Source organism: Equus przewalskii, chromosome 10 (assembly GCF_037783145.1).
Source record: "Equus przewalskii isolate Varuska chromosome 10, EquPr2, whole genome shotgun sequence".
In the NCBI taxonomy this organism is placed as follows: Eukaryota; Metazoa; Chordata; class Mammalia; order Perissodactyla; family Equidae; genus Equus; species Equus przewalskii.
The window spans coordinates 30,348,118-30,420,206 of NC_091840.1; the positions used below are offsets into that span (position 1 = coordinate 30,348,118).

General features: G+C 41.4%; 1 protein-coding gene across 8 annotated transcripts; it reads left to right on the plus strand.

The window, feature by feature from the left end:
- Window positions 1-20,363: 20,363 nt before the first annotated feature.
- PCTP (phosphatidylcholine transfer protein) lies at window positions 20,364-58,409 on the plus strand. 8 transcript variants are annotated; one of them, XM_070560762.1, is made up of 7 exons: window positions 23,271-23,562; window positions 24,843-25,068; window positions 48,609-48,726; window positions 51,587-51,666; window positions 54,679-54,850; window positions 55,767-55,834; window positions 57,161-58,409. In XM_070560762.1, exons 3-7 carry the CDS (start codon window positions 48,684-48,686, stop codon window positions 57,224-57,226), a joined length of 429 nt encoding a protein of 142 aa, XP_070416863.1. In that variant the 5' UTR covers window positions 23,271-23,562; window positions 24,843-25,068; window positions 48,609-48,683; the 3' UTR covers window positions 57,227-58,409. The 8 variants fall into 8 exon arrangements, with proteins under 8 accessions (XP_070416860.1, XP_070416862.1, XP_070416863.1 ...); XM_070560765.1 differs by having other exon boundaries at window positions 23,424-23,562; window positions 24,843-24,898; XM_070560767.1 differs by lacking the exon at window positions 23,271-23,562 and adding an exon at window positions 23,675-23,883 and having other exon boundaries at window positions 24,843-24,898.
- Window positions 58,410-72,089: the final 13,680 nt, after the last annotated feature.

The window sequence follows — 72,089 nt, forward strand, 5'->3', positions numbered from 1 at the left end:
TTTTGGATAACAGGTCATATTATTATTGCTCCTCTCCCCCCATTCCCAGGCACTTGTCTTTGAGGTCTAAGATCTGATGGTACCCAGAGGAACAATGAATATGCCTTAGATATAAATATATATTTTATTATTTTATGGTGGATTTCCAGGTACCAGAAACTCATAAAACCCATGTGAATATAGAAAGGAAAACATACATCTTCTAGATGCACATCCTGGTCACCATTCTCTCATTCAGTTTGTTCTGAGTAACTATGAAACATCACATAAACATAGGAAAACAGAGTCACTGAAATCAAATGACACAGTGGGACCTTAGGGAGGGCTGAGTAAATCATCTCTCACTTCAACAAGAGCTATTGTCACTCTGGTCTCAGATGAGAAGAATTGATTTTCTTATTTCAAAATTTGAACATATGCTGAAACTTCTGTGATCTTGATACATCCCCATGTATATTGCATAATTCTTTATGTTTATGTACATTATTCTTTGGAGGCCTAAGATGAGGAAACTCAAAGGTAGAGAGTTACAGTAAACTGGGCTGACATTTTCCCAAAACAGGTGCATACCACTCGGGTCAGCTTCCTCTAGCAGGCTGTGCGTCATGTATCCAGGGCTTGTAGGAAGCCCAACATGCTTGCCTTTCTCCAGGAAAGGGAAGGGAAGGAAAGACAGTGACCTCACTCTTTGCCACTCCTCTTGATACCTAATAGTATGGGGCCCTCTATGCCTTTTTACAGAAGCAATCTCCTCCTAGCCTCTGGTGCAAAATGTTACTTGTCCTGTCCATAAATTGAGGTGCACGTGGTATGACCTTAATCAACTCCTAATCAGCACATAATTTCTGGGCTTCAACACCTATCTGGTGCTGGGGATTTGAAACCACCACACCATATGTAAAATTTTCTAAAAACCAACAATCTATGAGAGCCTGTAATGGTCAGCTAGCTTTTCTTCGTTCCATATTTCTAGAGAAAATACACCTTCTGACCTGATGAGCCGTCTCCCCATCGTGTAATGCTAGTCTTCAAGTGACTCTCAAGGGATGGGCACATCTGTGTTGACCCTCCCCCAAATAAAGAAAAATAAACTTGAAACCATAGATTTTAAGCCCTTTGCTTGGGTAAGAGGAACATTGAGTTTATTTTCACAAGTAGTTTTCATCATCTCGATTTTTCAAAGAAAGAAATGGAAGAGCAGAGAAGAGCACTCTTCCCAGATTGAACTCCAGAGCGGTGACCCACATCACATGCTCAGTTTGATGAGGAAAGGAGTGCGTTAACCCTTATCAAGTGTCTCATACGTACTACCCATAACACAGACCCTATCTCAGGTATTTGCATTCTCATTCCACTGTTGAAGAAACAAACTCAGTGGGGTTAAGTCCTTGCCTGGGATCTTCTACTAGGGTAACAGGCAAAGCCAGGACTCAAATCCAGGTACCTCTTCTCCTATAACGTCTTATGAGGACTCTGTTGCTTATTATTATTTATTAGATTGTGTATACATTCCTAACTTTAGACTAAGTCTCATTTTCTTGGGTTCAGGATGACCTAATCTCATTAGGTTTAGTTTTGGAAAAGTGCTCTGCAAAAGGGTACCTATTGCTTCTAGAATCATTAAACCATGTGTGTTGCCTCATACACATCTGGGTATTGAAACAGAGCTGTGTTACCAAGCACATTTGGGCGAGTTTGAGACACAAGCCTGGTCCCAGTGGAGTCTGTGGAAGATGCTATGGCAGTAGGGGCATTTCAGAAGTCGCCTAGGCTGTTCCTCTGCCTTTAGGAGCATTTAAGTTCCACTGGTATTTACTCTTCTCCTTTAGGGTGCCAGCAACTTATTCAATACTCTATCTGAGCAGATCCAAACCAGCAAACAAAGCAAGGTCTCTGCTCTCAGGGAGCTTACGGTCCAGGACAGGAAAGCCATGGGCTAATGTTTGTGCTTGAGGGAATAACAAACTGCTATGGGAGGCCCAAAGAAGATTAAATCAGCCTAGCCTAGGTGGGAGGGAAAGCGTCATGGCAGACAGGCATTTGACATCAAAAGCAGGAAGGAGAGAAGGGGATTCTAGGTGAGGGGAAATGTCTCTATTCAAACATAGCTCAGAAAAGTGCACGTCTTCTGCAGAGAGCTTTGAGCAGCCTGTGTGGCTGAATTTTAGAGAGCCTGGAGCAGGCAGAGAGCAGTCAAAATGAGAATGGAAATGGTTTATGGTGATACGATTGCCTCTAAGTCAAGTTTGGACCGTATTTTGAGACCAATGTGGTTTTTGAGCAGGATGGTATAGTCAGCTCTGTGCGGTATCGAAAGTTCCCCGGCATTAGCGTGTTGGGATGCACTGCAGAAAGTCAAAAGGGGGATGGGGAAAGAATGACTGGGACACCAGTTAGGAGACCTGTGTGATTGTCCAGTGAGAGGTGCTGGGGGCCTGATATTGGGAAATGCATGCAGGTGGGAAGTCCCTACAATGGGCAGAATCAGCAAAACTTGGCAGTGGATTTCATGTGGATTTGGTTACCAAGGGAGAGAGATTTGTAAGATTTTAAAGCCTAAATAATTAATAGCTTGGTACTACTGTCAGCAGAAATACAGGGCCAGGACAAAGAGCAGCTATGGAGTGGAGGTTATGCACTTAATTTTGTTAGCATAGCTGTGCAAAGCTATCCACTTCTCCAGTGGAGAGGCAAATGCTAGAGAAAGTGGCAGCACTGCCTGCCTACTAATTCGTGAAGCATTGTCTGAGTTGCCAAATAATGTTGTCATGGGCTCACAGATGAGTTTTCCACTAAAATTATGAATATATAGAAACATATACATCCACTTGCTGACACATATATACGTTTTACACACGATTTGAGATTGCTAACTTTTTTCACAGAACAAAAAAATAAATATTTCGAGAATTCCAATTTGAGTCTTTAACTGTACTGACTATATTCAAAGACTATATTGATTTGATTTTAAAGTTCAATTTTAAACTCCTTGAAAATGAGAACATAACTATGCAATTCTTTTTGTACACTGTCTTTCATGAAAAAAACACCCCATAGACATTTTCTGGAAGTGAAAATGTTTTCTCTTCCACAGATCACTACTCAAAGGTACTACTTAATAGATGAGTACATATAGAAAGTTTCAATCTCCCCACTTTGTGTGTGGAGAACAGGTTTTGTCTTACCAAGAACTAATTTATGTTCCCCTGTAAGTCAATGCTTAAAAAAAAAATCAGTCCAAGTCCACTAAGGGTTTCTTTAGAATTGTCATGTTTTGGGATTCATGCCATATAAGCAAGTGGTTTTATTGGGCTTTACCAAGATCATGTTGACTGGAAGATCTCCCTTAAGCTCCTGAAGTATCAGTGTGGTACCAGCAATTGTGCATACTCAGAAAGCCTTTGCCAAATAAATAAAGGTATGGCTCTATATTGAAACCAGATATAAAGTTGAAAACTCAGATCATTATTCAAATGGATTATTTCCAAGTGTCCAGATATTTAGTGGCATTATCATTAGCATTTTTTCAGTATTCTCTGGATGGTAGGTATCATATGGATCTAGCCACAGGCACCATTAATAATAAACATAAATATTTATTGAGCACTTCCTTTATGTCATACACCTTTTATTCATTTATTATTTCTTTCAATATTCACAAATAATCCAAGAGGTTGGTGCCAGATGAAGATTAACTGATGAAGAGGTTAGTGGACTTGCCTTGGAAAGTCACCATTTGGAAAATGGTGGAGCCCCGGACTGGAACCAAAAGCTGTTTGACTCTAAAGTTTACCCTCCTGATCCCTGTCTAATATTGTTTCTGTGTTCAGATGATGTGCACACTTTCTGTTGCTCATAAAGAGTCTATGCTCCCTCCAAAATAAACTCTTGCATTTTGAAATGACTGTTTTGCCAGAAAAAACATGCAATCACCTTCTCACAGAACCTCTGTAGTGGTCCACTGATGGAGACTAGGACCAGCTCAAGAAACTGGACACATTTTTATCCACTTAAAAAGTCTTTGATGTCCATGACGTGGGCGGGGAGTGGGAAACCAATGATTTGCCCAGCCGAACTGAGTTCAAAATAGAACTATTTATCTCGTGAACGTATCTTACGGAACAATGCAGAGAAAAAGCTCTCTTGCTTTCTTTCTTTAGATAAAATGTTTAAAGTCTTGCTTCACAAGGAGATCTACCTTGCTGTCTCCTTCTTGTTTACTTAAATAACTATACAGGAAGCAGGCATTATTGTCTTTGTAAAAGCAATTGTAAAACTTGGCGAAGCTAATGATCCCAAGACAGTGCGTGGCCAAGGAACGAGAACACGATGTTCCATCAGCGCCCACTGAGGGGCATCAGGCCCACTTTGAACTTCAACTGGCTGCTTGCACCTGGTCACTAAATCTGCCATCAATAACTTTGGATGATTTTCAATTTGATGGGCTCAATAGTCTCAGGGGAACCTCTCTCCCCTGACTTATTTCTTGCTATTTATTTTCGAAGTTAAACTTAGTTTGGAAAACTCTCTTTACAGTGCTGATACAACTTGATCTTTTTTTTTTCCGGGATCACAGGGTAAGGTTTTGGATCGCTTCCACAACAAAATTAACATTTCTGATTCTCCACTCTGGTTGTGCAATGAAAACAGCCATGAACTGAAAGTCAGGAAACTTGGGTTTGAATCTTCTTTCCTCTGTGTGGCCTTGGGCACAAGCAATCCACCCTCTCAGAGACCCATCCATCAGATCTCAGGGGCCTGTCTGTAGGTCCTTTACTATTCTTTCCTTATATTCTATTTTTAAAAATCCTATTTGTGCTCATGGTGTCAGAAAACTTAGACAACTTGGGGAAATAGCTAACACTACTACCCAAGCTAGCGGGACAGCTGTAGGAAGACTCTTTTTTAAAAAAAATTATTCCCTGGTGCAGCATCTGTCAGTAAAGCCATTGACCTCTCACTGTGGACATTCATCTATTTCCCTGTGAAGGGAGTCACAGGTGTCTGGCTCAGAGACTGACTACACGCAAAGGTTTTCTTCAGTTCTCATCAGAAATTCTACGTTTGCAGTGTTTGCACAAGAATTTCCACCTTGCTGATCCAAAGCCAATGCAATAAGGAGTGTGGCTGTCGGAGGAGATCAATAATATAACATATAGTACGTTGAATTTGGAAGTCAAGCAGCAGGGGCCAGAATTCCCACTTGTGGAGCCTTACTCTGCTGTGACTGACATGACATGATGCAAGCTGGAGACCTCAGTTCACAGTTTTATGTGACAGGACACAGGAGCAGCCAACTTTAGGGCAGACTGATAGGAAAGCCCAAGGGTGAGTCTCTCTGGGAACAGGAAGCAGGTACCGCTGTACCAACAAGGCTTCTGGATAGAGAATTTTGACAGGTTTTGTAGAAGCAGTTGGGCTCCCCAGAGGCTGCCGAGAGGGTGTGCTCTTGTCACACGGAACGTGCATTTCCTTAGTGCTTCTCTGCTCCCAGGCCACAGAATGGAGAAAGGAGCAGCTATGCTGCTGTGTGACCTGCAGTAACACAATGGATTCCTTTATCAGCACCCGGTTCTGATTCTCACGTCATGGATTAGAGCAGAGAAGTGATTAAGAATATATATATTCCTCTCTGTCAAAAATTCCTTTTTACTTTTTCTTTGGTGGGATCACAATCTTCCCACTGTCAAACAGAGTCTGTGCACCAGTGAGGATTTGGACTACCTGCATCAGAATTGCACAGGGGGCTTGTAGACAACACAGGTTTCTGGGGTCCACTCCAGACCTACTGCATTACAGCATCAAGATTTTTGGTGTGTGAGTGTGTGCGTGTGTGCGTGTGTTGGAAGATCAGGAATCTGTGTTTTTCTAATCTGCATCCCAAATGAAGATTGCGATCTTCTGCTCAATACTAATATAGCAAGCTATCAAGTATGGAAGCCTAGTCATACCACTCTTCTGATTAAAACCCATCAGTGGTTCCCCTTTATTGAAGGTCTGGAACCTCAGCATGACACACAAGGCCCCCAAGAGTGGCCTCTCCCTTCCTCTCCAGCCTCAGCTCCAGCTTAGATCAAATTACAAGTTACAAATACAACATACTATTTCATGTTCCTCATGCCTTGTTGGTTCCTACTCTTGGATATCCAAGATGACGTCTATTCATCTTTCCTGACTACCTGGAGCATCGCTATTTCCCTGACAAGTCCTCCTCCATCTTCAGACCTTCAGGCTTGAGTTCCCTTCTGCTGAGCCCCATACTGCTCTGTGCCAGGGTTTCTTAACCTGGGTACTTTTGACATTAGGGGCTGGATGATTCTTTTTCTTTTATTGAGATATAATTGGCATACAATATTATATTAGTTTCAGGTGTACAACATAATGATTCGATATTTGTATATATTGTGAAAAGAACACCACAATAAGTTTAGTTAACATCCATCACCATACATAGTTACAAAATTCTTTTTCTTGGGATAAGAACTTTGAAGATCTACTGTCTTAGCAACTTTCAAATATACAACACAGTACTACTAACTATAGTCACCACGCTGTGCATTACATCCCCAGGATTTATTTATTTTACAACTAAAAGTTTGTACCTTTTGACTGCCTTCACCCATTTCGCCCACCTCCTACCCCCAGCCTCTGGCAACCACCAATCTGTTCATCTGTTCTCTGTATCTATGAATTCCTCTTCTTTTCTTTTTAGATTCCACATATAAGTAAGATCATGTGATATTTATTTGTCTCTTTGACTTATTTCACTTAGCCTAATGTCCTCAAGGACCATCCATGGTGTTGCAAGTGGCAGAACTGCCTTCCTTTTTATGGCTGAATAATATTCCACCAATATGAAATTTCTTTGCTGTGGGGAGCTGGCCCATTCATTGAAGGATGTTTAGCAGCATCCCTGACCTCGAGTCACTAGATGTCAGTAGCAACTCCCCAGTTATAAGGACCAAAAGTGTTTTCAGACATTGCCAAACGTCCCCTGGGGGCAGAATTATACCCAGTTGAGACCATTCCTCTATGCTCTCATATATCATAGCCCTCACCAAGTAATGTAGAAATTAGCTGTTGCTTGTTTATCTCCTCTAAGATTCTGAGAGTTTCTCAAGACTAGGGGCATACAAAATTTATCCTCGTGTCCTCTGTGTCAAAGCATAGCAGCCAGTGCATAGTAGGCGTATAATTCACATTTCCTTAACAAAACTTTATTGAAGCACTACATGTCAGAAGACCTAAATTTTAGCTTATCTCAGTTGGCCCTGCTGCTTAAAATGTTGTGACTGTGGACAAATCAGGTAGCATCTCTGTGCCTCAGTTTCCCTTATTTGGAAGATGGGGATAATAACACCTGACTCCTTCAGGTTGTTTCATGGATGGAACGAGAGTGGGTATGTGAAAGCAAAAAGAGCAGAAAGAAGCCTGTTTAAGGCAACACATCCTAGGGGAAGCTGCTGTCATTGCTTGCCTTCTCTGGGCACAAAGTCTGAACAGCACTGAAAGGTTAGGTCTACTCAAAACGATATAATCCTCTATAACAACACTGAGAGGATTTCTTTAATGCAGAACATTATAAACACAAGAAACTTTGTTGAAATGATTGTACCTGCAACATGGAATGAGATCGACACGATTACTCACAGTTGTCTTAAGCATAATGCTGTCCAACACACTATGGATACCCTAAAGGAAAAAGGCTCTACTCCCCAATCTCAGTTATGCCTCCAGGGGCCTGATAAAGACTAGCCGGGCCTAAGGGAGTCTTCTCCGCTCTAGGCCTGTCTAATGTTCTGGGGCCCCGAGGGGCTGCCAATCCCATTCTTTGGACCCTACTCTGTTCTGGTTCATTTCTGCTCTGCGCTGGGCTGGCTGCTTTCTCATTTCCTGACCTTTAATATCAGTGGTAGGAAATAAGCAGGTTTTGTATCTGCAACTGCTCAGAATTCGTCATGAATCCACTCTTTGTAAAGAAGAATTTCTCCTCTAATACGCTCTATGGAATGCCTCCCCAGCTATTTATTACCTTCAAGAAGGATTTCTGTCTCTCTCTCTTCCTCTCTCTGTTTACCTACTTTATGACTTCCTTTGACACTCTGGGCATTCCAACACTGCTGCCTCTGCGTTCCCCCAGCACTGTGGTGGGCTGGGCTGTACGTCTCCCTCCCTCCTCTGAGCAGAATGAATTAGTTTCCAGATTGAGTTCAGCTGAGAAGGACCCCTGTTGCATGGAAGTGTGGACTCTCACACTCCATGTGTGCCACCATCAGCTCCCCTCCAGCTGCAGCTGGCCAGAGCTTTCTCGTTAACCATTTCATGCCCGGAACATGTAGACGGCAAAAGCACTTACAAATTGTAAAATTCTATACAAAGGAGTGAAAAAGTCCTGGATACATATACTTTTAATGCTGCAGAAAGGTTTGCAAACCATTGATCTAGTCTTGCTCTTTCATTTTAAACTTGAGAATATTGAAGCCTGAACAGGCTGTCACTCACTCACTACCATTTTTGTTTTGCAGTTTCTGACCATCTCAAAAAGCCAGTCTGAATCATTCTTTACATTTTTAATGCATCACAGCTGAGCTCTATTCCCCAACTTGTCCTATACTTCGTGATCCTCTCTTGAAGCTTAAAATAATAATTTCCTTTCAATATGGTGTTTGGGAATGTCTCATCTGAAAGAGGTGACAGATGTTTTAAAATAGAGTTCTATGTATCTATTTTTTACTGTTGCATGTAGTTTACAGTGATCAACAGAGTTTTATGTTTTTTACCCCCGAGACAATTTTTTTCATGCAAATTGAAAATATTCTGTCCCATAATTTTTTTTTTTTACAATTTCTTTTAAAAACTTCTCAGGCAGATTACCAGGGTTGGTTTGTAAAAAAAGACTGCTGTTTGAGAAAATTTACACCACTCATTAGCCACTAACACTTTTCTATTTGAGAATTTTGGAGAACCTGCAACATGGACGCACCTGTTGACTACACTAGTCTCCCTGAAGAGCTCATCGAGGGCTTTACTGCAAAGTGCTCGGCAGCCTGCTGTAGCCTGAGAGTCTTAGACTGCTCATTGCTCATCAAAAACAGTATTTCCTTGGGGCCTCAGATCAGTAAAAGAGTAAAATGGGTGGTGGGAGACTGACATAGGATTTCAAATCTTTGTTTTGCTAAACGATTATTTAAAAAAAAAAAAAAGACCACCATCATCCACAGCCAGGACTGTTTCTTAGAAGAGAGAGTACTTTAGGATAAAAACAAAAAAACAGGATATAATCTCACCACATTGCTTTTTTTTAACATTTGAGCGCATGACTCCAAATTTTGGAAACCACCAAATCTAGATTAATTAATCCAGGAACTAGAGATGTGAATTACCATGTCAAATCCTGTAAAAAAATAAATAAATAAAATAAAAGGACGACCCAAATTCTTTGATTTGTATTGGTGTTAACCATTGCTCATATCGTGTGGCTTTTTAGTGTAGCCAACGTGTTATTTCTGTCTGGAGATTTCTAGATTATTAGAGAAACAAAGTTGTGAAATCAGTGTGCCCAGACCACCGGCCCAGAGGATAGAATCTCTCACTTCGCCACACTCTGTAAACCACTTAGCCTATTTCTTCATCTTTAAAAGAAGGATATAGTTCACAAGCTGTTGTATGAAATGAAATAATAAGTCTGAAAGCGTTTAATAAACTAGAAAGTGGTCTGTAGCTGTGAGATTGTGTCAGTATCTCTAAACTTTGTGGACTTTTCTTCAACCAAATCCTTATCAAGGCTGTGTTAATCTGTCTATAATGTCTGATGAAACGTAAGAGACTACAGTATATAAAGTGTATGTCAGTGCCTGGCATAAAATAGGCACTTGATTGTTTTTAATTCCCTTTACCCACTAAAAGTACGTTTTGACTCTCCAGATAACGTAAGGCCAAGCATTTTGCAACGTAAGTGATGGCCCACTACAATTATCATCTATGACCTTTTTGAAATTTTCTTGGATAAATGAGCGAAAAGGAAATCAAAATAACCCTTATGTTGTGAAACCGTTCAACCCAGCCACGCACGGACTTTTTCACCTCACCTCCTCCGAGTGCTCCCCTGCGCCCTCTGCCGACCACAAGTTTGTATTGAATTAGCAAAAGATCACAGTTTTCCCTAGCCTGTGACTGAAAGTTATAACCCACAAATTACTACCTTAAAGAATCATGGCATCTTCTTTTTTTCTTTTAAAAGACACCATGAAAACCTAGTCATAATATAAAAATGAGATATTATGGATAAATATAAGTAGGAATAAAAATCCAATGTTAACTCTACTTTCAATAGAGCTGTCAACATTTTGCTGTAGCTTCATTCTATTTTCGCTACATAACATATATGTTTTGTTCTTACAAAAATAGGATCATGCTGCATATAATTTTTGCAAACTTGCTTTTAGCACTATTCATATATGGCAAACAAGTTCCCATGTCAAGAAACCACTAGAAATAGCTACGTCGTGTTCCACTGCAAGGATGTCCCATAATACATTTATATATTTATACAGCGTACATTTGGTCTGCTTTCAGTTTTTCTCATTGCTGTTTTTTAAAAATTTTCGTCTTATGTCCCATATTCTCCCTGAAGATATGTCAGAAACTAGCACCAACATTGATGACACTCTGGAATTAATATTGGGGGCTAGAAATGATACACCAGTTGTTGAGATCTCAAAATACTGTGTTGTCAAATATTTCTGCTGCTCCTTTCCATTCCCTTTGCTACTAAATCGCATTAAAATATGTTTATCATAGGGAAAGAGAGAGCACTTTAAAAGCATTTGAAATCTTTTTCTAGGAAAGATTCAAGAAGGTATTTCACCTCCAAAATGAGAGTTGACAGTCATGAAGAAGGAAAAATCTGAGATCTCAAAAGACTGGGTGAAAATTAGAAATACACTTGCCATGTTCGACTCCCAATGAAGGAATGAATGTCCTATATTATACTGAAAAAATCCCATTAGTGAAGCTGAGGATAAACTTGAGAGTTTTCTCACGACTCGAGGGAATATAATAAATAATTGAAAATAATGAGAGAAAAAGATAAGAAATAAGGAGTCCGAAAGATGTAGTCTATGCAAAGTAGGAATTCCAGAGCAGGAAACAGAAGCAAGAGAAGACAAGCAAAAAACAGAAGCAACAGAAGGAGGCATTTTTGAGCTAAGGAATATTTGACCTTGAAACTTTAAAAACATTCACTGAAAATTAATGAAACACGTGTCTAGGTAGGTCCAGGCAAAATTCTTGAATATCAAAGAGAAATTAAACTTACTGTAAGAATTGCTGCTTTTAAAAGAAAACAAATATGTATTCTAAAGGGGAACACAAGTCGAGCTATTCTCCTTAAAGCGAAATGCCCATCCTCAACGTTTACGGAACTTTGAGGATGAATCAGAACCAAGAAAGCAAGGATAATGAAGACATCGTTTAAAATTACTAAAAATGTGCAATAAAATCATGCTTTCAAAACATTTTGCAAATGTAAAAATATAACTCTTTAAACAGAAGATGTATGCTGTAAATCACAATAATAGCAATCTAGGTTTCATTCTAAAATAATATAAGCAAAATCAGAAAATAGCAGAGGTTCATGAGAGGCAGATTAAAATCACTGTATTTTTTATTTTACACAGGGAAAGTCAGTAATAATTGTTTTGTTCTCGATACTAAGACATGTGATATGTGTATTCAAAAACGTAACCATTAGTAGCGTTTTCTTTTCCTTTTTTCATTTCTATTCTTTTATAAGACAGGTCTAAAGGATGTCTTCCATTTTAGTTATTTATTGCTGTGTAACAAACCACCACAAATCTTAGTGGCTTAAAACAACCACCATTATTTATTTTGCTTGTGAATCTACAATTTAAGCAGGGCTCCGTGAGACAGCTCATCTCTGCTGCATGCAGTGCTATCTGGGGCAGCTAAATAGGGTGTGCAAAGGAGACGCTGGAGGACTGACTTTCAAGATAACTTACTTGTATGGCGGGCAAGTTAGCGCTAACTGCCCGCTGGGAGCTCAGCCAGGGCTGTGGGCCAGGGACTTTGAACCCCCTCCAAGGGAGCCTCTTCATAGGCTGCTTGGGCTTCCTCATGTCATGGTGCCTGGGTACTGAGAGAGAGTTCCAAGAGAAACAGGAGGCCATATTGTCTTCTATGACCTGGTCTTGGAAGTCACAGGACATCACTTCTGATACGGTCAGAAGCCCACCCTGATTCAGAGCAAGAGGACATAGACTTTACCTCTTGGTGGGATTAGTGTCAAAGTCACATCCTACGAGATTATGTGGGATGAGAGATATTATTGTGGCCATTTTTTGGAAAATACAATTTATCTAGATTCAAACTACTAAGGGAGAAGAAAGTATTTGAAAATCTCCAAATATATGGTCTTTTTTTACCTTAGCCATTATGAGAAATGGGTAGGATTAGAAAGATCTGGCTCTGAATCCTGTTTGTAATATTCCCTGTCTTCGCATCTATGGACATGTCATTTAGCTCTTTTTAAACTATTCGTGAAATGAAAATATTGATACACAACTCATAGAGTCTGTAGTGAGAAAACGTACTTTGAAGTACTGAGCATAGTCTCTGACTCATATTAGTCAATAAATGATAGTTTTAAAAAAGACAAGGCTAACTGTGATACCACTGTTTATATTGTTCCGGAAGTTCTAGCCCAGCGATTTTCAAGTTTATTTTTAGGAGTAGAACTCTTTTCCCCTCATAAATTCTTTCGCAGAGCCCCAATGTAGAAAACCAACAAAAGCTTAGCTCTGAACTGTGAAGCAAGGATGGGGCGCCTGAGCTCTACTTGCTGGTTTACCCTACCTCCCACGATGAGACAGAGGCTCACCTCAGATATTTTCAAAACCACTGGTGCAGTCCACATAATAACACGGAAAAGGAAAAGAATTGGAATAGCTATTGGAAAAGCTATGGTGAATTTATCTTCCCTATCTCTGACAGTATGATGTCTATGTAGAAAAGTGAGAACAACTTAAAAATGAATGGAACTGAGAAAAGAACTCAGTATGGTGGCCAGTATATATATATAAATATGCATACACACACACACGTATATATACATGTATATATACACATATACCTATATGTATACATATATATATACATACAATTCATATATATATATATACGAAGATCAACAAAATTCTTTTTTCTTTTTTTTGCGGGGAAAGATTTTCCCTTAGCTAACATCTGTTGCCAATCTCCTTTTTTTTCTCTCCCCAAAGCTCCCCAGTGCATGGTTGTATATCCTAGTTGTAAGTCCTTCTAGTTCATCAATGTGAGTCGCCACCACAGCATGGCAGCTGACAGATGGGTGGTGTGGTTCCAAGACCGAAAACAAACCTGGCTGCGGAAGCAGTGAGAGCACTGAACTTTAACCACTAGACCATCAGGGCTGGCTCAACAAAATTCTTATATTAATTCATTCAATAGATATTTATGTTTCATGTGTGTGCTAATAACTGGGGATCCAATGGTGAGAGGGATGGACAGATCCCCACTGTTGAACTTATGCTCTGAGGGAGGAAACAGATGCTTGACTAATTACCGATCAAAATCAGTGCTGGAAAGCAAATGGCATTTATTTGTTTACTTTTTATTGTTTTCCTCCTGCCCCCACTGTCTTGCAGGTCCAATCACAAGTGGCAATAAATTTTACACAAGAAATAAAGCATAAGGCTGAGATAGCAAATTAAAGAAGCTGGAGGAGGAAAGTCTATGGAAGAAAGATTCAGGCTGATGCTTGAAGGACAGAAATGGGTGAAGAGTGTGCAGAGACAGTTGAGGCAGAGAAAACATGGGCCACATTTATGAGGTGAGGAGACCCTTGGCATGACCAGAAACCAAGGAACAGAAGTCTGGAGACTAGGAAGTGAGGAGAGAGTGGACAAGATGGGGATGGAGATGCAGGAAGGGCCAGTCAGATCGTAGAGGATTCTGGAGGCTAGGGTGAAAAGTTTGAATGTTATTTAATGTGACGGGAAGCCAATGAACCAAGGAGGGAAGTGACAGGAGCAACTCAGCATTTTAATACAGCTCTCTCTGTCTCTCTGTGTGGAGTGGACTCCAGCAGGGGACCCACTAGAAGGTCACTAGGCCGTCAGGGGAACAGTGATGGTGGCTTTGGCTAGGGTGGGCAGTGCAGATAGAAAGCAGTGAATGAATCCAAGCTATGTGGGAAGGGGCAATAGCAAAAACTGTGGACAAATTGCATATGGGGTTTCAAGGAAAGTGCAGTATCATCGTAAGCTTTTTGGACGTCCAAACAAATCTGATGGACACACAGCCCTAGTGAGATAGGGAGTAAAGGAGAACGAGTGAGTCTTTTCTTCTGACCCAAACTTGAGACCTCCACTCTCAGGGAGGATTCCAGGTGTACAGAAAAAGGGCACTGATATTTACGTACAATAATATGAGAATGCAGCTCTGCACCTGGGGATCATAGTTCAAGCGAAACCCTAGACTCTTGGTCTGAAACAGCCTAGTGCTAAACTTGGATCCCCTGTGGTGTTCAGTCAGGGCAGCGGAAGGGACGTCGTAATACAATACAGCTTGACCTGGCATCCCCTTACTGGAAGGAAGATGGTTGATGGCTTTATTCTCTCATCCCTCCCAGGATCCAAAAAAACTTAGTTTCCTAAACTGTCAATTTCATTAATAAAATTCACATAAAGTACTTGTCTTAACAAGCAAAACTATAAACTCTTCTTTCCTAACACCTGATTTGCACGTTTTCTTGTATTTATATTAGCAGGTGAAATATAGTAGGGACCCTCAGTCTTTCCAGATCTGTGACAGTATGTTTTGACTAAATGAATAATCAAGTTATTATTCAAGGTTTTTGCCTCAATTCTCTCATCTATAAAAGTGATGGACTGGATAATATATAACGTATACATAAAATAATTTCTCTACTTCATTATGTTCATGTGGTTGGCAAGCTAAGGATGAGAATTTGCATCTTGCGTATCTTTGTACCCAACGAGAGCTGTGATGGTCATAAAAGCATAAAATCTTGTACTTGAGGAGAATTTAGTTACTGCCTTTAATTTATTCTTTATCTATTAATGTAGTCATTTGTTTGATAGATATTGATCAAGGATCAATAAATATTTATCAAACAAATGAGTATATGAATAAATAAATAGGAGGATAAACTAAAGGTGATATCAAAATCATTTTTCAGCATTAAATTTTATAGTTTTATGGCTATAATGGTTCATAAAATCTTTTAGGAGTGGAAACCTTTACAGACATAATTGGGTTAGAAGCTGTGTTCATGCTTCACGTCCATAGATCTTACATCAGTCATAGTTGACCTAGACACGAGGAAGTAGGCTCTAGAATCTGACAGAACTGGCTCCAAGCCTCAGCTTCACCTTTGACCTATGCGTGTGACCTTGGACAAGTTACTTTATTTCTCTAAACTTCAGTTTCTTCATGTAAAACATGGAGATTATAATAGAATTGATTTCAGAGTGTTATTGTGGGGATTAAATGAAAACATAGCATAGTTTCTCGTTCATAATGAATATCTGGTGAGTTTAAAACATTATTAAATGACTTACAGGTTATTATTTTATAAGCTTTGGAGCCCAGTAACAGCATCATCACCTATGTCCCCATCCCTCTAGCAAAATAACAATGTTGAGCATTTAAATAGGAGCAGGCATTCAACAGTCCAAGTTGGCCAGAACAGAACTAAACTGGTTTGGATGGTCATTGAAACAGATTAAAATCAGCTTAGCCACAGAACTTAGAGATACCTATTGAGATGATACATTCTGTAAATGTTCACTTTCACTTTACAGAGTGCTTTTTCTTTTTTTAAATCATAGCAGAGAATTTCTCTCTCTCTCTCTTTTTTTTAAAGCTTTGCTTTTTTTTGGTGAGGAAGATTGGCCCTGAGCTAACATCTGTTGCCAATCTTATTCTTTTTTTTCCTCCCCAAAGCCCCAGCACGTAGTTGTATATCCTAGTTGTAAGTCCTACTGGTTCTTCCATGTGGGATGCCACCACAGCATGGCTTGATGAGCAGTATGTAGGCCCGCACCCAGGATCTGAACCTGCAAACCCTAGGCTGCCAAGGCAGAGTGCACGAATTTAACCACTAGGCAACTGGGCCAGCCTCTACAGAATGTTTTTCTTTGTGTTATCTGTGTAATTTGCTCAGCAAATTCTTGAGATAGGTATTAACATTTTTATATCACTGTTGAATAAGCAGTTTTTAAAAATTAAAGTGATTTGTCCAGTTTTTAAAGTAACTAGAACCCAGAACTTTTGAGGGCAAAGCTAGTTTTTGCGACCACAGCTCTATCTTGGGAATCCACAACCATATTAGTTCTGTGCTGTGAAACACATCCCTCAGGAAAGTGAGAAGTTCTGATCTTTACCCAGATGTTTTATCTAGGATACCATATATTCCATTCACTTCTCATTTGCTTGGTGCCTAAGACCTTTTACTAGTAAATAACAGAATATGTTTAGTCCCCCAATTTAAAAAAATAAAACACTGACCGATCACAACAGGTAATCCGTGTGTGTTCTCTGTGCAAAGTTAGGCACTTGAGAACATTCATTTATTCATTCACTCATGCATTTTTCATCGTATTCCAGAATGGTGTTTTTCTTTTTCTTCTGCTATTTCGCGTGGCAATTAGAGTATTATACTTTTTTAGAATTACTTTTTTCATTTGTTTAAATTACACAAATTAAAATATAAAGAAAAGTCAGAGAATAATATAACATTCATGAACCCACTACCCAGCATGATCATTAATATTGTGCCTTATATGTTTGATAATTTTTTAAAGAAATAAAATGTTACAGCTACTGTTGAAGTTAATGGGAATCCTTCCCATGCACATTTTTAAGTTTCCAGAGCATGTTTACTCCATAAACACTATAAAGTCTCTTACTCTGTGCATCCTTCTGCAACTTGCTTTCTTCATTCAACAGTGTTTTCAAGATTTACCCATGATATACAAATAGATTGTTTTGTAATTTCAAAAGATATGTAATGAATATACCACTATTTATTTGTTCATTCTCTGGTTGGTGGATATTTACATTGTTTCCAATTTTTTGCCACTAAAACAATCCTTAGGCAATAGCAGCCATTCTCTCAGGTATGCTCCGAGAAGTGGAATTCTGGGCCAGACAGTGTGTGTATCCTCAAATGCAATAGGTCTTTTCAAGTTGCATTTCAAACTATTGTTTGCACTTTAACCAGAACATTTTACATCAGAGGTTTCATTGCCCTGTCTATTCACCGACACCTAATTTTTTAGTTTTTGTCAATTTTATGTAAATCAAATGGTATAATTTATCCTGTATTTCCCCAATTACTAAGGAAGTTGAACAACTTTTTATGTGTTTATATGTCATTTGGGTTTTTGCACTGTTCATACGTTCAATTGCATTACTTGGGTCTTTCTTGTTGATTTCTAGGAGTTCTATGCATATCTTCAATATCGATCCTTTGTTGGCTTTGTGAGTAACAAATGTCTTCCACCATTTGTGTTGGGTTTTCACTTATTTGTAGTATGTAGTTGAACAGGAGTTCTTGCTTTTTAATGTAGACAACAATTAATCTTTTCTTATATGGTTTGTGCTGTTTTATTTCTACAAGAAATCTTTTTTTTAACTCTTAGGTCATAAAAGCTTACTCCTCTATTATTTTCTAAAAATTTCAACATTTTGCCTTATGCAATTAGTTCTTTTATGCATCTGGAATTTGTTTGTGTCTGATATGATATAGGAATCTTATTTTTGTAAAAGGATACTCAATCATTCCAACATCATTTTTAAATTGTCCATTCTCTCTCACATGCTAAGTTTCAATATACATGTTGATTTGGTTATGGTTAGGGTTAGAGGGATAGGGTTAGAGAGTTAGGGTTAGGGTTAGGGTTAGACTGTGAGGGTTAGGGTTAGGGTTAGAGGGATAGGGTTAGACAGTTAGGGTTAGGTTTAGTGTTAGGATTAGGGTTAGGGTTGTGGTTAGAAAGGATAGGGTTAGAAAGTTAGGGTTAGGATTAGATTGTTAGGGTTAGGCAAAAGTTCTTTCATTGTTTTACTATTTTTTTCCTTAGACTTGGGTCCATATCACACTATTTTCTTTATTATAAATTCTAATATCTGATAGAACAGGTTTCCTCTTTTTTTCTCCCTACTTTTATAAATTGCTTTCTACTTTTTCAGATTCCTTGTTTCTTACACTTTTCCTGTGAATTTTAGACTTGGTGTTTGAAGTTCCTCAAGCACTCTTACTGGACTTTGTTAAAATCTCATTGGATTTATTGTTTGAATTACCATCTTTAAAATATTAAATATTCCAGAATTTGAATATGGTATCAGTCAGATGTAAGTGCAGAAAATTACAACCCTGTAGGTATTTTAAGCAGAAAGGAATTTGATACAGAGCGTTAATCGATGGCTAGTTTCCTGGAGCAAGTGTGCATTTGTTTTATTTTGTTTTGTAGTTTTCCAATCTGTGGTGGCATGGGTATTGGCTATTTTTGTTTCTTTTTTATTTCTGTTTATTTTCTGCATTGTTATCAGAGAATGATATTGATTCTTTCGTGTTCATTGAAAACATCTTTGTTGCTTACAGGATCATCAATTTTAATGAATGCTTTATGAGAGTTTCCAAATAAGTGTGTCCTATTTATTGTGTATAGGGTCCTATGAATGCTCTTTCGATCAAGCATATGAATTATACCCTTAAGTGCTCCATATCTTTACCAATTTTTTGTCTGTTTGACCAATCCATTTCTTAGAAAAGAGCCTTAAAGTGTTCTAATATGATTGTGAATTTGCTGGTTTCTCCTTGTACGTACTGATGACAATTTTTGCCATACTATTTGAGATTATGTTGTGAAATGAATATAAATTTAAGCATTCAGAATTCCTGAAGAGTTCTGTTCTTTATCATTAACTCATGAACTTCTTTCTATTAATTTTTTTCTTGCCTAAAAGTCTCTTTTGTCTGATATTTTTAGAGCCACACCAGCTTCCTTTCGTTTAGGGTTTGCTTGTGTATATTTTCCATACCTTTACCTCTACATTTTCTGAGTAATTATACTTCAGTTATGTCTCCTATAAACATATATAACTGGGTTTTCTCAAAATTTCTATTTTGAATAATTTCAACTATGCAGAAAATTTGAAGCAATAGAATAAAAATATGCCTACCCTTCACTTAAATTCATCAATTGTTTATATTTTGTTACTTTTGCTTTTTCTATCCATATATCAATTACACAAATTTTTTTTACCAAACTATTTGAACATAAATTGCAAGTATCATGCTATTTCACTCCTAAATTGAATTATTTATGCTAACTTGCACACATTCCATAATGCAAATTATACAACATAATTATATATTATATAATACACACACTCATGTACACATTTTAATCATTTAAAATTTTATTGCTGAGTAGTACTTCATTGACAGATATGTCACAATTTCTTTTATCAATTCACCCATTGACAAACTGTTTGTACCATTTACATTCCTACCAGCAATGTATGAGAGTTCTGTTTCTTTCACATACTTGCCAACACCTGCTTTGATCAATCTTTTTAATTTTAGCCATTCTAATAAGTGCATAGCAGTACCTCACTGTGATTTTAATTTACATCATCCTAATAACAAACGATGTTGAGTATCTTTTCACATTCTTATTTGCCACCAGTATATCTTCTTTGGTGAAACGTCTGTTTAAATATTTTGCCCATTTTTACTGGTTTGTTTTCCTATTATTGCATTTTGAAAGTTCATTCCACTGAATTTTAACATGCACAGGAGACCAAAACAATCAGTGTCTCTTATCTACCTCCTAAACAAAACTCTAACCTTACCCTCCCCAGTTTTAGGATTTCGTTGTTTAGAATTTTAGTTCCACTTTGTTTTTATACGTCTATTTGTCTATTTCCTCCCCACCTATCCACTCCATCTCCTAATCTCTCCATTCTCTTCTTTTGGAAATCCAGTAGAAACATTTGACCTTTTCGATGTATATTTCATGTCCCTTAATTAAACTTTCATGTTTTCCACATTTTTATATCTGTCTGCTGCTTTCTGGGGAATTTCCTCATAAGCCACTTTCTTATTCTCTTATTTCTCTTGAACTGTGACAGGACAACTATTTACCTCTCTTTAAGTTTCTAATTTTAATGACGATGTTTTTCATTGGTAGAAGCTCTATTTGGCTCTTTTCAAATTCATTTATCTTTTTCTTAGTGTTTTGTTCTTTTATTATGGTTTCTAGATCCTCTTTTCTTTCTTTAATTATCATAAATACATATTAAATAAATGACTCATATTAGTCTGTTACCTGTAATTCTTTGGTTCTGATTGTCCTGTTTGCACATCTGCTAACTCTTTCACACAGAGAGTTGTTTCCTTAGGCCTCCATAACTCACTTTTGTACATGCATCTTCTGTGGGTGTTCTTGCTTGGGTAATTCCTCGTGTCCTAGTTGTGAAAGTGTCCCTGGTCTTGATTCTGGCAGAGTCCCAGGGGTTTCTATGGTCCCGAATCAGATTTTGCGTTAATTTATCTCCTTGTGGCTCCCATACAGTGCGGGTAACACAAATTTAGATCCCATCTCTGGCATTGGCTTGGGGTCTGGTTTCTTCCAGTTACATTTTTCTTGTTTCTACCTAGTGCTTCAGGAAAAGTATGAACCTCCTGGAGGGCTCCATGGTCTACAGATGGGATTTCCTGGTTTCCTTGGAATGGAAGGGATAACTTTTTGAGGATCCAGGCTTTATGAAGGAGTCCCCGCTTCAACTTCTCACCAGTTGTGGCCCAGTGCCATTCTTCAGTCCATGTGTGAGTATTAGAACCCCAGCCCTTATAGCATCTGTCTGTTGAGATTTTAGGAAGCCCCAAATATATTCCTCTCTTCCCTACCTGTGTTCTGAATCAATTTAGAGACTGATGCTAAAGGCAGACAAGGGAGATTAGCATGTCACCTTTATTACAATAATGCAGTTTCTAGAATAGAACTTGGGTCCTTGGCAACAACAGAACTACAGCACTCTGCCTATAACCAAACTTGCTCCTCAGGCACAGGCAGCATTGAAAAATCTCAATTCTGGTGGCAGAGCATGACCTCTTGAATTTACTATATAACCGAGGGCAGACGAGAATGCGTATTTTTGACAAGTAGACAGGTGCCAAAAAGGAGGAGCCAGATGGGATTAATCTAGACACACCTAGCAGTCCCTTCTCCCAAACTTACCAACCATTTAAATCACCCCTCCTCTCCTGAGAAAGAGTGAGTGAACGAGTGAGGCCAGAAGCATTACTCTAAAGGAAGGAAGTTCCTCCACACAGAAACATGGGGTGGAGGGGGTGGGGTGGGAAGTAGTCGTCCCTTCTAATGACATCTGGGGGCTTGTGTTCCCAGCTTTGATTCTCTCTTCCCCTTCTGAAATCTGGAGTGTACCTTTTCTTTATTTTCAGCTAAAGATTTAAGACTATCTTTGGTATATTTTCTCTAGCATTTCTATGTTTGAGGCCAGGAGCTTCAGCTGTCATGCTGCTGGAAGTTCCTCTAGAGAGTGTCTCTTACAAAGGAAACAGGCAGGCCTATTACAATAGGCAGGTGCTGAGGGAGAACACGCCTTTCTAGACCTCATTCCAAGCCTTTTCTAGACCTCTGAGATTGCACAAAATAACTATTTCCTAATATGATCCTTTCTTCATTAACTGTAATAAAGTAAACACAGGTATAAATCTCAACATACCTAAATATATATTTATTTACCTTCTGAATTTAGTAGGTAAACACTTTTAAACACATGTAATAAATACAATTTAAATTTCCCGCTTTATATCTTATATCTTGCATAACGTCATTTATACTCTTATCTTCATTAATCTATTGCCATATAGTGATAAAGGTGTAGCTTCATCAAAGCTCACCTTCATAATGGGATTCCTTGAAGATATTGGAAAATACTTCATAACTAATGGTATTTGATGAAATTGCTTTTTTTAAGCAATTGAATTTTAGTTTAAATATAACATAGTTGTTATAAAGAAGAGAGAACTTAAAGGGCATTATAAAAACATTAGGAAAGTATGTCTCTGATCTCTTGTGCATTTAGTCCAGGGAAAAACCACCTCCCTCCTCCCATCCTCACAAAACAAGACCGAACCAGCATTTGATTGGATAAAGACGTAACTTATCTATGCTGCCATGTCTGATCTTATTTCTCTTCTTGGAAATTGGTAGAAACATAGAGTTTGCCACCAACTTCAGGGCTTTCTTTCAAGTACAGAAGGAGAAACATTTCAACATAGTGATGTAAAACAAGTGGAAATTTTTAGTGAACATTTACTTTGATAGGCATTGTGCAAACATGTTCCACGTTCATTTTAGGTAGTCACCTCCTCCATTCTAACTGGTGGCACAATTCATACCCCATTTTACAGATCAGGAAACAGGGGTTTCCAGAGTTTATTGGCATCCATGTGCTGATACGTTGTTTTGAAGTTTACACTACCTACATTATTCAAAGCCAAGTACAGTCTGCTGGTAGGAAATACAGTAATACCCAAGGGGCCTGAGGGAACAGAAAGATGCTTGAGTTGTGCAAAGATCTGAATTATGCAAGCTGCAGAAATCCTGGGTGGAAACCATGATATCTTTTAGATCATGTTTCACCCTCTAGGGTGGTAACTTACCCTGTAGATCCATTATGCGTTAGGTTCCTTAACTGTGTTTGTGCCATGGACCCCCTTGGGCTTCTGGTGCATTCCACGGACCCCCTTCTCAGAATAATGTTTTTAATGCATAACAGAACGAATAGAAATTATAGCGAAATATGCCCCTGAGAGTTTCAAGCATTTCTGTCCATCTCACCTCCTAAGTCTGCCAAAGCGCTCAGAGAACTTCCTTACTTGCTTCAGAGAAGGGAAAAAAGACACCCAAGCAGGTTTGGAAGGTATGCGGGTGGGGAGGAGTATGAGATGGGCAACTGAGGTGTTTCTGAGAACACATTAGTGTTTTCTTTTTCCCGTCGGTCTAAAAGCCTTCCCACTTCCCTAGCTCCTCCATCTTCTCCCAGATCAAGTCCAATTTTTCACTAGTTTTACTTCTTTTCCATCCACCCCGTGTCTTGCTCAGCCCCGCCCACTTTTCTAGACCCGCCCCTCCCCGGCTCTGCCTCCCTCTAGGCTCCTCTTTCCCCATAAAGTCCCGCCACCTCTCCTATCACTCCTCCGTTCCCTGCCAATCACGCTGGCCCCTCTCGCCCGGGCCCCGGACCTGTACCGAGCCTGTCGGCGGCCTAGCCTGCTGGCCGAGGAGCTGCGGCTGCGGAAGGATGGCCGGGGCGGTCAGCGGGTTCTCGGAGGAGCAGTTCTGGGAGGCCTGCGCCGAGCTCAAGCAGCCCGTGCTGGCCGGCGCCGACTGGGAGCTGCTGATGGAGGCCTTGGGCCTTCGCTTCTACCGGCTGCGGGACCAGGTAGCGGCCTGCCCGGCTGAGGCCCACAGGGCTGCCGTCAGCCGGGCCAGCCTCCCCGCCGGGAGGGTGGAGCTGCAGCCGCGGAAGTCAGGCCCGGGGCGGGCCTTCTGCTGCGGGGAGGAGCGAGCGCAGGGGCGAAGCCTCCGTCTGACTTAGCCCTGGGCAGATCGCGGGGGGCTGAGAGGGCTTCAGAAATCAGCCTCAGGTCTGAGGCCCGACGGGGAAGCGGTTTTTCAGAAGTTAATGATAAAATTAGAAAGTGGGTCTGCTGATTCTTAGCCCCACGCGCTTGCCCGTGGGAGACATGGATCAGCCTCCCGGGTGGGTGCCAATGGTGTGTGTGTTGGGGGCGGGGGCAGTATCCTCGGGTTTGAACACAGGTGGGAAAGAGGCTGGACTTCTCAGAGACTGGATGAACAGGGTGGCAAGTGTGTGTGGACAGGCGTGTGGCGAGAGGGACCTACTATTATCTCTAGTCGTTTTGGTGACTGGCTGCTTTTGGCTGCTGCCCCTTCCTTGTAAGCTGCGCTTGATAACTTTAGTCCGAAGCTTCAGGGAGAAAGCAGAGGAGGAATGGAGGTGGTTATTAAGCAAGACCCGGGGTGTTCTCGGAGTCCTTTGGAACCGGATAGCCATCTAGGTGGAAGGATCGCATTGCACCTGAGCCCTGTCATCAGTTGCTCTGTGTGGTAGTAGTTGTATGGCAAATAGGTTAAAAGTGACCTTTAGGCGAGGTAAGTGCAGTTGAGGTTTCCTGGCAGAGGACCAGAGTATTACAGGGTTAGAGCAGGGAGGAGCTCTGAATGTCCAGGGCCATTGGGTATCACAAGATGAACAAGAGGCTCACGGTGTGGAGCAAGCAGAATTAATTTCCTCGTGTAATTGCAACGGTTACCTTGGTGCAAAAAATGCACTTGTTTTCAGACAAAATCGTTTTATCTTCTCTCCGTCCATTTCATTTTCCTTATCTGCCGCCTCCAGGCACTTGCCTAGTTTTGTCAGTTGGACCGCTCAGACATGTCTGCCATCTGGCTGCTTCCCTTCCCCTTCTTTCCTTTATGTTTGTCACTTTAGGTGTCACCTCTCACCAGAATTGCAGTGACCTCTTAACTAGTGTCCCGTCCCCCTCTCTGATCCCTTCCATCCTACACATTACAGATCAAGCACCTGAAAGAGAGGCTGTGATCTTACTGCTCTCCTTTCAGTGCACTGTTGATTGCAGAACTAATAATAATAACCTTTGTAACAGCGAACTCATTTTGTGCTTTCTTATGTTCCAGACACAGTGCTTTGCAGGTGCTGACTTACTCAACCCTCACATGAACCCTCACGTAAGGTACTACGATATGATTACTACCTTTGTACCTATGTGGAAAGGAATATATGGAAAGGTTACGTTGATAGCTCAAGATTCAAACTGGGATCGGGACTCAGCTGACCAGCGCCAGACCTGTGCCGTAAACACGCTCCTGCATTGTCTCTCTGAAAGAAGGCAAATGCTGCCAGGTGGGCTCCACAGAACTAGTTTGGTCCCAACTCACATTTCCAGCTTTAGCTCCCATGACTCATCCATACATCTCCTTACAACATCATCCATACAACCCAGACCACTCCACCTCCCTCCCTGCATTGGCCTGTGCTGTTTTGCTTTTGTGCCTTTTGTCCCACAACATCCACTGCCTGTGTGCCAACACAGAGTGACCTGCTTTGTATTGTGCGTTGTGTGTTGTTTCCATTGTGTATTGTTCTGTAGCAGGGCCCACCTCCCTCTTGTGGGGAGGATGTGAGTGGTATTCTGAATAGTTCTTCTCCCTGTGAACCCTACTGTAAGACAGGACTCATTTCGACCTGTTCTGGGAATGAAGGTAGGCATGGTACACTGATGTAAGTTACAAGTGCTCCCAGAGAACTTTGATAAATTTGGAGGGCCATAAGATTCCCGTAGGTGTGCCCTGGAGCCTCAGCAGCTGGGATGGAGTGTCATTGCCCCATAGTCACTTTGGTCTTCATTTTACTAAAATGTTAAGAGCCCTGTTGAATCCAAGTAAAAGCCCTTTCCTAGAACCCTCAGTGGGTTCTAGCATTATCCAGCATTTTGCTAAAACCTCATTTTCTGACCCACTTTGCTAAAACCTCATTTTCTTTCCAGGTTGACTCCCATCCTTTACTTTCTCCCTGGAAGAGAATTCCATCTAATCTCGTTAGTCAATCTTTTCTTCTGAACACTGCTCTACATCACAAGTGAATTCAGCTTGTTCCACACTATGCCTATTCCAGTCCACCAGGCTGGCTGCTCCCTGAGAAATAACCTACTATGTGTCTGGATCATGTGTAGTCATCTATGATTGGCTAAGAAGCCATAGTGAGCTGTGATCATGATCTAAATGATGATATAACAAAGTTACTATTACAGGTTTTGAAACCACTGAAATAAGTGTAGAGGCACTTGAAAGAGTTTTCATTGTAACAAGTAAATTATATTTTAAAATAAAAAAAATATTGTGGCTTCTTCTTAGTAAACACAATTCTGATCTTGTTCTTGGACAAATTGCTACTTTTGATATATAATGTTTTGATACTTTTTCATTTTCTCTCTTTTTATTAAATGATAGAAATTTAAACTTAGAAAGGTTCATCAAAACCATTCTGTCCAACACCATCATTTTTTCCTTTGTTTTCTTTATTCTACTTTCTTTGCCTACTCTGTTTCCTTCTCTTCTTCTCTTTTTCCCTCCCCAGGTTGTAACGGTAATAACTTAGCTTTACATGGTGTGTTAATTTACAAAATGCTGTCGCATACAAGTTTTCATTTATCCCTCTCAAGAAATCTGGAAGATAGGCAGGTGCAGGATTATTTCCTATTTTACAGATGGAAATAAGACTCCGAGTTGTTAAGTGAGTCACATAAGATCTCATAACTAGTAACTAGACATCAACCAGTCTACTACTTTGATAAACTCAATACCAAATATACAGCTTGTTTCAAGGCAAGAACTGTATTCTCTTTTTTTTTTTTTTTTTTGAGGAAGATTAGCCCTGAGCTAACTACTGCCAATCCTCCTCTTTTTGCCAAGGAAGACTGGCCCTGAGCTAACATCCATTCCCATCTTCCTCCACTTTATATGTGGGACACCTACCACAGCATGGCTTTTGCCAAGCGGTGCCATGTCCGCACCCGGGATCCGAACCAGCAAACCCAGGGCCACCAAGAAGCAGAACATGCCCACTTAATCACTGCGCCACCAGGCCAGCCCCTGTTCTCTTTCTGGAAGCTAAGCAAAACTAGTCCAGAGCTGCCATGTGGTATTGTGGGAAGAGCATGGGTTTTTGAGGTGAATAGTCCTGGGTTAAAATCTAAGCTCAGCACTGCTATCATTCATTTATTCCTTCAGGAAATATTGATCAAGTGCCTCCCATGTGTTAATGCCCTCGCAGGCAATGGGATGAGCAGGGAACAGAGGATGGAGCTGCTGCCTCAGTGAGTGAGCTCCTTGAAGAATGAACCATATTCACTGATGAGAATAAACCCATACTATATAAGAAAATGCCAGGTGAAAAATGCTGTGAAGAAAGTAAAGTGCAATAAAGTCACAGAGATGGTGTGGCAGGGGTAGCCAGGGGCGATGTGGTGTCTTTTAGATAAGGGAGTTTGGAAAGCCCCTCCATGGAGGTCACATGTAAGTGGAGATAGAAGTGAGGAGAGGTTGAGTCATGCGGGTATCTGGAGGAGAAATGCACCAGAGAGTGTTTCTCAAAGCTCAAGGACATGAGCATCACCAAGCCCTACCCCAAGTCTCAGATTTACGTGGTCTGTGGTGGGGATTAGATAGTCTTTCTGAAAAGCTCTCCTTTCATATAGAAGCTGACTATTCTGTTCTCTACATTTGTGTATGTTTGAAGTGCTTCAAAATAGAATGGATTTTGTTGTTGTCGGTTTGTTTGTTTGGCCTTGTAAGTAATTTATTTATTTATTTTTAAAAATTATTTAAGTATTTAAGTATTTTGAGATCATATTGGCTTATAACATTGTATAATTTCAGGTGTACATTATTGTTTATCAATTTCTGCATATACTGTGTCATGCTCACCACCAGTAGTCTAGTTTTTATCTGTTGCCATACATATGTGCCCCTTTACCCCTTTTGCCCACCCCCAAAGCCTCTTCCCCTCTGGTAACCACTAATCTGTTCTCTTTGTCCATGAGTTTGTTTATCTTCCACATGTGAGTGAAATCACGTGGTCTTTGTCTTTCTCTGTCTGGCTTATTTCACTCAGCATAATACCTCAAGGTCCATTTGTGTTTTTGCAAATGTCACAATTTTGTCTTTTTTATGGCTGAGTAGTATTCCATTGTGTGTATATACCTCATCTTTTTTATCCATTCATTCAGTGATGGGTACTTAGGTTGCTTCCACATTTTGGTTATTGTGAACAATGCTGTGATGAACAGAGGGATGCAAAAATCTCTTTGAATTGTTGATTTCATGTCCTTTGGTTAAATACCCAGTGGTGGGATAGCTGAGTCATATGGTATTTCTATTTTTAATTTTTTGAGGAATCTCCATACTGTTTTCCATAGTGGCTACACTCATTTGCATTCCCACCAGCAAGATATGAGGATTCACTTTTCTCCATATCCTCTCCAACATTTGTTATTTTTTGTCTCGTTAATTATAGCCATTCTGATGGGTGTGAGGTGATATCTCATTGTGGTTTTGATTTGCATTTCCCTAATAATTAGTGATATTAAACATCTTTTCACATGTGATGGCCGTCTGTATATCTTCTTTGGAAAAATGTCTGTTCATATCCTCTGCCCATTTTTTAGTTGGGTTGTTTTTGTTGTTGAGTTATATGAGTTCTGTATATACTTTGGAAATTAATCCCTTCTTGGATACATGATTTGCAAATATTTTCTTCCACTTGGTGGGTTGTCTTTTCATTTTGTTCATGATTTCCTTTGCCTTGCAGAAGCTTTTTAGTCTGATATAGTCCCATTTGTTTATTTTCTCTTTTATTTCCCATTCCTGAGTAGACATGGCATGTGAAAAGATACTCCTAAGACTGCTGTCAAAGAGTGTACTGCCTATATTTTCTTCTAGGAGTTTTAGGGTTTCAGGTCTTACATTCAAGTCTTTAATCCATTTTGAGTTAATTTTTGTCTATGAGACAAGACAATGGTCTGCTTTCATTCCATGGCACATGCCTCTCCAGTTTCCCCAACACTGTTTATTGAAAAGACTTTCCTTTCTCCATTGTATATTCTTGGTGCGTTTGTCGAAGATTAGCTGTCCATAGATGTGTGGTCTTATTTCTGGGCTTTCAGTTCTGTTCCATTGATCTGTGTGTCCGTATTTGTGCCAGTAACATGCTTTTTTGATTACTATAGTTTTGTAATATGTTTTGAAGTCAGGGATTGTGATACCTCCAGCTTTGTTCGTTTTTCTCAGGGATGCTTTGGCTCTTCAGAGTCTTTTGTTGTTACATATAAATTTTAGGATTCTTTGTTCTCTTTCTGTGAAGAATCATTGGGATTCTGATTGGCATTGCACTGAATCTGTCAATTGCTTTAGGTAATATGGACATTTTAGCTCTTTTAATTCATCCAATCCATGAGCATAGAATATCTTTCCATTTCTTTGTGTTTTCTTGTATTTCTTTAATAATGTCTTATAGTTTTTTTTTTTTAGGAAGATTAGCCCTGAGCTAACTGCTGCCAATCCTCCTCTTTTTGCTGAGGAAGATTGGCCCTGAGCTAACATCCATGCCCATCTTCCTCTACTTTATACGTGGGACGCCTGACACAGCATGGCATGCCAAGTGGTGCCATGTCCGCGCCCGGTATCCAAACCGGTGAACCCCAGGCCACCAAAGCGCAACGTGTGAACTTAACTGCTGCGCCACCAGGCCGGCCCCACAATGCCTTATAGTTTTCGATGTATAGGTTTTCACCTCCTTGGTTAAATTTATTCCTGGATATTTTATTCTTGTGATTGTAAATGGGACTGTATTCTTGACTTCTCTTTCTGCCAGTTCATTATTAATGTATAGAAATGCAACTGATTTTTATGTTGATTTGGTCCCTGAAACTTTGTTGTATTTGTTAATTATTTCTATAGTTTTCTGGTGTATTCCTTAGGGTTTTTTATGTATAGAATCATGTCATCTGCAAACGGTGAGAGTTTTACTCCTTCCTTTGCAATTTGGATCCCTTTTATTTCTTTTTTTGCCTAATTGCTCTGGTAAAACTTCCAGTACTGTTTTGAATAGGAGTGGCAAGAGTGGGCACCCTGGTCTTGTTCCTGTTCTCAGGGCTTTCAGATTTTCACCATTGAGTATGATGTTGGCTGTGGGTTTGTCATATATGGCCTTTATTAAGTTGAGGTGCTTTCCTTCTCTACCCATTTTATTGAGAGTTTTTGTCATAAATCGATGTTGGATCTTGCCAAATGCTTTCTCTGCATCTATTGAGATGATTGTGTGATATTTATTCCTCATTTTGTTAATGTGGTGTATCACATTGATTGATTTGCAGATGTTGAACCATCCCTGCATCCTTGGTATAAATCCCACTTAGTCATGGTGTATGATCCTTTTAATATATTGCTGTATTCGATTTGCCAACATTTTGTTGAGGATTTCTGTATCTATGTTCATCACCAATATTGCCCTGTAATTATCCTTCTTTGTGTTGTCCTTCTCTGGTTTTGGTATCAGGGTAATGTTGGCCTTATAGAGTGAGTTAGGAAGCATTCTGTCTTCTTTAATTTTTTTGGAATAGTTTGAGAAGGATAGGTATTAACACTTCTTTGGATGATTGGTAGAATTCTCTAGAGAAGCCATTTGATCCTGGACTTTTGTTTTTGGGAGATTTTTGATTGCTGTTTCTATCTCTTTACTTGTGGTTGGTCTATTCAGATTCTCTATTTCTTCTTGATTCAGTTTTGGGAGGTTGTATGACACTAAGAATTTATCCATTTCTTCTAGTTTATGCAATTTGATGGCCTATAATTTTTCATAGTATTCTCCTAAAATCCTTTGTATTTCTGTCATATCTGTTGTAATTTCTCCTCTTTCATTTTTAATTTTATTTATTTGTGCTGTCTCTTTTTGTCTTAGTGAGTCTGGCCAAGGGTTTGTCAATTTTGTTTATCTTCTCAAAGAACCAGGTCTTAATTTCAATGATTTTTTTTGTCTCTATTTCATTTATTTCTGCTCTAATTTTTATTATTTTCCTCCTTCTGCTGACTTTGGGCTTTGTTTGTTCGTCTTTTTCTGGTTCTGTTGTGTGTAGTTTAAGATTACTTATTTGAGATTTTTCTTGTTTGTTGAGGTAGGCCTGTATTGCTGTAAATTTCCTTCTTAGTACTACTTTTGCTGCATCTCATAAGAGTTGGTATGTTGTGTTTTCATTTTCATTTGTCTCCAGGCATTTTTTGAGGTTTCCTTTTATTTCTTCATTGATCCAATTGTTGTTCAGTAGCACGTATTTTAGACTCCACATATTTGTGACTTTCCCAGCTTTTTTCTTGTAGTTGATTTCCAGTTTCATAGCATTGTGGTCAGAAAAGATGCTTGATATGATTTCAGTCTTCTTAAATTTATCAAGGCTTGCCTTGCTTCCCAACATATGGTCTATCTTTGAGAATGTTCCATGTGCACTTGAGAAGAATGTATATTCTGCTCTTTTTGGATGGAGTGTTATATATATCTATTAAGTCCATCTGGTCTAGTGTTATTTAAGGCCACTGTTTCCCTGTTGACTTTCTGTCTGGATGATCTATACATTGATGTAAGTGGGGTGTTGGTGTTCCCAACTATTTTTGTGTTGCTGTTAATTTCTCCTTTTAGATCTCTTAATACTTGGTTTATAAACTGGTGCTCCTGTGTTAGATGCATATATATTAATAAGTGTTATGTCCTCTTGCTGGAGTGTCCTTTTTACCATTGTATACTACCCCTCTTTGTCTCTCATTATATTTTTTTTTATCTTGCAGTATGCTTTGTCTGATATAAGTATGGCTACTCCTCCTTTCTTTTGCATGTCATTTGTTTGCAGTATCATCTTCCATCCCTTCACTCTTGAGCCCATGTTTGTCTTTAGAGCTGAGATGTGTTCCTGGAGGCAGCATATTGTTGAGTCTTGTTTTTTAATCCATCCAGCCATTCTGTGTCTTTTGATTGGTGAATTCAATCCATTTACATTTACAGTGATTATTGATATATGAGAGCTTATTACTGCCATTTTATCTCTTGTTTTCCAGTTGTTCTGTATTTCCATTGTTTCTTTTCCCCTTTCTTTATTTCTTTTTCTTTGAGGAAGATTAGCCCTGAGCTAACATCTGCCCCCAGTCCTCCTCTTTTTGCTGAGGAAGGCTGGCCCTGAGCTCACACCCGTGCCCATCTTCCTCTACTTTATATGTGGGATGCCTGCCACAGCATGGCTTGCCAAGCTGTGCCATGTCTGCACCAGGGATCTGAACCGGCAAACCCCGGGCTGCCAAAGCAGAACATGCGCACTTAACCACTACACCACTGGGCCGGCCCCTCCTCTTTATTTCTGATTGCCATTTCAGTTTGGTGGTTTTCTGTGATGATGTTCTCAGTTTTCTCTTTATTGATGATTTGTAACTCTGCTCAGGTTTTTTGCTTAATGGTTACCATGAGGTTTGTGTTAAATATTTCATATATGAGATAGTCTATTTTCTGATAGCCTCTTATCTCCATTATCCTAAGCAGGTTCCATCCCTTCCCTGTTCCCCTTCTGTGTAACTGTTGTCACAGATTATTCTTTTTTGTGTTGTGAGTTTGTGACTAAGTTCAAGTGTTTATAGTTATTTTTGATGCTTTCTTTCCCTTTATCTTTTATGTTATAATTGTTTGTTACCCTATTCTGTTAGAGAGCTGCAATTTTCTGACCTTGTCTATCTCCTTGCTCAAAGCTTTGTAAACCTTTGCCTTTGTGTTTCAGGTAGGAGGGCTTCCTTTATCATTTCCTGTAAGGCAAGTCTAGTGGTACTGAGCTCCCTCAGCTTTCGGTTATCTTGGAAAGCTTTTGTTTCTCTGTCATATCTGAAGGATAATTTCACTGGATAGGGTATTCTGGGTTGATAGTTTTGGTCTTTTAGTGATTTGAATTTATCATTCCATTCTCTTCTAGCCTGTAAGGTTTCTGCTGAGAAATCTGCTGAAAGTCTGATGGTAGTTCCCTTGTGGGTTATTTTCTTCTCTCTTGCTCTCCTTAATATTTTTTCCTTGTCATTGACTTTTGCTGGTTTTACTATTATATGCCTTGGAGAAGGTCTTTTTGCATTGATGTAATTAGGAGTTCTGTTGGCTTCATGTGCTTGTATGTCCAGTTCCTTTCCCAGGTTTGGGGATTTTGCAGCTATTATTTCTTTGAACCAGCTTTCTGCTCCTTTCTCCTTCTCTTCTTCCTCTGGGATACCTATAATCCTTAGGTTCCTTTTCCTAATTGAGAAGGATATTTCTCAAAGAATTTATTCATTTTAAAAAAAATCTTAGTTCTCTCTCCTTCTCCACCTGAAGCATTTCTAGATTTCTATCTGCGAGGTCACTAATTTCATAAAGTCTAGTCTATTTTTTATGCTTTCTACATTATTTTTTATCTCATTAATTGTGTCCCTCATATCCAGAATTTCTGTTTTAGTTTTTTTTTAGAGCTTCAATCTCTTTGGTGAAGTATTCCTTCTGCTCATTAATTTTATTCCTGATTTCATTGAACTGTCTATCTGAGTTTTCTTGCAACTTGTTGAATTTCTTTATGATAGCTATTTTGCATTCTCTATCAGTTAGATTGTAGTCTTCTGTGATTTGAGGTTTGGTTTCTGGAGAGTTGCCATTTTCCTTTTGTTCTGCAGTGTTACTGTAGTTCTTCATGGTGTTGGATGAATTGATGCTCTGCTGGTGCATTTGTGGTACTAATCACCTTTTCTTATTTGGGTACAGCTTTGGTTACTTCAGTTCTGGTCCCCTGGGTCTCATGTTCCTCCACGGTCTCTCCATGGACTCCGATGTGGCTGTCCCACGCACTACCTATGCTGCTGTTCCTGGGTTCTCTTGGAGTGCTGGTTGCACTGCTGTCAAGGGTTCTGTGTTCACAGGTGTCACTGTAGCTGGCAGGGTCCTGGGGATAGGACTTGTATTCAGCCCTACTGCTGGTAGGTTTTCTCTTCCCACCCTTTCTGCTTGTAGTTGTGCTAGTCGAACTGCTCTGCATTAACAAGGGTTGGCTGCAGCCACTCAGTGGGTCATGCTCACACAGGTGAGGCCACTGTGCTTGGTGGGTGGGTTGCGGCCAGGCAGCTGTGCTTGGTGGGTCTGTTGTGCTCATGCAAACAGGGCACAAGTTGGGTACCTTTCTGCAGGCCAGGCCACTGCATTAGGCGGACAGGTCTAGCCAGGCTGCTGTGCTAGGTGGGCAGGGCTCCTTCACAGGGGCTGGGCCACTGCCCTTGACATGTGGTGTGCCTTTGTGTGAGCTGAGCCACCGCCACTTGGTGGGGAGCATTCATGTGGGTGGGGCTGCCACAGTGGGTGGGTGCACCCATGGGCCACACTATTACTCCAAAAGCATTCATGTGTGGGCTGGGCTGCCCCCACCTCCACTCACAGTCACACCAGCAGCTGTGTAAGGATCCCTGACCTAGATTGCTGTCACTGGTGTGGGGGAGGGGTCCACTCCCTTAGTTCCACTGCTTCTCAGGGGTCCAGTGCACCCACCTTCAGAAGTATAGCTGTGTGGATGTCTCAGGCATACTGTTATGTTGTGCTGGGGATCCTCTATTGGTTAATGAATGTCCATTTGGTTGTAACTTAGAGGAGAGAGGCAGAGGGAACAACTCACTCTGCCATAATGCTGATGTCACTCTTGGCTTTGCTTTTAATGTCTAAGCTTCCCAGGAAATTCAAATGAGCATGCTGGGTTTTTCTTTTTTTTAAAAGATTTTCTTTTTTCCTTTTTCTCCCCAAACCCTCCACTACATAGTTGTATATTCTTCGTTGTGGGTCCTTCTAGTTATGGCATGTGGGATGCTGCCTCAGTGTGGTTTGATGAGCAGTGCCATGTCCGCGCCCAGGATTCGAACCAATGAAACACTGGGCCGCCTGCAGCGGAGCATGTGAACTTAACCACTCAGCCACGGTGCCAGCCCCTGAGCATGCTGGGTTTTAAACCACTGAAGTAGAGGGAACATTGAGTACAAAGTCTCTGAGCCAGGCTGACCTTACCTTGTTTTCCAGGAAGAACCAGAGGCCATAGGACTGGGGGAAACTGAGGCTGTAGAATGGTCAATGTCCAGACCCCACCTTCTACTGGGTGATGTTGGGCAGTTACTTTTTCATTTTGAAATCTCAGAATCCTCATTTGCAAAACAAAGATAATACTTACCTTTCACAATTCTTGACCTTTCAGCAATCCTTGAATGAAATGATATGTGGCAGAGTGGTTCTCAAACTTGAGCATGCATCGGAATCTCCTGCAGGCCATGTTAAAATTCAGAATCCAGGCTCTACTCCCAGTTTCTGATGCAGTGGTTCTGGTGTGGAGTGTGAGAGTTTGCATTATATATTTTTTTCTTTTTTTTTTTTTTTTTTGCATTTTATTTCTAATCAGTTGTCAAGTGATACTGAAGCTACTAGTCCAGGGACCATACTTTGAGAACCACTGATGTATGGGGAGCCTCTAGCATGGTGCTCAGGGGGTTCTGAGATTGAGAGGCAAGAGGGTGCCCTAGAGAGGAGAAGCAATGGAAACTGAAAGGAATGAGTGAGAAAAAAAGAGTATCTTAAGACAAAAGCAATGCCCATTTTAAGACTCCCTTTCCCTCATTTTTAAATTAATGGCCGCTTGGGAATGAATGCAGTGCCAAGAAGTTCCCCAATAGAGAAAGGCCACGGGTCACTTATAAATGCTTTCCCAGTGATCTGCAGTCAGGTCTTGCCTGAGCTTTGGGCTGCATTGCCATGCCAATAGTCACCGTGACATGCCAGTAGGCAATGTGAAACCAGCGTGCAGAAGTTCACATCTTCGATTTAGGCCAAGTAAATGTTGGACTGAAAAGACCTAGCCGATGTCTTGGCTTCTTATGTTTTTAAATCTAAATGTCTGTCACTGTGAGAGGGGACTGCCCATATTGTGTCTTTGTCTTTTCATAGATCTAATCAAAGAGTTTGGTGAGAGCAGACAGTTCTGTCCCAGGGACTGTTCTTTCTATGCTGTTGAACTACTGAAATACTTAGAGCCTGGCATCACTGGGGAACCTCTGTGTTTAGCCAGCTGGGCTGAGAGAAAGTTTGGCCTTTAGGAGGGAGGCACAGATTCCTTCCTATAAGGACAGATTTTCCTCAACAGGTGAGAAGCTTCCACAGCCCTTCCCACAAGTGGGATCATAATCCACTTTGCATGCTGAGCTTCTTTACTTCAGGATTACAAGACTATTCTGCCCCCTTCTTCCACCCTTTACCTCTCTGCTAAGGGAGGAGTAGTTACCAGTGTGATTGATAGGACAATTATTGAACCCAGGACACTTATTGAGCCATATTTTAGTAGTGGGCAGGGCCACCATGTCTTAGAGCTGAGACCCATGTGTGGCATTCCTCTACTTCCTGCCACAGACCAAGGCCAGCACTCTCTCCCTCTCTTCTTTTCCTCTCCCTGAGCATACAACTGGATAGATACGTTAGAGCCTCAGTTCTCCCTCTCCTTACTTCTCTCAGGATGAGCATGTGGTATGAGGCAGTATGAGAATGCTGGGCCCAAGATTGAGATTTGGGAGAATGAGGGAGAGGGGTGGGTAGGACCCTTCACTTCTGTCACCAGGTATAAAGCAAAGCTTCATGCTTTCACCCTGTTTTTCATCCCATCCCTGCATGGAGTTTACAGAAGGTAGCTATTCATAAAGCAAAACTCTGCTGTTCTTTGGGCCTTGGGAACCCTTTGAGAGAAGAGGTGACTTGTAAGGAAGCATTTGGACCTTCTGGATCCTTGGACATAATATCATTCCAATATCTGGGTGAACCAGGAACTGAATCAGGGGCAATTCCAAATGGAAGATGGTTCTTGCCTGGTCTTCCAACCTGCTGTTGACATCAGAGTTACCACCTATGGGTGGAAGGAGAAGTCTAGGAGACTCTCCCATAGGAATAGTTTGTAATTCCTCAAGCTCACCATTCCCTGACATTATTTTGGGAGGCTATTTTACCCTTCAGGGAAATTATGCAAATGAAGATGTTCTTATAAGAAAGGGAGAATTCATGTAAATATGAAACTTTGAATTTTAGCCTGGGACTTTTAATGTGTTTTGAAGACACAGAAAAGCTTATAGATATATAACACTACCTTATCTTGCCATTTAATTTAGGATAGATATGTTTCCATAGCTACCTTTGGGTTCTCTGAATGTACCCTAGTGAAAAGATCACTCCAGAACATTTGCTCATGTTTTCATTCAAGTGGTCTTTCAGGACCTGTTGTGTGCCTGGCATTGTGCTAAGCCCTGGGGATACCTGATGAATAAGACAAAGTTCATACTTTCAAGAAGCTTTAAGACAATGAAACAGGCCCTTTTTCTGTTATGTAGATATGAGTTTCTGACCTATATGACTTTTTTCTCCTTGAAAATCTTCTTTTAACATTTTTTCTGGAGTAAGACTGCTGCTGCTGAATTCCTTCAGTTTTTAAAAATTTTTTTTCACTTCAATAAATTTTATTTGCCAAAAACCACACTAAAAAGTTGAATTTTATATATTTCTTTTTTTTTAAATTTTTTTAAAATTTTTTTTATTGAGTTATTGATAGGTTACAATCTTGTGAAATTTCAATTGTACATTAATGTTTGTCAGTCATGTTGTAGGTGCACCACTTCACCCTTTGTGCCCACCCCCCACCCCACATTTCCCCTGGTATCCACTAAACTGTTCTTAGTCCATAATTTTAAATTCCTCATATGAGTGGAGTCATACACAGATTATCTTTCTCTCGCTGGCTTATTTCACTTAACATAATTCTCTCAAGGTCCGTCCATGTTATTGCAAATGGAATGATTTTGTTCTGTTTTGCAGCTGAGTAGTATTCCATTGTATATATGTACCACATCTTCTTTATCCATTCGTCTGTTGCTGAACACTTAGGTTGCTTCCACGTCTTGGCTATTGTAAACAGTGCTGCAATAAACATTGGGGTGCATAGGACTTTTGGGATTGCTGACTTCAAGTTCTTTGGATAAATACCCAGTAGTGGGATGGCTGGATCGTATGGTAGTTCTATTTTTAATTTTTTGAGGAATCTCCGTACTGTTTTCCATAGTGGCTGCACCAGTTTGCATTCCCACCAGCAGTGTATGAGGGTTCCTTTTTCTCCGCAACCTCTCCAACATTTGTTGCTATTATTTTTAGGTATTTTCGTCATTCTAATGGGTGTAAGGTGATATCTTAGTGTAGTTTTGATTTGCATTTCCCTGATGATCAGCGATGATGAGCATCTTTTCATGTGCCTATTGGCCATCCGTATATCTTCTTTGGAGAAATGTCTGTTCATGTCTCCAGCCCATTTTTTGATTGGGTTGTTTGATGTTTTGTTGTTGAGTTGCGAGAGTTCTTTATATATTATGGATATTAAGCCTTTGTCAGATATATGACTTGCAAATATTTTTTCCCAGTTAGTGGGTTGTTTTTTTGTTTCAATCCTGTTTTCATTTGCCTTGAAGAAGCTCTTTAATCTGATGAAGTCCCACTTGTTTATTCTTTCTATTGTTTCCCTTCTCTGAGAAGGCATGGTATCCGAAAAGATCCTTTTAATACTGATGTCAAAGAGTGTACTGCCTACGTTTTCTTCCAGAAGCCTTATGGTTTCAGGTCTCACCTTTAGGTCTTTAATCCATTTTGAGTTTATTTTGGTGAATGGTGAAAAAGAATGGTCAATTTTCATTCTTTTACATGTGGCTTTCCAGTTTTCCCAGCACCGTTTGTTGAAAAGACTTTCTTTTCTCCATTGTATGCCCTCAGCTCCTTTGTCAAAGATAAGCTGTCCATAGATGTGTGGTTTTATTTCTGGGCTTTCAATTCTGTTCCATTGATCTGTGCACCTGTTTTTGTACCAGTACCATGCTGTTTTGATTACTGTAGCTTTGTAGTATGTTTTGAAGTCAGGGATTGTGATGCCTCCCGTTTTGTTCTTTTTTCTCAGGATTGCTTTAGAAATTCGGGGTCTTTTGTTGCCCCATATGAATTTTAGGATTCTTTGTTCTAATTCTGTAAAGAATGTCATTGGGATTCTGATTGGGATGGCGTTGAATCTGTAGATTGCTTTAGGTAGAATGGACATTTTAACTATGTTTATTCTTCCAATCCATGTACATGGAATGTCTTTCCATCTCCTTATGTCATCATCCAATTCTCTCAGAAAGGCCTTGTAATTTTCATTATATAGGTCCTTCACTTCCTTAGTTAAATTTACCCCAAGGTATTTTATTCTTTTTGTTGCGATTGTGAATGGTATTGTATTCTTGAGTTCTTTTTCTGTTGGTTCATTACTGGAGTATAGAAATACTACTGATTTATGCAAATTGATTTTATACCCTGCAACTTTGCTGTAGTTGTTGATTACTTCTAACAGTTTTCCAATGGATTCCAATGGATTCTTGGGGTTTTCTATGTATAAGATCATGTCGTCTGCAAACAGCGAGAGTTTCACTTCTTCCCTCCCTATTTGGATTCCTTTTATTCCTTTTTCTTGCCTGATTGCTCTGGCCAGGACCTCCAGTACTATGTTAAATAAGAGTGGTGATAGAGGGCATCCTTGTCTCATTCCTGTTTTCAGGGGGATGGGGTTCAGTTTTTGCCCATTGAGTATGATGTTGGCTATGGGTTTGTCGTATATGGCCTTTATTATGTTGAGGTAGTTTCCTTCTATGCCCATTTTGTTCAGAGTTTTTATCATAAATGGCTGTTGGATCTTGTCAAATGCCTTCTCTGCCTCTATTGAGATGATCATGTGGTTTTTATTCCTCAGTTTGTTGATGTGGTGTATCACGTTGATTGATTTGCGGATGTTGAACCATCCCTGTGTCCCTGGTATGAATCCCACCTGATCCTGATGTATGATTCTTTTGATGAATTGCTGAATTCTGGTTGCCAAAATTTTGTTTAGAATTTTTGCATCTATGTTCATCAGTGATATTGGCCTGTAGTTCTCTTTTTCTGTGGTGTCCTTGTCAGGTTTTGGTATCAGCGTGATGTTGGCCTCATAGAATGTGTTAGGAAGTGTTCCATCTTCCCTAATTTTTTGGAATAGCTTGAAAAGGATAGGTATTAAATCCTCTCTGAAAGTTTGGTAGAATTCCCCAGGAAAGCCATCTGGTCCTGGGGTTTTATTCTTTGGGATGTTTTTGATTGCTGTTTCAATCTCTTTCCTTGTGATTGGTCTGTTCAAATTGTCTGCCTCTTCTTGAGTGAGCTTTGGGAGATTGTAGGAGTCCAAGAATTTATCCATTTCCTCTAGGTTATCCATTCTGTTGGCATATAGTTTTTTGTAGTATTCTCTTATAATCTGTTGTATTTCTGCAGAGTCTGTTGTTATTTCTCCTCGCTTATTTCTGATTTTGTTTATTTGAGCTTTCTCCCTTTTTTTCTTTGTAAGTCTGGCTAGTGGTTTGTCAATTTTATTTATCTTCTCAAAAAACCAGCTCTTTGTCTCATTGATCCTTTCTACTGCCTTTTTCGTTTCAATAGTATTTATTTCTGCTCTGATTTTTATTATTTCTCTCTTTCTGCTGACTTTGGGCTTCATTTGTTCTTTTCTCTAGTTCAGTTAGGTGTGCTTTAAGGTTGCTTATTTGGGATTTTTCTTGTTTGTTAAGATGTGCCTGTATTGCAATGAATTTTCCTCTTAATACAGCTTTTGCTGTATCCCATATGAGTTGGTATGGCATGCTATCATTTTCATTTGTTTCCAGGTATTTTTTTATTTCTTCTTTAATTTCTTCAATGATCCATTGCTTGTTCAGTGGTGTGTTGTTTAGTCTCCACATCTTTGTGCCTTTCTCAGCTTTTTTCTTGTAATTAATTTCTAGCCTTATAGCACTATGATCTGAGAAGATGCTTGTTATTATCTCAATTTTTTTAAATTTGTAGAGGCTTGCCTTGTTTCCCAACATATGGTCTATCCTAGAGAATGTTCCATGTGCACTTGAGAAGAATGTGTATTCAGCTCTTTCAGGGTGGAGTGATCTATATATGTCTATTAAGTCCAATTGTTTTAGTTTTTCATTTAGCTCCACTATTTCCTTGTTGATTTTCTGTCTGGATGATCTGTCCATTGATGTGAGTGGGGTGTTGAGGTCCCCTACTATTATTGTGTTGTTTTTAACATCTTCCTTTAGGTCTGTTAATAGTTGCTTTATGAATCTTGGTGCTCCTGTGTTGGGTGCATAGATATTTATAAGCGTTATTTCTTCTTGATGAAGTGTGCCTTTGATCATTATATATTGTCCCTCTGTGTCTCTCTTTACCTGTCTTATTTTGAAATCCACTTGGTCTGATATGAGAATTGCAACACCTGCCTTTTTTTCCTTGCTATTTGCTTGAAGTATTGTCCTCCACCCCTTCACCCTGAGTCTGTGTTTGTCCTTGGGGCTGAGGTGTGTTTCCTGGAGGCAACAAATTGTTGGATCGTGTTCTTTAATCCATTTTGCCACTCTGTGTCTTTTTATTGGAGAGTTCAATCCATTTACATTGAGAGTGATTTTTGATGCATGTGGACTTAATGCTGTTAATCTGTCGCTCATTATCTTGTTTTCCTGTGTTTCTTTTCCTGTGTGCTTTAGACTACCCATTCAATACTGCAATTTCTTATGCTGGGTTTCTTAGATTTTTCCTTACTTATGATTTGTGACTCTGTTCTGTACTTTATTTTAGTGTCTACCTTGAAGTTTGTATTTAGAATCTCATGTATAATATAGTCTGTTCTCTGGTGGTCTCTTACCTCGTTGACCAATACTGATTTAGACCCTTTGCTCTTCCCCTCCTAAATAATTATTTTCATTTTTTATTCCAACTCGTCTTATTCATTTGTAGTTAGAGTGCTAAGATCGTCCTTGTTTTGGTAGTTTCCTTACCTTTACCCTAATGCTATAATTGAATATTTGCTATCCTGTTCTGGTTCTATCTATCGGTCTCCCTAGTCTGTGGATTGTGTCCCCTTTCTCCCTTTTTTCTGTTTTCAAGTATGAGAGCCTTCTTGAGGATTTCTTGTAATGGAGGGCTTTTAGTTACAAATTCCCTTAACTTTTGTTTGTCTGGAAAAGATTTAATTTCTCCCTCATATCTGAAGGAAATTCTTGCTGGATAGAGTGTTCTTGGCTGAAGGTTTTTATCCTTTAAAGCTTTGAATATATCACTCCATTCTCTCCTAGCTTGTAGGGTTTCTGTAGAGAAATCTGCTGACAGTCTGATAGGGGCTCCTTTATAGGTTATTCTCTTTTTTTTCCTTACTTCCCTGAGTATTCTCTCCTTATCATTCCTATTTGCCAACTTTACTACTATGTGCCTTGCAGTAGGTCTTTTTACATTGACAAATCTAGGAGATCTAAAATCCTCCTCTACACACATTTCTCCATTGATCCCTAGATTTGGGAAGTTCTCTTCAATAATTTCGTTAAGCACACTTTCTGCTCCATTTTCCTTTTCCATATTCTCGGGAATTCCTATGATCCTTATGTTCTTACTCCTCATTGAATCCATTATCTCTCGGAGATTCTCCTCATTTTTTTAAATTCTTAGTTCTCTTTCTTCCTCTGTCTGGCGCCATTCAGCCTGTCTATCCTCGATTATGCTAATTTTCTCCTCTATGTTGTCTACATGGGCATTCAGGGAATCCGTATTCTGTTTTATCTGGTCCATTGTGTTTTTCATCTCAAGTAATTCTGTTTGATTCTTCTTTATGATTTCAATCTCTTTTGTGAAGTAACTCCAGAACTCGGCTTGTTTCTCTATCTTTCTCTCTACCTCATTGAGTTTTTTGATTATAGCTGCTCTGAATTCGTTATCACTTAGTTTACCTAATTCCAAGTCCTCAGGACTTAATTCTGGTTTTTATTGTTTTCCTTCTGGTCTGGGGCTTTTATAAATTGCTGGATGGTAGACTGGATGGTAGAGGAGTGGTTTTTTTTCTCATGGTGGTAGAATTCAGTTGCAGTTACAGCCTGTCACCACTAGATGGGGGTCGAGAGTGGCGTGTTAGCTCTCCGCCTTGGGGCAAGATGGCTGCGCCCACTGGCTTTGCCGGGGCGGGGGGGGGGGGGGGGGGGGGCGGGGGGGCTGTTACTCACACGTGCCGGTCTGGGTTCAGATCAGTTCTGTTCTCTGGTCTCCCAAGGCCCTTGATTCATGGGGTCCCCGCAGATGGAAGCTTTCCCCCCATCAGCAGGTGTCCAGTGAATCAGTGGCAGGAGTCCTGGATGATCCCCCGGTCCCGCGGCCCCTGCCCCACTCCTTCCCGACTGGCACCGCAGCGATCACAGACTCTAGGGGAGGGAGCGATGTTCTCTCCTATCGTTCCAGCGCCTTGGAAGGTGTAAGCAAGGTTTATGATCTCCACCTTCTTGGTATTGTAGGTCTCTAATGAGCTGGCATTATGTTTATTCTCTGAAATTCAGTTCTTCCAATCTTTTGTTGTATTTTGGAGGGGAGAGAATCCCGGGTCAGCTCACCCCGCCATTTTGCTCCGCCAACAAAAAATCGAATTTTATATATTTCTTGAGGAAGTAAGGATGGTTAGAAACACAACCCTAATTTTCTCCGGTTTATCATATCTGGAGCTAGAACTACGTGATAGTGGGGAAAAAGTCTGTATTTAGAGTTTAGATACATACATTTCCTTTGTGAGAGATTTTCTCACGTGTAGGTGTTAAATACAGCATTCTAGATTCTGCTCTATTCTTTGGTCTGAATTCCTTCAGTTTTTATTTGTCTGAAAAGTTTTTATTTCTCCTTCACTTTTGATGGACAGTTTTATTGGATATAGAATTCTAGGTCAGTGGCTTTTTTCTTTCAATATATTATGTATTTTACTCCACTTTCTTTTTGCATGAATTGTTTCTGACGAGATGTCTGCTGTAATTCTCATCCTTGTTCCTCTGTAAGTAAAGTGGTCCCCTCTTCCCCCACAGCTTCTTTCAAGATTTTCTCTTTTCCTTTGTTTTCCTGAGTTTGAGTGTGATATATTTAAAATGTTTTGGTATTTATCCTGTATGGTGTGCTCAGGGTTGGCAGGTTTGATTTGAAGAGTGGTCTGAGCTTAAATGGTAAACCCCAATGTAATTCAAATTAAAATATAAATATATTTGGGGCTTGTGCCACGAAGATTCTTCTCTTATATGTATAATTGCAATATAACTCTATAGTAATTCAGAGTTTTCCTGGGTTGTGTGTTTTGGAAGTGGTGGTCGCAATAGTCTCAAGCAAGGATCATCATACTTTTTCCATAAAGGGCCAAATAGTAAATATTTTAGGCTTTGTGGACCAAGAGGCAAAATGGAGGATATTATGTAGGTACTTATCTAACCATTTAAAAATGTAAAGACTCTTCTTAGCTTATGGACTGTTCAAAAATAGCCAGCATTACTGATTTGGCAACCCCTGGTCTAAAGTATAGTTTTTATGCTTAATTGCTTTGTCATTTTAGGATTTATGAGCCTATGACCCTAGCTGAGTCTCAGTTTCCTCATCTCTAAACCAGAGATAATTTCTGTTCTTCCAAATTTGTACGGGGATCCAATGAGAGGATACATTTTGAAGCACCTAGTAAGTTAAATGGTGTGTTGTTGTGAGCTATAGCTGGGTATAGATATCCCAATATACCCATCACAGGCCTGGTTTATACCTGTTGTCCAGGTGAAAATTTTCCCAACACCTCGTCCCCTCTCAGAAGTGTACCAGTTGGAATGATAAATTATATGGTCACTCTAGCTAGAGACATATGCACTCCAGACAGTTTATGACTTGTCTAACGAGATGTTTGGAGAGGTCAGTGGCAATTTGGAGGCAGTACCCTAGACTGTGAACTCGACTGTCAGATCACTGCTTCAAGTCCAGGTTCTGCCATCATTATTTGTCTGACTTGGGATGAGTTTCATAACCTCATTTTTTAATTTTAACAGCTTTACTGAGGTATCATTTATACACCATAAAATTCACTCATTTTAAGTGTAGAATTCAATGATTTTTAGTAAATTTGTGGAATTATGCAACCTTCACTACCATCTAATTTTGGGACATTGTGTTACCCCCAAAAGATACCTCTTGCCTGTTCACAGTCACTCCCTGTTCTCAGACAACAACTGATCTGCTTCCTGTCTCTGTAGATCTGCCTTTTCTGTATATTTCTCAGAACTTCTACAAACCTCAGTTTCCTTGTCTGAAGAATGGGTTTACTGATGGTGCAGACCTCGTATTATCATTGTGTGGATTAGGTGGAATAACACATGTAAAGTATTAGCCCAGTGACTGGTATGCAGTAGGCACTCAATAAGTATTAGCTATCCTTATTATTTTACCTAGCTGTCTGCAATCCTAAGGGATCGGACCTACCATGTTTTCATAGAGAGATCCAAAATAGTAAAGCAGATTTAGTCAACATCTTTCTGCACCGTCTAGATACACACTTCCCAGTGGCAGTGCAGCTTGGACTCCTGCCGTTAGAAGTGACTCTCTTTGGTGAAAAATGCTCACTTTTCAGACAATCTGAGTCTGTTACTTGCCCCAGATAGGCTGTAGTTGGACAGCTTCCACAGTTGTAGATTACGGAGGCTACTGTCCCCTGAGGAATGGAAATGAACTCTTCAGTGAGAGGCAAAGAAAATTCAGTGCACACTCAAGGGTGCCTTTACAGGATTAGAGAAATGTGATTCATCAAGGCTGTCTTTGTGGTGTGCAGATAAACACCATACATCGAAGAGAATGAGGAATGCCTTCCTCCGGTCAGGTGGGGTAGGTAGGAGGAATGGGGGTCCTGCCAGGGATTACTCCTCTGTGAGAACTACAAATGTCAAATGCAAACATTATGACATTTTGACATTTCTCATATGTAAACATGTTAGCTCTTGCAGAATTTATTCTGCTTAGGACAAATAAGTGCACTATTGGCAGTGAAGTTTCTCAAAATCTTTTAACCCTATGAATGCAATTGCAAAGAAATTGCACGTTTTCTTAACTACATTTGAATCACCATTGCTAAGAAATATAACAGCTTGGTGTTTAGACAAGTTAGCCAGCATAACAGACCATCTCAAAAATTAATGATATTAGTAGCAAATTGCTGAACCACGCCTCCATCCCCGCCTACATTTCTTCATTTATAAAGTGGAGATGAAATGCTGACTTCACAGGATTTTTGTGGTCATTAATCGCCAAGCACAGTGCCCAGCTTCAAGCAAGTATTCCCTCGATGTTAATTTCCCTAAAAATATGCATTATGTTGGAGTTTTGAAAACTCAGTTCTTTAATCTGGAAAAAGATCATCATACCTATCTTATTAATGAAAATGATACCTAATAGTTACTAAGTACTTATTATGTACCAGGTACCACGGTAAGAACTTTAGATGGATTATCTAATATGATCTTCATAGATATTCCCTTAGGCAGAAACTCTGGTAGACCCATGTTCCCCTGGATCACAGGACTCAAGTAACATTTTGTCAGGAAGCGTGACTAGTATCAATTAGGATTGCTTTTAGCTGCAATAACAGAAAACTGGACTGACAGTGACTTAAACAACCAGGGATTTATTTCTCTCACCTAACAAGTAGTTCAGAGATCAACAGTTGCTGGCATTGGTTTCGCTGCTCGATGATGCCAGTGAAACTCTTTGAGTATTTTTTTTCCTGCCTTCCCATGTTTGTTACCTCTTCACCACAAAGTAGCTGCTGCAACTCCAAACATCCATGTTCAAAACTGGAAGGAGGTGTTATATGGCTCCCTCTACCTGCATAGGAGACCAGGAAAGTTACTAACCGTGCACATTGCATAGGGCTTCTCTTAGCAAGAAAGAATGGAACATGTGCTATACCAAATCTTCTGTTTCTTCTGGTAATTGTATTCTACACAAGATACGGACTGACTCTCTACAATCAAACAATACTTTTACTATCTGAAGTGTACGAAATGAAATGTCCTATAAATGGACTTTGAAGTATGCAGCATGTTTTATTATCAATTTTTATGATTTATCAATTTGTCATTTGATGGTTGGACACCCTTCGCATAAAGTCACATACTTGTACAGCTGGAAAATCCTTATGAATTCAATTTCAACTTTACCTTCCATTGCTTTCCAGGTACTTTCACATACATCTGAAATTCCTAACCTGGGATATATTTATCCTTGGGTTATGCCACCTGAGCCAGGAGACCTTGAAGTCTGAGAATCTCTAGAAAGATTCACCATGTTTACTCCTTGACTTCACATAAGTCCCTGGCATGGTGTTTAAGAAGATGGCTCGATTCATGTTCGATTAGCCAATTACATTGCATTAGCACATGGAAGAATGAGTCCATCTAAAAGCTTCATTTTTGTTTGTTTGCCTTTGCATTGAAACTAATCTAAGAGCCATTGGTTTCATCCTAATAATAAAGCCTTTAGGCAAGGTGAAGGTCAGGAATAGTTATTTGCCTTTGAACAGAGAGTGAGATGTGTAGTGTGGCCAACTCTAGCCCAGAGCCCTTACAGACAGGGATGGGGCTTAACGTGAAAACGAGGGAATTCTCTTGTTGTATTTTGGAATCTAGAAATGGTCTTCTTATGCATAAAAGGGACTCATATGATTTGAAGCTGGTGTTCTTTTCCCCTTTTCATTCCTTTATACACGAGTCCTTTTTATAACAAAGAAGCAGTTATTGAAAAATTCTGTCTTGGAATTGACACAACAATGTGTTGGGTTTCATTATGCCCTGTGGATAACTAAAATAGTTATCTGTCCTCTGAATGCTAGCTGCCTATATGACACCCCTACTTCAGTGTTCAGTAAGCATCTCAAACTCAACTTGCTCAAAGTAGAACTCTTGATTACTCCACACCCCACAAATCTCCTCTCCCCAAGTTTTCTCTATCTTAGAAAATGGAGCTCTCATCTACCTGGTTGTTAAGCAAAGGTTTTAACCGTTATCCTCATTCCTTTGCTTTCTCTTTCCCCACAGCCTATCTGTCAGCACTTCCTGTTGGCTTTACTTCCAAAGTATGTCCCTAAATCACTGACTTCTCTCCATCACTATCGTTACCTCCCTTCTTGAGTCACCATCATGTCTTATCTGGACTGGTCTTCTAAACCATCTCCTTGCTCCATTATGATCTATTTTCTGACAAAACAGCAAGAATCATCTTTTTAAAATCATTCTCCTATTTAAAGCCATCCCCTGTTTAAAGTCATGTATTAGTTTTCCATAGCAGTTAGGACAAAATCTTTACCCCTTACCCTGGTTTGCAAAGCCCTTTGGGGCCTGGCCTCCCCTACCTCTCTGACCTCAGCTCCTACCACTCTCCCTCATCCACAGTCTCCAGACCCCTGACTTTCTATTCTTTGAGCATTCTAATCCACCAACCTGGGGGCCTTCCCCCCGCAGGAAGGGGCTTTGCTATCTTCCCATGGCTGGCTCCTTCTAATATTTAGAACAACATGTTCTGATAAATGTTATCCCTCATAGAGGCCTTTCCTGACCACCTGATTATGTAGGATGCCACCCCTCTGCCCCCTGCCCCAAAGCAGGCAGCATTTATGACACAACCCTTCTTATATCCTATTCAGCTTACCTGGATAGTGTTTATAGATATCACCACCATCAATTCCTACAGTCAAATGTAAAGCCCAGGAGAGCTGGGGACTCATCTGTTTTTTCACCATTGTGTTACCAAGACCATAGAGGAGGCGCTCAATAAATGGTGTTGCATGAGCAGCTGTTTTTCGTATGCGTGTAATCCAGCTGTCTCTCAACTTGGGAATCAATAGATTGTTTCTACCTGTTCTGATTTTACAGGACACTAGAGTTTATAAGTATAAAGTCTTTGGAACTCTGAAGAATTGCCCACCGGCTTTACTGACAGATGTCTATATGGACCTAGACTACAGAAAACAGTGGGACCAAAATGTTGAAGGTGAGTCACTCCTACTATTTTCAAAAAATCAATTAGAGGGGCCAGCCCAGTCGCACAGCAGTTAAGTTTGCATGTTCCACTTTGGTGGCCTGGTGTTTGCCTGTTCTGATCCAGGATGCGGACATGGCACTGTTTGTCAAGCCATGCTGTGGCAGGCGTCCCGCATATAAAATAGGGGAAGATGGACACAGATGTTAGCTCATGGCCAGTCTTCCTCAGCAAAAAAAAAAAAAAGGAGGAGGATTAGCAGCAGTTGTTATCTCAGGGCTAATCTCCCTCAAAAAAAAAAATCAGTTAGAAAGTAGAGTCTATTGTTACTTATTCTAGCCAGTAGAAAGCAACAGGTTTAATTTCTACTATATTATGTTTCATTTTTCATTTGGCAAGAAAGTCTTAAGTGCTGGGCTGACATGTTCTTTTGCTCCTCCTAGGACTTGCTCCTTGCATACTCTTAGAGCTACTCTCCAGTTTGCTCTGAGGGCTAATTTGTTCTCACTGTAAGTTTGTTATCGTCCCATACACCCAGCTCCTCGTGGAAGGCTTCTTGGAGGAGGTGGTGTCCAAGCTTTGTTTTATAAAAGTTTATGAAACATAATACTTTAAACTATTAATCTATTGTAAAACATAAAAGTTTATAAGAAAAGTTTATAAAACAAAGTTTTATAAACAACAGGAATACATGTATGCGAGGAGGGGAGAGGGTGTGGGGATGAATGGTATAAAGGCGTTCGAGGCCCAGGAAACAGCATGAGTAAGGTGAGGAAGGCACGAAACAGCATGATATGTTCGAACACTGTGAGCAGGTTGTTGTTGCTGGTTTGTTGGGTAGCAGACTCTGGAGCTGGGGTGGGAGGAGTGTCCAGATCCCAGGGCCCAGCCTGGCCACCAGGCTACAGTTAGATTTCACCCTCTAAGTGATGGAGCGGTATGAAAGGCATAAAATAGGGGATCCCTCTGCCACTTAGAGCTGGAGTGGCCTCTGCCCTCTCCATCACAGTGGAATAGAACTATGGAGCCAGCCCAGGGGAACGTGAACTGGAGACCCTGGCTATAGTCAGGACTCTAGGTTGCAAGTCGCAAAAAGCTAACAAATGCCATGTAAGAAGAGGAAAAAGAATTTATTTGTTCATGACATTGAAAACTCCATGTTTCTGGCTTCCAGGACAGCTGCATCTAATAGCTAAATAACTTCTCCATCTTGACTCTGTTTTCTCCTGTGTTGACCTAATTTTCAGGCAGATTCTTAGGTCATGGCAAAGGTGGCCACCAGAAGATCCAAGCTTATATTCTAGCCATAAAGGAACAGGAACGAGAATTCCACTTTCATATTAGTGGCAGCCACAGTCCCAGCTTTGGCTCTCAGCGCCTCAGCATGGATCATGTGCTCATTACCTGTGGACGTATGTCATCGTTTTGGGTCGCTTAGTGTTTTCCAATATCTTTCCTATCTGGGGGAATTGTGATGCTTATCCATGCAAGGGAGAAGCCAGACGTTCACTGTCCCAGGCTCCCTAGCAGCCATGGTTCAGTCTTGGGATATAGACGTTGAGAATAAGGCACTCAAGTGGCTTTAGTTTGGGAGAAAGCAACGTGAGGAAGTGGGCAACATGCAAAATCCATTTTCCGGTGACGGTCACAGCGAAGGCATCTGACCTTGGGGGAAACAGTGGCAGAGCCTCTGATGTTCAGTACGCAGCATCAGCAGTTCACGCTGTGGTGTCTGGTCCAGTGGCAGCAGCAGTTTGGCTTCTCTGGAACAATCCTGAGGTTCTAAGCTTAACTCTGGTCCTCCTAGATATTCTGTGAGCTATCTGAGAGCCTTTACTAAGCCACTTTTTGGCTTCAACTTTTTAGAGTGGCAAGCTAAGACCCTGGCCAGATGTACCCTCCCTGAGCTAATCACCATGGGCATGTCATGCTCGTTTGCCCAGCTCTGCAATTCGGGTCGAGTCAGTCTTGCTTAAACCACAAGAAGGATGGGATGGGTGATGTCCTGAAGGAGAATTAAGATGCTGGTCCAGAAGGGGAGAGTCAATATTAGGCATGCAAAAGCAACAGATGTCCCCTCCTTTCCTTCCTTTCAAGGGCTGTCTTCAGCCTCATGTGGCACCAATGGGCTGGCCAGCTCTTTAATCCATGGTCTGCTTCTGATAGATTTTCTTTGAAAAGCTGAATTAAGTAATACATTTCCCGCATCAACATCTCCTCAAGGGACTCTCTTGGTTTCTTTAGCAGCCTTGGCAGGGCTCCTTCTCTAAGTACTTAGAAGCTTACTGCACAGCTTGGGGTCAGAGGGTGCGCATGTCATTGAATTCCTTTGCTGTCTCCCTCCAAGAGCTGGCTGCTAACCCCTCCAAGGGTTAGCCACAGTTATGCCACTTTCTAGCTGTTTAGGAAGGACACTGCCCTCTCTGGGACCTTGATCTCCCTGCTGAACACACTAGACTGGGTGACTCGGTCCCAGGCTAGCTGTAATGTGTCAGGAAAACTAAAGAAGGAAGAAAGTTCTCAAAAGCAAAACTATTTGTACCCTAGTGACATCTGGTGGTTACTCTGATTAAAAACCCCAGAATTTGTTTTTGGATGCCTGATTTTGTTTCATTACATTCTCTCTGAAAATCTTTTTTGTGATACACGATGGACACATTTGGGTTCTTTTATTTTTGCTATATTTTTATATTTTCTAGACTCTGCCTTCGGGCAAGAAGCTTTCAGTGGTAATTAATCTGTCTGACTTCTAGAATTTTGTGTCTCATGACTTAGTGGTTTTTTATACCCTACGGTGTCATCATATCTAGGCTTCTTTTTAACTGAAGCCAAAGAGGCTTCCAGATACATTACCTTCTTTTATTCTCCTTAGAACTCTATGAAAGAGAATGCAACGGACAGACCGTAGTCTACTGGCAAGTGAAGTGCCCTATGCTCAAGTCCAACAGAGATGTATCCTTTCCCAAGTTCACCGCTACTCGCCTTTCTAAGTGTTTCTGTGCCCTTGGCCCATCGCCCAATGATGGCATGTCCAGCAGGCATGGCAACATTGTCTTTGATTCTGCAGAAGCATCTGCTGAAGCTGTTGCATCGTGTGTGGCTTTCAGAGACCTCAGAGCCTGCTTTCTGGGCCTGACAACGTGGAACATCCTGCAATTGTGGTCACTGGAGGGCAGCTCCTACTTTCCTGAGAAGTTTTCTAGGGCTTGAAGTTGTTGGGCCACAGAATTGGGGACCTGGAAAGAACTTTTTATAAGGAATGTTTAATATGCTCCTTCAAGCTATAGAGGAGAAAGGGGGGGACCCAGAGAGGTAAAGTGACAGAAGCGTTCATACAGGTGGTTAGTGACTGAGAGGGGAACTCAGGCTCCCACATTTCCAGCTCCCCCATCTCACTTCCTGTTTCATTGACCCCACAGTGGTCCCTCCTTGACTCTTGGCTCTGGATTCTGGGTGTATGTTTCTTCCCCTCAGTTTCCTCATTTATGAGACAAAGCAGTTGAATGGGATGTGGGGAGCTTTTGCTGGCGCTCCAAGGTTCCAGGAAGCCTGCTCAGGACCAGCCTGGGAGGGTGGGATGGGAATTTGCTGGGTGGGCAGATGGGGGTAGGATGACCGATAGGCAAGTTTTTGACTCCTTCAGCGTCCTCGTCAATGGCAGCAGCTAAGTATTTTACATCCTGAATGGAACAAAGGATCTGTGGACTTAAAGAAAGTTCGGAAACCACTGAAGTAAATGATTGTGGGGATCTTTCCTAGCTCTAACGTTCCACAAGTCTCTATGTTCCTCAGTAATCTTTCTCTAGAAAGAGAGGGAGCATGTGAGTGTGTTTTCTGTGTATGGTTTTTGTGTTTTTGTGTCTAAATATATGTGTGTACCCTGGCCCCATCTAGATTGTAAACTCCATAAGAGTTTATTCCTTGGCACAGTTCCCACATACTACTAAATATTTTGTATACACATGGTATATATTTCAACAAATCATGTATTACTTAATCCCTTGGATTTTATGTGATTTTCTCTAATCCTGCCAACAACTGTGCAAAGTAGGCATCATTTCACAGTTAAGGAAACTGAGGCAAAGGGACATTCAGAACTATGCTCAGGTTCATACAGCTAGTGGGTGACAGAGGCAGGTTCGGGACTGCAGGTCTGGCTGTCCCAGAGATGGTGATCTTGACCGGGGCACAATCCACTGCTCTGACCTCACAGTGACACTGCTGGGTAGGTATTCCCAGGAGTGGACACCTGGGGCTCCTTGAAGTCCTATTTTATTGGCTCTCCAATGGCATGCAATCCCATAATGAGTTTCTTGGTCTTTGTATAGGCACATATGTCTCTCCAATAAGGGTTGATAAATTTTTGATGACAGAGAATAATGCCGTGGAAAAAACCATTAGTTTTGGAGCAAAAGATCCCAGGGTGAGTGTGAACACATTCCCTGGTTTGCTGTGTGACCTTGGATATATGGCCCTTCACTTCTCTGGGCCTCAGTAAACTGGTGGTTCTCCAGTCATAGGCTTTATGGCACGCTTGACCTTACAACCACAAAGAACACTGCCAACTTTTAGTTGACATATCAAGTTAAATTTTCCTCAATGGAGCATCACGTGATCACTGACACATGAGCTGAGCAAGTTGTGGGAGAGAGTGGGACAATATTTGCTGTGAGGAAAAAGTAAAAGGCTTGGGAGAGAGGAAAGCCAGGGCCAAAGCAACATCGTTTCTTCCCTAAGACATTTAAGAACTTCACTCATCAGTATGCAGAGAGCAGCACCAATGGCCATCCTGCAGGGTACCTGAGGGAGGGTGGGACAACTGTGGGTGCCGATGAGACGCTGAGGTGGGATGGGGTTGTCGTTGTGGCTGCTATAGTGGGAGTAATTGTCTTATACTTAGACTGATTTTTTGATGGATTTGGGCTTTTCATTCCTTCTAGTGTGGAAATCTAAAATTCTACCATTTGAGAGTATAATGTATACATTTCAGAGTTGAGCCCTGTCCAGTTATGAAAGCCTGGCTAGGTTTTGGAGCCAGATCGGGGTTCAAATTCAGGTTCCATCACTTCAGCTGGGCTGTGGGATCTCTGGTGAGTCCCTTTACCTCTCTGAGCCTCAATTTTGTCACCTGGAAGATGGAGATACTTACACCAGACTCAGCAGGGACTTTCTCAGGATCAAGACTGATGCTATCTTAAAGCACATGATGCTTATGACATAGAAAGGGCTCGGTGAGTGGCGACTCTTACTGTTTCTTAGAATTTAATGATCTTCCTTGAATCGTGCCATAGATATAATGGTTGTTCTGTGTTCGTTGAGATGAAATGGCTTTGTTATTCTTGGTGAACCAGTGTTAACCCAGAGAGGACTTCTGCCTCTAGATATTCAGGTACTCATAGATTTCCTGTGATCACCAGGTGTGAGTAAGATTGCTCAACCATCCTCTGTGCATAGAGGTCTCTAATTAGAGCTCTGGGGGAGGGCAGGACGAGAAGAAATGACTCCATTGTTTATTAACTGCTTCTTCTGCTCCAATGTTTCCCTAATGCCCCCACAAGGCTGCCTGCTGGGCAGTGTTGCTCCCTGTTCCTACATAGGGAAACAGCCTCAGAAAGGTTGAGTAACTAAGCCAGGATCTCACAGCAGATTAGTGAGCAATCCTCTGAGATCTCATAGTGCCTTCCTGGAGACGGGAGTGGTTTCCCTGCCTAATGAAAAGCTTGAAAGCATGAGAGAATCCTGCACAGGAGGTGAAGCGTGCTCTCAGATGAGAATACCGGGTGGCATGAGGCACAATCTTGCAGTGCATTTGGGGAGACAGGGCAGGTAAGTGAAGTAACAGCGCCAGGGAGCCAGAGCCAAGTGGGAGGAACTGAGTCACCTCCCTTGTCTTCAGCTTGTGGGGCTTTCCTTCTGCCTGTCTGAAATGCTGGCGTGGATGTCATGCCTTGACCAGTGGTACAGTATGTCTACGTCCGGGAGCGGCGAGATCTGGATGTGGAAGGGCGGAAGGTCTTCGTGGTCCTGGCCCAGAGCATCTCCCATTCGCAGTTTCCCGAGCGGTCTGGTGTGGTCCGGGTGACGCAGTGCGAGCATAGATTGGCGATCACAAGTGATGGCAGGAATGGGAGCAAAGGTAAAAACCAGACCATGTGGGTGGAGGGTCAGGGTCAGGGTCACGCAGGTGAAGGCCGTGCTGATTGCGAGGCACGTACAGTGCACGCAGCTTGCCCCCTGAGGTCAGAGAATGGGCATGGGTGCAAAACAGACGGGCTCCACAGCTGGGGAGAGACTCACTTCACCCCCAGACACTGGGCTACAGAGCGAGGTGGGTGTCTAACTCTGACTCAGTGCATTCTGCACTGACTCTTTGTTGTCCAGGTGCAATCAGCGCATTCAAGTAAACCAGAGGTTTGGAAATTCGCGTCAGGCTGGTCCTGTGGCTCATACGCCAGCCCTGGGGGTGGGCAAGAGGGCCGGCAGGACTGTCTGTGTGGCTGCAGCTCCCAATTGGCAGAAACCCAGACGCTCAGGCCCTGCCTGCCTTGAGTTCCAGTACAGGGAGAAAAGCTGTGGGCAGACAGCGGCCTGCAGCCAGCTGCTCCACTGGAATGAATGTGGCCTTGCGTCTGAGGCGACATCTGAACCGTAGTTCTGAGGCTCGTAGATCTAGCACCTTGGACATGTCACCTGGCTTTTCCGAGGCTCCACTTTATCATTTATAAACTGGGATTATAATTGGAATTTTACCAATTCTTTAGGATTGTTAGGATAAGTAGTAGAGAAAAAATGAAATGAGAGACTATCTCCTAGTGTCTAGCACTTGCCAGGTGTTTAATAAATCGCAGCAAGATGTGCCTGTGGCTGTTTTCAAAAATGTTTATATAGAAATATCCCATAGGACAAGGCAGGGGAGAGGACTCACCTGAATCACGTGTTCCCTCCGTCCTTACTTTCTGGGCCTGAATATGAAGGAGGAAGCTTCGCGGGGCTCATTGCTGTGTCCTTCTCTTTTTTCTTCCTTCTGAATTGTCCTTTCTTTTCCCCTCTAGTTTTCATGTATTACTTTGATAACCTGCGTGTCCAGATTCCGACCTGGCTCCTTAAGAGGGCTCTCAAGGTGAGATCTCAGAGGCGGGAGGGGACGTGCGTGTGACAAATGTTGACTCAGCCCGTGGGGCTGTCAGGCTAGAGACTCGCTGTCTCAGGCCTAATGAGGCTCTTTTATGAGGTGGCTTGGTTGAGTGACTACGGTTAGAACTGGGGTTGCCAACTCCCAGGACAGAGGCTGGGACAAAAGACAAAGAATCATTAGCTGGAATGCCAGTCCCTGCCTGCTGGCGCCCGCCAGGGTCACTCAGTGGAACGTCAGGACAATAGCTTGCTCCTTGTAGGAACAACGGTACCCCTGGATCCTGTATCGGCTTTGAGGGGAGTAAGACAGGCCGACCTGGCTCAAGAGACCACCAGACGTGGCCAAGCCTGGGGCAGCCTCCAGTTTTGTTATTGTTGTTTTGTTTTTCTGTAAGGAGAGGGAACCGCCTAGATCACTAGAGACAGCCTGGGAGCCTGGCTTCATGGGGACCATTCAGCCTGCTTTTACGTGTCCTACTTACTGGCTGGAGGGCTCAACAGCTTCCCCAGGAGAGGAAAAGTTCCTAAACTTTGAGTCAAACAAATGTGATTTTGAATGTTGGCCCTGCCACTGACTGTGTGTAGCCTAGGGAAGCCTTTGATCTTTTCCCTTTTTAAAATGGAGGTAGAGGGGCCGGCCCTGTGGCCGAATGCTTATGGCTCCACTTTGATGGCCTTGGTTTGCAGGTTCGGGTCCCAGGCCCTGAAGTACTCTACTCATCAGCCATGCTGTGGCAGCATCCCACATACGAAGTATGGAAGATGGGTACAGATGTTAGCTCAGGGCTAATGTTCCTCAAGCAAAAAAAAAACATACGGAGGTGGATATTACCTACCCCATGGAATAGGAGTAAATAAGACGATGTTTCGGGAGATTCTAGCTCAATGCTCAACACTAGCTAAATAATAGTATAGCCTATCTCTTGTCCCTGAGTCCTTACCATTTCCTAATTCTGTAAAGCAGGACTTTTCTCCTGTTTCTTGGAAGAGTCAAACAACCCAGACCTACCCAATCTCCTGTGTTTTCTTTTTCTTTTCAAGAAACAGTGTCTCAGAAATGTCTTAGCTTTTCACTAGCAAAAGCCAAAATATAAGGCAGTGTCTTGTAACCATAGCCCCTGCCGGGTAGTCTCCCCGACGCCCTGGGTCTTAGCTTTTGCCATTATCTGTGGCAACGTTCAGCTGGAATCCGGTCAGAGGCCCTACTGTCTGTTATTCCCAGAGCCATCTCTGTTTACCTTTTGCCACATGCCCCAGAATCAAGAGTGATTGCTGTGAGGACAGAGGAGTGACGGTGTCCTTTGCTTTGCAGAATGGAGTGCCTGAGTTCTTGAACAACCTAGAGAAAGCCTGTAGGAACTACCCCAGGAGATACTAAGGAAGAGGATTGGGAACCTCGTGCCATGGAATGATGTCTCTGAAGTGCCACAACCCATGGATGCTTAGCATTCTTTTTGGCTTTCTGCCTGCACACTCTCCGGCACATCGTCTCTGAGCGTGTTTGCCCCACGCCCGGCTCCCCTGTCTGCTTCCCTTCCCAGTGTCCCCACTCCGGGCCCACGACCTTCTTCCACTATGGAATATGGGTCAGATTAGGGAAAGCTTTGTGTGTTTATTTTTAAAAAGGAAGGTCCTCATTAAGGAACACAGTCATTCCATTGTGTCATTTTAGGGGGATGGGTGGGTGGAGAAAGGACAACAAAACATAAGAATGACTGAGCCTGGCCAGCTGGCTCCTCCAAGACTGTGATTTCTTACAGCCCAGGAGGGGCTGCTGGAAGTTGCATTCGCTTCAGTCGCCTCTGAGTGCACCCAGGCTGGAGGACACGTGCTGCTGCCCGTTTGCTTTGGGGACTTGATTGGCCGGGCTTGAGGTGATAATGCAGCGAGTCTCTCCCCCTCCTGCTCCTGGAGGCTCACTAGCTGTTTTGATACCAAACCATCTTGAAAACATTGCAGGCCTGACAGAGCACATAATGTGATCACCGTTTTTTCTCATCATCCACTTCTGGGTTTTTCTCTTTCCCATATGACACTGGGGAAGGGCTGTGCATACCCCACCAGCTCTGCCTTTGACTGGAAACTGAGGCATCAAGATGGCTCAGGCAGTTATCCAAAGCCAGGATGCTTTGAGCACAGCATTGTGATGAAGTGTCTATATGCAGTAAGATGAGTTTGCCTTCTAGAATGTTTGGAGATGGGGAAGGGACAATAGTTCACAGCCAGGGAAATATTAATTCGTGGCTTGGTTGACTGCACCTTTTTCTCAGGAATTCTACCTAAGTTGTCTACCTCTTCTACCACCAAAAGAATTCTAGTTTCCTCTGTTTTCTCCTGGATTTTTGCAGGGCAAGATATTCTGTGGCCAAAGCCACAGCCTTGATGATCTCAGGGAACAATTTTAATCACCTGTGTGATGGTACCCAACCTTGATTAGTGGGCACAGAAATTCAGGATGTAATGATAGAAGCAGGGTATTTGTTAATGGGATAACTCAGACTATGTGTTTTCTCTCTGCGAAGGAAAGTGTGTTGAATAGCAAATAAATACAGAATGACTTATGCTTGTCTTGTGTGCTGCTTCCCTCCTACCTTGTTCCTTTTGTGAGAATGAATCAGTCTCTTGGGTTTACAAGTCACATCCAACCTAACTCATGGACTTGAACATAAAAAGAATTTGGGGCTCACTTCCATGCAAGGCCAGGTATAGAGTGGCCTCAGGTAGGGGTTGATATAGGTGCTCAAACTGACGTTAGAATTCAGCTCTCTTTTTCTTCAAGTTATCTTTGTTGTTGGGTTGTGTTGGTGGCAGGGTTGCTGCTAACAGCAAAAGGTAGGCCTGCATCTTCCCTGGTTCACGCCAATAAAAGAAAAAGAGAAAAAAAAAGAAGACGGCATTCCTCTCCAGTAGATGCCGCACCATCCCATGATTCCCTCTAACCCATGTGTCCATCCCTGCCCCACTCTTGTGGTTACATCGATAGAATTATGCAAATAAGCAAACGCCTCATAAATTTATCCTTGAAATGTCATTATGTAGCTGGAATTTAATTTTAGATAAACTAAACCTAAATTTCCCATGTTACGGAGATCAATCTGAAATTTTACATAGAGGGTCATTGAACAAAAGCACTAACATTAGAGTCTTTGAGCAGAGAATCAACACGAATGGTGTCATGCAAACTAGATCTTTAAACAGTGTTTGATAATTTGCTAAGAACTCTGAGAATACGAAGCACACTGAGTTTTTAGTTAGGCAGTTAGAAAAAAAGTCCCATAGTTTGCTATGATTAGTAGAGTTATGACTCTGACATTTCCACTTGCTCATTTGGAGAAGACAGTTGGTCCTACATAGTGCTGAAACAGGAGGCTCTGCGGGAAACCGAGAGCCACGGAGGAGCTGACGTAGATGCCAGAGGTGCAAAAAATAGAGAGCTCGTGCTGTCGAGGCCGCGCTGATTTCTCAGGGCCAGCCCTTCTGCAGGGGCTGGATGTAGCATTTGGAATTTGAAAGTTGTAGATATCTTGTCATTCCTCTAGCACTTTGTTTTGCTTCTTTTTCCCATGTCTGTCTCTCCGGATAGACACTAACATCTTTGTGGATAGAAACAGTGATTTCCCTTTGCTTACTGCCCATCAGGGTGGCAGGTAGTAGGCACTAAAATGAGTGACTGAGTGATTTACAGAAGATGGACCCGCTGACACGCCCAGAGGCTAAACCCATCTAGATATAGAGGGTTAATCTGAGTACCTTAAAGAATAATGTAATAATTATTGAATAATTGAATTCAAGCCAAATTATTTCCCAAGTCCTCATTTTTGGGGGTTCTGGATTCCTCCAGTTCCCACTGATCCTTCCTTGAAAGTATTAAGGTCCCTTCTTTGTTAAGGGGTGGCCTCGCTAGTGTGGCTGCGGGTGATATTTTAATGTTACGGAAATGGCGCAGTCTGAACTGAGTCCAGCTGAGATTAGTCAGGATTTCAGGATTTTAATGACAAAAGTAGCACGACTGTCAGTGCTCAATTTTTTCCACAGGCGAATTATTCACCCCGCATAACAATTCAAAGTTAATGACCACCTTGGAACTGAGGTGTTCCAGCCCAGGGTCACTTCCTTGAAAATGTTCCTATTTCACAGTGAGAGTCCTGGCCCGGCTCCCTGGCTGAGATTCCTCACCCAGAATCCCCATCTCTAATGCCTGCCCTTCACACCTCCTGCTTCCCAGCTGGATTTGGGAGAGACAAGCAGGAAGAGCCCATTCGGTTCTCGTGTTTCTGGTAGTACCACCCAGTCGGCTCAGAGAATTATCTTTAAAGGGCTTGAGACATGTATTCGCCTAGCAGACATTTCTCAAGAGTCTGGAGTCCATCCAGCAAGGGGATCAACATGGTGGTTCCTGGATGAAAGAGAAGGCTTGGTGCCTGCCCTCAAGGAGCTTATGTTCTGGTGAAGAAGATACAGTGGACAAGCTGTTGAAAGGGTGATGAGTTTTGAGAAAGGACAAGTAAAGGGTAGTAGAGGCTGTAGAACGGGGGCACTAACAAAGTCTGAGGGGTCAAGGGAGAACATGTTGGAATTGGCTGGGTGACGGCTGGGGAAGAAAACCGTTACACACGGAAGGAAATATTTGCACAAAACCCCTCAGGCAGGAGAGCCAGTCATGGCTGAGGAAACTGTAAAACAGAAACTACCAAAGGCCAGTATGGCTGGAGCAATGTGAGTGAAGGAGGGGCATCTCAGACATGGCTGAAGAGGTAGCTAGTCAGGCCATGGGAGAGCCTGGGAGCCATGGCAAGGAGTTTGGGCTTTAAACCCAGAGCACCAATAGCTTGGAAGGATTTTAGGCCAACAAGTGACCTGATCAGATTTATTCATTCTGGATAGCTGCCCATTTTTCCCTGTGGTCCTCCGCCATCTCCAGCAGTCCCTGCAACATTGTCCTGGGGGTCCTAGCCAAGGTGCTTTAAGCCTTGTCACTCTGAATCCTCGCCCCCATCGGGCAGCATGCCGAGTAACTATCACCCAAATCCAGTTTCCAAAGTGGAGCGTCAGCCTCTGAAGTTCAACAGGAGTAGAAGAGGGGCAGGGAACATCCATGCACACCCCTCCATCTGTCCCGGGCCCTGCTGGGGTACAACACACCTCCAATGTGATGGCGTCATGTCACCCATCAGAGCAGAACCATTTCAGGAGCCAGAAGTGGGAAAGAAAAAGGAAAGGCACAAAACATGTAAGCAGGTCAGCTTTCCCCAAGAGTCTTTTCCTAGGATCCTCCCCAACTACAAGGAAGAAGATTGTTTTGCTTGAGAAGACAGAAACACATTATTTGCTTAGGTTCTCACAGTTTAGAACCAAAAAATGGGAGGGCTTCGGAAAAATTATTTATATTGCTAATCCATTATATGTATCTTTGTGTGTGTCTGATTGGATATACAAGATGTGCTCCATTTCATAAGATACAATTTCATAAGGAACAACAACTAAGCAGCCTGTTATGTGAGTGACTGTTGAAGTTCTCTACTTGACACACCAGGTTCTGTGCTAGGCAGTGGAGTTCATAAAGCTGGGATGGATTCTTCCATTAGGGAATTGCCAATCTATAGGGGACATGGAATACGTACACAGTTTATGATGATCAGAGAATGTCATTATCACCATATGAAAGGAAAACATGTAATATTTTAGCACTTTGTGGCTAACTGCTGTTAAGAACAAAGACTATAGGCCCAAAATGGAGTCACTTGTGCTAAGCCCCATGTCACCAAACCAAGACTTATCTTAATTACAGTTTCAGCTTTCCCCAAAATGAAATCTTAAAACAGTCAATTGAGAATTGCCTGATCAGCACTAGCTAGGTCATCTGCCTGACAGACCCCTGCCATCCCTAAAGGAAAGTAAACTTGCAATAACCACCCCTCTTTTTTGTCTAGTATAATTTCCTTATTCCTGCTCCCTCTTGCCTATAAAGGTCTTTTGTACGACGTCTCAGAGCTCCTTTGTATCTGCTAAGTTGGATGCTGTCCAAAGCGAATGGATTTTTGCTCAAACTTTTAAGATTTTTAATATGCCTCAGTTTATCTTTTAACAGTTTTGGTGTCAGAAGAGGGAACCAAAGGAGACCCCTGAAGACCCCCAGGAGCAATGAGCCCCCAGGCATAGGCACCTGTGAGCCCCTTGAGCTCGCTGCTTTCTTGCTGTCTCTGGAAATGGTGAGTTAGTCCCTCTTAGAGTCTAGCTCCTCAGCTTTTGCATCATGAGCTTTCAGACTCTGAGTAGTTCTTTTTCAAGACCGGGTCCAGAAACTGGCCACAGTTGGACTGGGTCTGACTTCAAAACCAGACTGGTTCTGGGGCCAGCCTGGTGGTGCAGCACTTAAGTGCACACGTTTTGCTTCTCAGTGGCCCAGGGTTCGCCGGTTCAGATCCTGGGTGCAGACACGGCACTGCTTGGCAAGCCATGCTGTGGTAGGTGTCCCACATATAAAGTAGGGGAAGATGGGCAAATATGTTAGCTCAGGGCCAGTCTTCCTCAGCAAAAAGAGAGGAGGATTGGCAGATGTTAGCTCAGGGCCGACCTTCCTCAAAAAAAAAAACCCAAAAAACCGGACTGGTTCCAGGGTCAGACTGAGTCTGACTTAGCTAGACTGTGTCTGGTGTGAGGCCTCAGGTGAATAAAATTTTGTTTTAAGGCTGAACAAGCAGGTTGACTTAACAAACATAATCTCGAATGACAGTAACCGCAGTGGAGAACTTTTAACCTAGATAAGCTTCTCCATTTATGAGGTGCCCTAGAGGAAAAGGGGGCTCAGCCATGCACTCATGCGAAAGGGTCCAGAAAATGATATTTCCTCCTCTATAGTTTCTGGTGCTGGGGTGAGACCTGCTGGGACACCCACTCACTCCAGAGCCTGCGGATGGGATCTGGGAAAACTGGCAGAAGCTGGTGAAGGGTAAGAATTCTTACCAAAGTCACCTCTCCCAGATCTCTATCTGTGCCCTCTGGTCGAGAAAGGAAGGTAAAATTTCATGTTGTCCCTTCCTTTCCAAATTCAGATTGGCAGCAACAAAATCTTTGTAAGAATTAGATCTTCGAATTGTGACTCACGAATTTGCTTTTGGGTACTCATTGATTGTCCATCCTTTCTCTCCCAGGGACAGATATTGCCAGCTGGTTTATCTCGCTTTGTGTTCTGAGAACTTGCTTTGGCAACCGTTAGATTGGGGGCCCCCAAAATATGGCTGGACAGAAATGTGGATTATACTCCATTTGTGGCTGGGGTCCTACCGACTGTTGCCAGCCCTCAGGGGAATTGTCTAAGTCTTTCTTTCTTTTGGTTACCTTTGCAAATGGCTCTGGCTCTTGGGCGGGGAGTATCTCTTGCATCCTCTTTGGGGATGTCTCTTGTGTTCATGGGATTGTTCTGTATTGCTGGGAATGTTTACTGTTTGTCCCAGCTGAAATCTGACAAGATATTCAAAAGGATTTTTTTTTTTAAGTAGCTCTGTGTCCAGAAGTTGGCCAAATTGGAAACTGATAGCCAGAGCCTGATAGGAAATTTTTTTCCTAAGCTAAAATGAACCTATGTGCCTGGAGGGAGAGGAAAACATTCTGAAGCCTTTGTGGAAGGATTTACTAAAACATTCCAAAGACACACGGCCCTAAATCCAGAACATAGGAATCTTTTGATTTCCATCTTAATTGAAGATCTTCTCCCTGATAGAAAGAAGCAAACTGAGGATAATGTAGTTGGATGGGTGGGCAGCCTCCATGTCCTTCAGGTCACCACCCAATTCTTTGAGGAGTTAAAAAAAAATTCTACTTGTCTTACAAATCAAGTCCTTGTAAGAACAGAAATGCGACTGAGAAACCATTCAAAGCCCACCTGTCCTTTTTACCAACCCCCAAACTTCTCCTATTTATCCCAGAAAGCTTACAGATATTGTAAAAGATCTGGACTTACGGAACAAAAGTCCTGCTTGGTGGAACTTGCATTTTTTTCTCTGTGCCTCTTGAGATGTAAGTATTCTACCTGGTCTTTTCTAGGAACCAGGGTAATTCTTATTAGAACTGGGGGTCATAGATAACATTCATTGACCACTTATTAAATGCCAGGCACAGACTAAGCACTTCACACAATTAGACCATTTCATCCTCACCCTTGTTCATGTACAAAAACTTCCAGAGAGCGTGGAACTTTGTCTTGTTCCCAACTAAATATTCGATGTATAGAACACAAAAAATATTCAAAACTATCTGCCAGATGAATGAATGAATCAACAATGGAGCAACATTCCTAAAGCCCTGTGATCTCCAGTTGACCACTCTGCTGGAAAGATGGGTACAAAAAACTTCACACTCAATTTTGTGTCTACCTAATTCTCCACCAAAGATGAACTTTGAGAACAAATGAATTTTTAGAATTTTTACAACTAGAATTGTTTTGTCTTTCTGATGAGAGCTCAGTGAGTCAAGGAGTCAAAAGAAAGATTTCTTGGACTCTCAAGTTCTGGCAGTAGTGCTGTTATATTCAGAGAACAGCATGGAGTAGCATGGGGACAGGACCCATGGGCAGTGAAGAGCTGCAAACATGGGTTGAGGGTAAGGCTAAATTTAAGGCATAGGTATGTGAGTTATCTCTTTACAAGACAAAGGAAAGAATATGTAAAAAAGTTGTTAAAATGGTATCAGTGCAGGTGGGGTCTGGTTGTGGGGTGGTCCTATAACTTTAGATAAGAATCAGAGCGGATTAAGTCAGGATGTCCTATGCTTCCCAGATAGGTATGTAGGGCAGGTCACCTTGGGCTTCTCTCCCTGGGGCAGCCTTGATCCTCATCAAAGCCACCACCTTAAATATCATCTTCAGCTAAAGACAAAGGAGGATGTTGGTGGTGGGGGGAGTCAGTTACAGGAGGTTACCAGACAAGTACAGTAAACAAGAGTAAGATTATTATGCAGATTTAAGTCCTTGCCTTTGGCATTGATAAGAGTTTCTAGAGATAAGGTCATCTCCCCTTCCTGGTGCAGAGAGGAAGACACCTTCACAGATGGAGATTTCCTTCACAAATGTAAATGTCTCTTAACAAAGGGTAAGTAAATTCTACTTTTCAGAGTTTTTTCCTATCTGCAGTTTTTAAAAGTAACCAGCCAAAATAATCCTCATCATTTCAGTTATTTTTTTGCCTTATTTTGTGACTTAAAAATTTTTTAAAAATCTTTTTGCTTTTCCATTCAATTCAACTCCTTTGGAGGACTTAAACCCACCATCTAGAAGTCCAGTCACTAGAAAGGTATTATTGATTTAACTAAGGGAGGGGAGAGAGGCCGGAGGCCAAGCAGGAGGAGAAGAGAAGCCCTTTTCATTTGCAGGCCAGGATCCTGAAAGTTAAGAAAACCCGTATTCCCCCAGGGACAGATGCAGAGGTTGGTGGGGGCAGGGGCTGCACACCAAATCCATTTTCTCCTATCTATTTTACCTGATTCCTCTCTAGTGGTTCATAAACTGAGAAAACACCCATGGAAACCGGGCAGGACAAAAACAGTAGTTAGAGCTCAGTGAAGGACATACAGTAACTTTTGTTTTATGTCAAACAGCTTACGAGGGGCTGGATCTGTTTTTAAGTGGTCATGGATTCTGCTTACCAGTGAATGTGGTGTTTCATTTTCCAAGGCAAAGTGAATAATATTCTTCATGAGGAGCCTATATTTCAGGCCTGGTATTGAATAATTACTGGACTGCTGAAAGCTTTCAAGTAGGAGTTCGCCCTCCACTACACCACTTGGCTCCTGTTCCCATTTCAGCTACTTTAAGCTCTTGTAAACAGCATTCGTTTTCCATTACAAGCTAGGAAATGTGACTGTGGAGCAACAGTGCCGGGTCCCTGGAGAGGGCCTGCCAGGAGGCCGTTTCCTCACATCTCATTTGAGTTTGTAACTTGCTGGCGAGGTTGAGTAATGGCTGAAGCTCCATGTCTTCCCATCCTATTCTGTTCCACTAATTTATAAAACAGCCAGCGACCCGCTTGAGGATTAGCGGATCAACCAGATGTTTCCTGAGCAAAGACAGCATGCATTTCCCCTTGCACATCATCTTGTGAGAGGGGAGGGCTGACAGGGCACTCACCCCGTCTGACATCATTGGGCGAGGTAGCCTGGGGCAGAATTTCAAAGCCGAGAATCTTGGCCAGGGAAGAGCTCAGCTGGCAGCTCCGCGCTGGGATTAACTGACCCAGTTAACCAGGGAGAAGGAATCAGCAATTTAAGTGTGTTTATTCTCTGGGAGGAAGCAGACCCTCCACTCCCTGAATGGCCATGGGCTATGGGAGACATTCCTCGATGGTTCCGCATGCACGTTCACGGTACTGCTTCTCATCCCAACTCTTATTTTCCCTGACTTTTGCCTGAGGTTGAAGTGAACAAGCTCGATCAATTTCAATGAATAATAATAAATCATATAATTAATAATAATAATAAATCAACGAGTCCTTCTTCCCCAAACCACACAGGGGAGCTCAAATCCTAAAAAATCTATGATTTCAAATCATCTCCTTATAGATCACTAGCTTGTCAGATTCAGGGTGTTAACAACTGATAAAATAGGGGCCAGCCCCGTGGCCAAGTGGTTAATGGCACTGCTCATCAGGCCACGTTGAGGTGGTGTCCCACATGCCACAACTAGAAGACCCACAACTAAAGCATACAACTATGTGAAAAAGAAGATTGGCAACAGTTGTTAGCTCAGGTGCCAATCTTTAAAAAAAGAAAAAAGAACCAGTAAAATAAAATAATTTTTTAATATAGGGAATATCAACATGGAATTGCTAGCTTCTTAGATAGGTCATTAAAAGTAAATCAAAACAAACAAATAAATAAATAGAATGTACAATTTATTATCACTATAATTTCGTAAAAGAAAGGTTAGTTTAATCTCTTTTGCTCAAACCCCTCCAAAGAATTTTTTTCACCCTTGTAATCAAATCCAAACTCCTAAGACCTAAAAAGTTCCATATCTAGGATCTGGCCCCTGTCAACTTTTCACGCTCCACCTCCTCCTTTTCTTATTCCTCTCCAGTCTTCTCTCTGTCCCTCAAATGTGCCTTGGTCTTTGCATCTACTGTTCCCAACATCTGGAATATTCTTCTCGCAGATCTGTACCCGGCGCACTGCCTGTGGTAGGCAGCTTTCTGACAGGGCTCCCAATGATCCCAGCTCCTGGCACGCATGCCCTTGTGTAATCCCCTCCCCTGTGTGTGAGCTGGGCCTCGTGACTTGCTTCTAAAGAATAGAATGGGATAGACTTGCTGTAAAGAATAGCAACAGTGGTGTGATGTCACACAGAGATTAGGTTGTAAAAGACCATGACTTTATTCTTGCTCAGTTCTCTCTCCGGCTCTTCTCACCTGCTTGCTCTGAAGAAGCAAGTTGCCATTTATGAACTGCCCTGTGGAGCAGCTGATATGACAAACAACTGAGAGTGGCCTCTTGGCCAACAGCCAGTCAGGAACTGAGACCCTCCATTCAACAGACTGAGAGGAACTGAATCCTGCCAACGAACTCCTGAGTAAGACTGGAAGCAGCTCCTTCCCTGTGGGGCTTTGCAATGACTGCTGTCCCACAGGACACCTTGATTGCAGCCTGGTGAGAGATGCTGAGCCAGAGACACTGGAACCAGCTAAGCCATTCCCAGGTGCCAGACATGCTAAAACTGTAAGATAATAAACATTGTTTCTTTAAACTACTAAGTTCTGGGGTAATTTGTTACACAGCAATAGATAACAAATACACTGCCTCACTTTATTTACATCTCTGCTCAAATGTCTCCCTCTCTAAAGAAGTCTCTCACCTCTAAGACAAAACAAAACAACAAAATTGATCCCACATTATTCTCTACCCCCTTAAACATCTGTATTTTTCTTCATGGAAATTATCACTACTTATATTTATAATATATAATGATCTATTAGCTGACTTTCCTACTAGAATGAAAATTCGGTGAACACTACCTCTGTCAGTTTGCTGGTGAATAAGAGGGATATATATTTGTCCTGATGGTGCCCAAGTTTATTTGACAAATACTTATTGTAGGGCCACTATATGGCAGGTCCAGTGATTACAGGTTATTTGTTCCTGATTCCCCAGTATTTGTACCAATTAATTTTAGTCTGTTGGCTAAGCTTTTTTTTTCAGCCAAGCTGCTATGTTTTGATAATGTAACTTTCTATGCCTTTAACTGAGTATTTGAATAAATCCCATATAGGACGGACTTGCTCTCATATAGTCTAGAGCTTGTGTGTGTTCTACGGAAGCCTATTGTTGGATAAACATAATTATTTGAAAAGTTCTTACTTTACACTATGCTGAAGCTAACTTCCTGCTACTTTCATCTATTAACCTCAGCTTTATTCTCAGAAATGGTGAAAAATTATATCCATTCCTTTTCCACAGTCCCAGTTCTAATTGCTCTATTAATTCTGTTTCCTTGGGTATATGTTCTGTTTGTTGAATGTATTGTCTCATTTTTATGCTGGAGACTTTTCTTGGATGTTTGGTGTTTCTTCATTTTGTGCTCATCTTTGTAGTTGAGATTGCAAGTTCAACTTTCCGCTTCCTTAAAAGGAGCTGTGACAGCTGTTGCTGAGGCTCGCTCTTCACCCAGTTTCCAATGGGAGCTGTAGGGCCCATCGTGCCATCAGCCATGCCTCCAGGGATGGTCTCCCGCCTCACCAGCACCTAGGAACTGCCCTGTTTGTCTCAAGCTCCCGCACTCACTATTCTCATCTCAAGGCAGATTCCTTTACTTCTGGAGGGTGTGTGTGTGTGTGTGTGTGATAGAGGATAGGTAATTGACCTGGCTATTCTCCTATTGTCACAAGAGATACCAGAGGTTGACTGTGTCTGAACACGGATCATCTTTCTTGTTTCCATCTTTGACAGCTGCGTTCTTCCACGTGAGTCCTGACATCCAACTTTCTCTGCAATTTTATCTCATCCATTTTCTGTTTGTTTCTGGACCATGAAGTATAACAATTCTTATGTCCAATCCTTATGTTTTAATTCTAATGTATGTTTTTATTTATGAATATTTTACATATTTAAAAATTATGAAATATGACCATTTATATCTTGTATACATGAATTTATATGTATATGTACTCAGTTTAGCTACCATCTTGAAACCATTACATCTACTTCCTTTTCAGCTATTCAAATATTTAAAGATATTATCACATTCTCCCTTGTTCTCTCCTCAGCTTAAATCCCAAGTTCCTTTAATGATTCTAATCTACAATAATTTTCTGACTCCTTATCACCAAAAACTCCCTCCTCTCTGCCTATAGACACGTTAGAGTTTATTCAAGAGCTCTGTTATGGCTCCCAGTGTTGAGAGGAATACTCAGAGTACGGTGGGACAATTGCTTCTTATAATCTATATTTTTTTCTGTTAATGCTATCTTTTTTTAACCACATATTTATACTACTGGCTTATAATAAACAATTTCCTTTCCACCTCTCTTCCACATTTTAAGTATATAAACTCTGCCTGGGAACCGCTCCCCCATCCTCTGCTTGTGTAATTGATCACTAAACAAGATGAAAGACTTTACATTAATCTCTAATGAGTTTTACATGTTAGTTTTAATCTCTCGATTCTAGAGGGTGTCAGGATATGCAGAAAGACTAGCTTCAGTTTATTCTTGTCTTCACCAAACTGACAATCCTTTAATATATTGATCCCTGGTAAATCATGATTCCTTCCATCTATAGAACACCTTCTCATCTATTATTAACCTATCAGAGAGCACACTATATTAGCTTCTTTGGCTGAAGCCCATTTTTACTCACTTGGATTATGTTATACATTCATTCAATAAAGATGTATCAAGGGCCAACTCTGTGCCAAAAGCCAAGCTCAGCATTGGCTATACAGAGATAAACAAAGAGACATGGTTCTTGATCTCATGGAATTTATGGCATAGTATTTACATATTTACAATTATTTATAGAATTATTACTATACTTATAATTACTAGTGATTACATAGTCAGAAATTTACTTTTTTAAAAACGTACCAATCTTGAGAAAGCAAAAATAGCAGGATGTTAATTGTAGAATCTAGATGGTGAGTAGATGGGTGTTCACTGTACAATTCTTTCAACTTTTCTGCATATTTGACATTTTTCATAATAAAATCTTGGGGGAAATTTGCCTGTCCTTCACATGTTATATTTCTTTTATAGTCTTCAGCCATGAAATTGCACGTATGCCTGGTTTAAACTCTTTGGATTCCTTTCCTTGCTTTTCATGAACTTCAGGATGCCGCATCCTCTTTCTCCCAGGGATCCTGGGAGAAATGTCACAGAATAGAAAGAACACTTGCATTGGAGATGGACTAGAACTCAAACTCCGTGCTTAGCACCTACTGGCTCTGCGCCCCCTGACAAATGGCTCAGTGGATCTCAGCCTCAATTCTTCTCATCCCTAAAATGAGGGGATAATCATATTCACACCCCAGGTTGCTATGAAAACTAAATAAAATTATGTACATAATCACTTAGCATAATTAGAATGCATCCTGCCCCACTTCCACCACTTTCTCCACTTGCCGACCTCACACATAACCATTATTTCCTTCTTTACAAATCTGAATTAAGTGGTTAATACCCATTCGTGCTGTTTTCTTCCATTACCATTTGAAAAACAAAATTCATAGAAACTCAAAATCCATAACATATTACTAGATGCTTTTGTTTGGCAAATGTGATGTCAGAAGGTCTGAATTCATCCGTCACCTTCAAGTTTCCTTTTTGATCAGGTGTGGGATTGATGTTAAGGAAGTGCCATTCATATCCTGACCAGGTGGTCTGAAATTGCTGCACATTGCTGCCAATTCCTGTCTTGATTTAGTTTTTGTGTGTCCTGATTGCTCTGTCCGCAGTGTTATCTTCCCCCTTCGAACCTGCAAAAGGAACTTGTGCTGCCTTCTAGAACAAGTTCAATGCCGTGTCCTCCAGTGAAAACTTCCAGAATCCCTTCCTCTAGCTTTTACTCATAATGTTGCTACAGTATAGTGTCATATCTCAAAATATCTTAAATAGCTTACTACTAGATGGTAAACACCATGGGGCCAGGGAAAAGCTCTCTTCCATCTTTCTAAGCCCAGCGTACGGGACTGAGAACACCCAGCAGGCACTTGTTGGAGGTCATTCATGGAAGTTTGCATGAAGGAATGATTGGAATTCATCGTCCCTGGGTTTCAGTTTATTCCCCCATGAAATAAGAGAGAGAGGCAGCTGACTTCAAAAGCCTCTTTGAGTGTCGAAATGCTATGATTCTTAACCTTTGTATTATGTTATTCACACGCAGTCTATCTTTTTTATTTCCAGTATTTGTCGTAATGCCAGAGCTTTCTGTATGGTCAGAACCTTCTTGATTTTTAAGCAACTGGGATTTGGATGCCTATACATCCCCTCTGTCTGACTCTGCCCTTAACTACACCAAGGAATGGCTGAATTGACGTTTCTAACCAGTCCCTAACTATCCCCTACTCCAAACAAAAATGCATCTCTCCATCTCCGTTACCTTCCGTCCTCTCCATTTCCAAGATTGCCTGGCTTAGAACATTCTTTCTGTCCTGTGCCCTAACTCTGAAGGAGGTAGAGTGGGTTCATGTAGCCTGGAGCCTGCTGGGTGTCTGGATAGATATGAAGATGATGCTGGCTCTCTGAGTCTCAGATCCTTTTGTCCTCCAGTGGCTGCTGAGTTAGGGTTACTTGGAAGACATTTAAATTCTAGCCTTCTATGATGCTGTGAGCCCACAGGGATTATTCAGTAGAGTCAGCAATACTCAGGGAGGATGAGGAGGCAGGTCAGAGAGGTACAAGACCTCATCCCATATTTACCCTCTCTCTTCGTCCTTTCAGTTCCAACCATGCCAAATATATTTTATAGTCTCAATGCTCTACACTCTTATTCATCCCTTTTCCCTCTACTTGACACACTCTTCAAATCCTCTCTACCTTCTTAGCTGCTAAAGCTTATTCATCCTCCAGGTCTCAGTTGAAAACATCTCTTCCTACAGGACTTTCCTGATTTTCCTGTTAGAACACTTACTACACCGTTTGGTGATTGTGCGATTGTGTGATTTCTTCACTTAACTGTAAGTTTCATGTGGAAGAGGATGCCGTCTTTCTTGTTCACTGTTGTGTCTCTAGAGCTTAGCACAGTGCCTGACATCTACTAGTTGC

What these genes read in the sequence shown, in the direction of transcription:
- PCTP (XM_070560759.1), top strand. Translation starts at nt 23,422, where the DNA reads ATGGCCGGGGCGGTCAGCGGGTTCTCGGAGGAGCAGTTCTGGGAGGCC. An exon ending in TCTACCGGCTGCGGGACCAG is followed by an intron (nt 23,563 to 48,608) that starts GTAGCGGCCTGC and finishes CTGATTTTACAG; the next exon opens with GACACTAGAGTTTATAAGTA. An exon ending in GTGGGACCAAAATGTTGAAG is followed by an intron (nt 48,727 to 51,586) that starts GTGAGTCACTCC and finishes TATTCTCCTTAG; the next exon opens with AACTCTATGAAAGAGAATGC.